The 72,089-nt window shown below is 38.1% G+C and overlaps 3 protein-coding genes and 1 pseudogene across 4 annotated transcripts; 2 read left to right on the top strand and 2 right to left on the bottom strand.

Moving 5' to 3' along the window:
- Positions 1-37,016: 37,016 nt before the first annotated feature.
- LOC132043888 (uncharacterized) lies at positions 37,017-48,649 on the top strand. 2 transcript variants are annotated; one of them, XM_059434343.1, is made up of 5 exons: positions 37,017-37,689; positions 39,934-40,037; positions 40,313-40,489; positions 40,788-42,661; positions 48,327-48,649. In XM_059434343.1, the coding sequence occupies exons 1-5, from the start codon at positions 37,538-37,540 to the stop codon at positions 48,474-48,476; spliced, it is 2,457 nt and encodes an 818-aa protein (XP_059290326.1). In that variant the 5' UTR covers positions 37,017-37,537; the 3' UTR covers positions 48,477-48,649. The 2 variants fall into 2 exon arrangements, with proteins under 2 accessions (XP_059290326.1, XP_059290325.1); XM_059434342.1 differs by lacking the exon at positions 48,327-48,649 and adding an exon at positions 42,814-43,136 and having other exon boundaries at positions 37,020-37,689.
- Positions 48,650-49,301: 652 nt separating this feature from the next.
- On the bottom strand, positions 49,302-51,130 carry LOC132043885 (probable serine/threonine-protein kinase At1g54610). Its single transcript, XM_059434338.1, has one exon. It carries the CDS (start codon positions 51,057-51,059, stop codon positions 49,425-49,427), a length of 1,635 nt encoding a protein of 544 aa, XP_059290321.1. The 5' UTR covers positions 51,060-51,130; the 3' UTR covers positions 49,302-49,424.
- A 4,745-nt stretch (positions 51,131-55,875) lies between these two features.
- LOC132043881 (probable serine/threonine-protein kinase At1g54610) lies at positions 55,876-57,048 on the bottom strand. The gene has a single exon (XM_059434333.1). It carries the CDS (start codon positions 57,046-57,048, stop codon positions 55,876-55,878), a length of 1,173 nt encoding a protein of 390 aa, XP_059290316.1.
- A 10,412-nt stretch (positions 57,049-67,460) lies between these two features.
- Positions 67,461-68,743, top strand: LOC132043880 (probable serine/threonine-protein kinase At1g54610; annotated as a pseudogene).
- Positions 68,744-72,089: the final 3,346 nt, after the last annotated feature.

Below are 72,089 nucleotides of genomic sequence, written 5' to 3'. Positions count from 1 at the left end.
AACACTAACCCAACCTCGAATTCTCACCAGAAAAACCCTAAAACTGATGTCGACTGTTACACCACGAGATAGTTACCTCTCACAACCCCCTTCTCTGGCCTTTGAGAGCTTCCTTGCCCCACAGTTTCAGTCGATTGTTGAGGAGCAAGGGTTCTTGGTTCGGACTCTGAGTCCCAGAAATCCTTTCACTTAGATCCTTATGGGGATTCTAAAGCTGCTACCATGCCAGCGATAAAACATCTCCAATTCTCAGAAGCGACCATGTCAGCGTAACCTACACCGCCGGAGATGAGGGCGAGTTCAAGGAAAACCGATCTGCACAAAGGGGTAAGACTCTCTCTTATGTTCCTCCAACTATGAAAGATGGAAGATTCTATGTTAGTATTGTTGAGGATGACTTAAAACCCCAACAGGAATATATGAAATCTGCTTTAATCGTCTATATTGTGGGTGATACACTGTATGTGAAATCGTTAGAAGCCTACAGTGCTATTGCTTGGATTTTGATGGAAAAACCCCAAATTCTGGCTCATGACGATGGGTACTACATATTTAGATTTGAGTTTGTGAAGGATTGTGAAAATAGTGAAAGTTGCTGGTCCGTATACCTTTCATAATAAGCCCTTCATCATCCAACAATGGGAGATAGATTTTGATTTCAACCCAGACTGCATAACTACAATTCCCCTTTGGGTGATCTTCCCAGGACTTCCGATGGGATACTGGGCTGCTGAAGCACTAAGCAAAGTTGCTAGTGCACTGGGGAGGCCAATGTACACGGATAAATTTACAGCTAATATGAATAAAATCTCTTATGCCAGGATCCTTATGGAAATAGATGTGTCTCAACCCCTACATGACTCTATTGAATTGCTCACATCACAAGGTTCTATCCATCAGATTGTGGAGTATGACTGGAAACCCAAGTCCTGCACAAGTGGTATGAAATTTGGCCATATAGGTGAAGAATGCTGGAACACTGCCACTGAACCTAGGGAAACTGATTACCAGGAAAGACCAAAAAGAAAGAGAAGAAGAAGGAATAGGGCATCTAGACAGCCTGAACAAAACTGGCATCCCAAAGAGCAACCTTTTAACACTAATGAGGAAAAACAACACCCTCTTCTTGATAGTGTAACTCAAGCAGAATTTGTAGCAACAAACAGAGATGTTAGTAATGTTCAGCCTCAATTGCCAGCCCAGGATTGTTCCACCCATAGTGTAGCAGTATAGACTGCAAACAGGTTTGATATGCTGGATGAGAATGGAGCTCAAACTAGCTCTTCTCAACCCCAGAATAATGATCAGGGGAGTCCCCAAACCCCATGATTATAACTACTTTGAATGTGAGGGGCTTAAATATGCCCCATAAGAAGGAATTGAGGAACTTTCTGCTAAAGAATAAGATAGATGTAATGGCATGGTTAGAAACAAGAGTAAAAGAACCTAAAGCTAAGGGCATTCTGGCCAAAATTGCTATGGGGTGGAAGTATTGCTACAACTATCCCATGGCTTATAATGGAAGAATATGGCTCTTGTGGAAACAAAATATACAATTGCAGGTGATTTCTATTACTGAGCTACTGATTCACTGTAAGGTGGAGAATAATGCTCGTTTCTCTGTCTTTCTAACAGTAGTTTATGCAAAAAATAAGGCCCACCATAGACAATTCCTGTGGACAGATCTAAATCAGATTGGAAGTAGCACTCAAGGAGCTTGGCTCATAGATGGGGATTTCAATACCATGCTCTCATCTGATGAAAAACTAGTGGTCCCCTGTGTTACCCATGTGAAACCCAAGATTTCGAGGAAGATTGTGAAGATCGTGCCAGCTAACCCCATTAAAGTCAAAGGGATGTCACTTTTTACCTTCGTAACAAACAACGGAGCTCTGAAGTAGGGTCTACTCTAAAATTGACTGGGCTTTTGGTAACATCCAATGGCTTCAATCTTATGGCCATGTGGAAGCTGACTTCTTAAACCCAGGAATGTCAGATCATTCACCTATTCTGATACAATATTGGACTCAAATTCATACACACCCCAAGCCATTCAAGCTATTCACCACAGTTCTAAACCATCCAGATTTCCACGAATCCCCGCAGAATCTGCTGGGTCGGCTTAGTTAGGGGAACTAAAATGTATATCTTGTGGAGAAAATTGATGCTATGGAAAGAGAATATGAAGGGGCTAAATTCCTACCAAGTTTCATGCAGTCAAAGGCTCCAACAGGATAGACAATCACTTGAGATCACTCAAGCTTCACTGAGTGTTCAGCCTATGAATCAAGCTCTGATAGTCCAGGAGAGGATTACACTAATTGAAATTGCAAAGTGAGTAAGGTTAAGGAGCTAGCTCTACAACAGTAATCAAGAGCTATATGGATCAGAAGTGGAGACTCTAACACTGAGTATTTTCATGCTCAATGCAAGATCAGGGCTAGTAGAAACACTATCACTTCTGTGTATAATGACACTGGCACAAAAGTGACTGACCCTACCCAAGTTGAGGCTGAATTCATCTCTTTCTTTACCAAGCTAATAGGCACTGATACTGCTGTAATGCCCTATCCCAACTTAGAAACTATTAGGAAGGGGCCATGCCTCTCTTACCAACAAAATGTGACCTGATCAGAGCTGTGTCAGAGGTGGAAATCTTAGTTGCAATAAAAGGTATGCCTTCTGATAAATATCCTGGTATAGATGGTTATCCCATTGAGTTTTTTTTTACTAGAAATTGGGATGTGGTAAAAGGGGATGTACTAGGGGCAGTGATAGAGTTCTTCCAGTCTGGTAAAATTCCGAAATCTTTAAGTGGCACTGCAGTCACCTTGATTCCAAATATTTCTAACCCTACCTTAGTCAAGGATTACAGACCTATTGCCTGCTGCACTACCTTCTATAAAATTATCACTAAAGTATTGACTAATGGGATTAAAACGGTTATTGGTACTATGATCAGTCCCTCTCAATCTGCCTTTGTGGAAGGGAGAAGTATCACAGACAATATCTTATTTAGTCATGAACTCTTTAAGTGGTATACTAGAAAAGGTCTGTCCCCAAGGTGTGTAACGAAAGTGGATCTAAAAAAAGTCTATGATTCCATAGAATGGTGTTTTTTATAGAGCATGATGGCGGAACTGGGATTCCCCTACAAATTCATAATGTAGATCATGGAATGCATTTCAACAGTGTCTTATTCTTTGGTTTTAAATGGTGGATTGGCCAAGCCTTTTCCTCATAAGAGGCATTAGACAAGGTGACCCTACGTCACCTTATCTGTTTGTCATTGCCATGGAATATCTACAAAGGGAGCTAAATCATTTAATCACAAATAAGGTCTTCAAATTCCATCCTAAATGCAAAAGACTGGGGGTGATACACATATGCTTTGCTGATGACTTATTGCTTTTGCAAAGCGATATTCCATCCATCAAATTGGTTCAGAAGCTTTTAACGGAGTTCTCGGCTACTTCAAGACTTCGAGCCAATGTTGATAAAAGTTCCATATACCTATCAGGAGTAAAACCAGAGCTTAAATAGGAAATTCTGAGTACTCTTGGGTATTCAGAGGGTACTCTCCCATTCAGCTATCTACGAGTACCTCTCTCATCCAAAAAGCTGACTGTAGCATAATGTATGCCCCTGGTTGAAAAGAGTACAGAAAAAATTCAATGCTGGTCTGCTAAACTCATATCCTATGCTGGTAGATTGTAGTTAATTAAATCAGTTTTATTTGGTATTCAAAAATATTGGGCCCAGATCTTTATATTGCCCAAAAGAGTTATGAAGTTGGTTGATGTAGTATGGAGATCATTTTTATGGTCTGGTAAAGCAGAGATCATAAAGAAAGCACTTCTTTCTTGGGAAAGAACCTGTCTTCCAAAGTCAGCGGGTGGACAAAATATGATAAATATATGTCTATGGAACAAAGCAGCAGTGATTAAGCAACTATGGGCAATTGCTGATAAAAAAGACTGTCTATGGATCAGATGGGTAAATAGTTACTACTTGAAAAATGAATCTGTTAATACTTGCAATATCCCTGGTAATGCTACCTGGGTCATAAGGAAGGTGATAGAGACAAGGAAGTTCATACTCCAATCCACTCTACTACAGGAGACTTCAATGCTAGACTGGCCTCTATGGTCAAGAACAACAAGTTTTCTATTAAAAGCATGTATGTTTCTCTTACTCCAATCCACCCCAAAGTCCCTTGGAAATCGCTCACAATGCAGCCTAGCATACACCCAAGATAGAGATTCATACTATGGCTGGCAATACAGAAGAGACTGGCAATAGCAGAAAGGTTGCTCAAGTTCAGAATTCAAGTGCCTTTAAGCTGTGTCTATTGTAACTCTCCAGTGGAGTCTTTTGACCATTTTTTCTTCTATTGTGTAATCACTAAGGCATTATGACAGAGACTCCTAGCATGGCTAGGCTTTCAGAGAACCGTAGGGAGTTGGCAAGATAAACGACAATGGGTGTGCAGCTGGGCTAAAAAGAAAACAGGTAGAGGTGAGATCATCAGCTGTGTGTTTGCACTGGTTGTGGAATCAATTTGGAAGGTGAGAAATGGCATCAAATTTCAAAGAAACATCTTTCAAGGTAACAGGACTTGCAGGGAGATTGCAGTACATATACATATTCAGGACAGAGATCTCACTAAATGGCAAGCTCCTTTGGCACTTCTAGACTCCATTCCATGGTGCTACTAGAATTCCAATTAGCTTTATTAAAAAAAAACTGCTGAAACCATTCACCGTCGACGGCCCAAAGGACGACCGTCGACACATCAACGAGCCGTCGTCTGGCACTGTCGATAGGGTTCTGCAATAAGACATCTTAGGCAGAAGTTCGACGGGGCATGTCGATGGACCGTTGACATGTTGATGACCGTCGACACAATGATAACCGTCGACCCTGCTCGTCGACCCGCGGATCTAGAACTTTCCAGCCCCCATTATAAATACAAGTTCCCACGTTTTTATTCTATTATTCTCCCAAAAATAGATCCTACATCTCTCTAGAACTCTCCAAAAAAAAACCCTCCCTCTATTTTTACTACAAATCTATACCAAGAAACAAAAATCAAAAGCAAGATTAAGAGATTCATGTACTGAGAAACCTATTAAGGTTTGTGAAGAGTAAGAATTTCTTTGGTACACAAGTGGGGGATTTCATTCTAATGGAGTAGATTGACTCAAGGCTTATTCCTAAGTGATTAAGGTGAGTTTTATGTTTATTTCATGTTGTTAAAAGTATTGAGAGGTTGAAAAGCTTGGATTATGGAAGGGAGGAGAACATAGAGTGCAAACATGAAATTAGTAATATTCTTGAATCATGACTTGACTTAAATAATAGTTCTTGATATGTAATGAGTATAACCTTGCTATGAATAGTATTAAAGATGTTGTAGAGGCATTGTATGAAAATGGATACGGTACGGTGCCATAGTTAGGGTTATGAAGGAGTTTGATAGGGAATGTTGAGGATTTAATAATGTCTAGCTTGATGAAGCTATTGATTAAATATTGTGCGTGTTGTTATTGATGTTGGGAATTGCTTATTACGTGGAAGAAGTCATCAAAATAAAAGGGATGTTACCCAATTTTCGTTAGCTTTAGCTTAAGCTTAAGTATGTTTTCGATTATCTAATCTTAGTACGAATTCCCTTGAAGGTAGAATCACAAGCTTGAGAGGCACGCAATTAGACGATAGAGTTGAAGAGATACAAAGGTATGTAAGGCTAGTCCCTTCTTTTCTAAAGCATGATTCCTATGACATGACTTCCTTTCTCTTTCCATGACCTTCTTACATTCTGGAAAGTATGAGTCAATGTTTATAGAGAGCTTCCTATGAGATAAAGATAAGAGATATGTTATGAAATTGATAATGATGATGATGAGTCTAAGCCTAGAGATCCTAAAGCCCATGATATGACATTTCCACGAAGTTAATGATCCTTGTACGATTCTTTGATGTTATCCATTTTTGTTAGACCCTCCTTATGATTACCCCATAATGGAATCGGGGGTTCTCAAACTTACGTCACCCCGATAGAGTTGTAGTATTTAATTGATTTCTTATGCATGCTTTATGACAAGTATATGATGATGAGGTTACACCGTGCCTAGAAGGCCAGACATGTCACCGCGAAAGCGGGTTGCATATGATTACACCGTGCCTAGATGGCGGGACATGTCACCGCAAAGGCGGGCTTCATATGATTACACCGTGCCTAGAGGGCCGGACATGACACCACTAGTGGGCGGCGTGTGATAGTTACCCGGACGTGGGTTAACGATGATGGAATATGTGATATGTACGACATGTGTTTTCTTTTAAAGGTTAAGCAAGTTATATCCTCATCTCATGTTTTACAATTTTTTTATTATGTTAGCATTATTCACGCCTTACATACTCAGTACATTTATCGTACTAACGTCCTTTTTATTATGGACGTTGTGTTCATGCCCACAGGTAGACAGGGAGGTGACCCCGATTCATAGGAGCTGATCAGCGGTCTTACAGGAGCACTCCATTATTCCGTCGGTGCTCTTTTTGATATATTATTTTATGTATATATTTGGGCATTACGGGGTCCTGTCCCGCCCTTATGTCTAGTACTCTAGTAGAGGCTCGTAGATACGTACGTGTGGGTAGTAGATGCCCATGATGACTACATTGTACTTTTGTATATCATTTTTTTATAGCCGTGAGGGCTTATGCATATAGATATGTATTGCTTTGGAGCTTATATACGTTCAAGTTGGATATGATGATTAGTGTATAAGTGGTGCTCGGTATTTAGCTTCGGGTACCCGTCATGGCCTCCTAGTTGGGGCGTGACAAAAGTGGTATCAGAGCAGTTCCGTCCTAGGGTGTGGCTACGAGCCGTGTCCGGTAGAGTCTTATTATGGGTGTGAAGTGCGCCACACTTATAAGCAAGAGGCTGCAGGGCATTTAGAAATAATGACCATTCTTCTTCTTACTAAATCGTGCGATAGAGCCATGTTATAAGAGTTTCTCCTCCCTAATTGTGCGTTATGATTTCAGCGATGCCGGTAAAGAGAAAAGCCATCGCCGCCCAGAAGGGAAAGGCTACGACAGAAAGGCGGATAGAAAGGGAGCCGCCAACGAATGTAGAAGAAGGTGAATCTCATAATGAGGCTTCATCTAATACCTCTTACACTCCGCCTATTTTAGAAGAACAAGAGGGGGCTTCAGCTCCAGCTCCCATGCCTCTAGTTCCTCCACCGGGAACTTCGGGTCAACAAATGACCGAAGCCATTCAGCTATTGACACAGTTAGTTGCCGCTTAGGCACAACGGTAGAGTACGGGTCCAGGTGACAGAGCGACTAGTGTTAGAGCCCGTAATTTCATGAGTTTAAATCCTCTAGAATTTTTCGGGTCAAAGCCGAATGAGGACCCGCAAGGTTTTATTGATGAGATGCTGAGAACGTTGAGAATTATTCATGCCTCCGCTACTGAATCTATGGAGTTGGCATCTTATAGACTCCGGGATGTAGCGGTCCTTTGGTATAATAACTGGATATCTTCGAGAAAGAAAAATGCACCTCCCCCGGTTTGGTAGGAATTTGTGGACGTTTTTCTTCATTATTATTTGCCACCAGAGGTTCGAAGGGCCCGTGCATGGATAGGTTTCTGAATATAAAGCAAGGGAATATGAGTGCTCGGGAGTATAGCCTTCACTTTAATTCATTGGCTCGGTATGCTCCCACTATGGTGGCCGATATGGGAGATAGAGTGCATAGATTTGTGAGTGGCTTAGGGCCACATTTGTTCAAAGATTGCTTGACAGCTTCATTGCAAGAGGGGATGGATATTTCTCGTATTCAGGCCCATGCCCAGAATTTAGAAGAGCAACAACATACGCAAAAGGGTGAGCGCGATATTGATAGAGGGCAGAGTAAGAGGGCTCGATCTGGTGGGGCCGGCAGCGACTATAGAGGGGGTTCGAGGTAGTCATATTCTAGATATTCAAGCAAGTCAGCGACTAGTGCACCTCCCCGGTTCGCAGGTAAGATATTTGACCACCCCATTCATTCAGGACAGGGTCAGAGCTCGAGAGCTTCGGGTTCCCAGTTTGGAGGTGATTATAGTCAGAGGAGACCACAGGTTCCGCGATGTAGTCAGTGCAAAAAGTTACATTCGGGCCCGTGTCACCAAGGTTCAGATGCTTGTTATATTTGTGGACAGACTGGGCACTTGATGCGTGATTATCCCTCGAGGTATGGTAGAGGTGAGGTTCAGCCCCGGGGTCGACGGTTGGCTCTTCCGCATCGTACGTGCGCCCGATAGGGGCGGACTCCCAATTCCCGGTGAGGCGTGGTAGGGGCAGAGGGGGAGCGTCCAGTTCAGGTGGCACTTAGCCTCGTATTTATGCTCTAGCCGGATGTCAAGATCTTGAGTCCTCCCCGGATGTGGTTACATGTATATTATCTATATTCTCTCATGATGTTTATGCATTGATTGATCCGGGTTCTACGTTGTCTTACATCACTCCTTATATTGCTGGCCGTATTGGGGTGAAACCCGAGCCAATTAAACCTTTTGAGGTATCTACTCTGGTTGGTGATCCCGTAATAGCTAGACAATTGTACAAAAATTGTGTGGTGGTGGTATGTAATCGTCAGACTATTGCTGATTTGATTGAGCTAGAAATGTTAGATTTTGATGTGATTATGGGTATGGATTGGTTGACCTCTTGTTATGCTAATGTCGATTGCAAAATGAAAATAGTCCATTTTAGGAGAACCCGTGCTTGAATGGAAAGGTAATACGGCATCTCCCCGGGGGTAGGTTTATTTCCTATCTCAAGGCGAGGAAGATGATCGCCAAAGGCTATATTTATCATCTAGTCCGAGTTCATGACACCGAAGAAAAGCCGCCGACTTTTCAGTCCGTCCCGGTAGTAAATGAATTTCTAGATGTATTTTCAGGCCTTCCTCTGGAAACAGAGATTGATTTTTCTATTCATGTGTTATCGGATACTAAACCAATCTCTATTCCTTCTTACAGAATGGCTCCTGCAGAATTGAAAGAGCTAAAGGCACAACTGAAAGATTTGCTCGAGTAGGGATTCATTAGACGTAGTTCATAATCGTGGGGAGCACCTGTCCTATTTGTGAGAAAGAAAGATGGTTCCCTACGGATGTGCATTGATTATAGGCAGTTGAATAAGGTGACAATTAAGAATAAATATCCTCTCCCGAGGATCGATGATTTGTTTGATCAATTACAGGATGCCAAATGATTTTCCAAAATTGATCTAAGGTCAGGGTATCACCAAGTGAGATTGAGGAAGAGGATATTCCTAAAACAGCTTTCAGAATGAGATATGGCCACTATGAATTTCGGGTGATGTCATTTGGGTTGACTAATGCTCCGGCGGTGTTTATGAATTTGATGAATAATGTATTCAGGCCTCTATTAGATTTGTTTGTGATCGTGTTCATTGATGATATTTTAGTATAATCTTAGGCAGAAGCAGAGCATGCAAACCATTTACGTATTATCCTTGGGATTCTTCGGGCTCGCGAATTGTATGCAAAATTTTTGAAATGCGAGTTTTGGCTGAATTCTGTGACTTTTCTGGGCCATGTTATTTCAGCTAATGGCATTCGAGTTGATACCTAGAAAATTGAGGCCGTAAAGACTTGGCCAAAGCCTACAACGCCTATAGAGGTCCATAGTTTTATGGGATTGGCAGGTTACTATAGAAGATTTGTAAGGGTTTTCTTCACCATTTCGAGAAGCTAACTCGAGAAATCGGCGAAATTTCAATAGGACGTGCTTGTGAATACAATTTCCAAAAATTGAAGGATAAATTGACTTCAGCCCCAGTTTTGACACTCCCAGAAGGACCAGACGATTATGTTATGCATTGTGATGCCTCTGGTGTGGGGTTAGGTTGTGTGTTGATGCAGCACGGTAAATTCATCGCCTATGCTACAAGGCAGTTGCGAAAACATGAAAAGAACTATCCGACCCATGATCTTGAATTGGGCTGAAGTTATTCATGCACTAAAGATGTGGAGACAACTTTATTTGTATGGCGTTCATGTTGATATTTATACGGATCGAGAGTCTCCAATATATTTTCAACCAGAAGGAGTTGAATCTTCGGCAAAGACGGTGGTTGGAACTACTGAAAGACTATGATGTGAGCATTTTATACCACCCCGAAAAAGCGAATGTAGTGACGGAGTGCACTTAGCGCGAAATCAATGGGTAGTCTATGTGAGGTTCCTCTCTCCCAGGGAAAAGAGTGTCTGTGAGCTCCACCGGCTAGCCGGCCTAGGGTTCGCCTAATTGATTCGGGCAATGCGAAGACTTGGTATCCACAACCCCAACAGCTGTTTCATCCTTAGATATGGAGGTGAGAGAGCTCCAATATGAAGACCCTTAGTTGAGTCACTACAGAGATACATTTCATGAGAAAGAGAGTCGCCACTTGAAATTTTTGCAGATTGAGTTCTTAGATACCGAGACAGGCTATGTGTTTCAAATGTTGCAGGTTTGCGTCATCGGATTCTAGAAGAAACTCATTACTCTCGGTATTCTATTCACCCTGGAGCGACAAAGATGTATCATGATCTCAAGCTAATGTATTGGTGGGATGGAATAAAGAAAGACATAGCAGAATTTATAGCTCAATGTCAAAATTGCCAACAAGTGAAAATTGAGCATCAAAAGCTAGGAGGATTGTTACAAGCCATGGAAATCCCAACTTGAAAATGGGAAGTGATCAACATGGATTTCATTGTAGGATTACCCAGCTCCCGAAGCAAGTATGACTCCATATGGGTGATTATGGACAGACTTACTAAATCAGCTCATTTTCTTCTAGTCAGAACCACATATTCGGTAGAAAATTATGCAAGGTCATATCTTAAAGAGATTGTGCAACTTCATGGAATCCCGGTGTCTATTATTGCTTGACGAGGAGAAGCACGATTTACGGTAAATTTTGGAAGTCTTTCCAAAAGGTTTGGAGTACTCGGGTAAGGCTTAGCACAGCATTTCATCCACAAACTGATGGGCAAGCCGAACGCGCTATTCAGAACTTGGAAGACATGTTACGAGCATGTGTGCTAGATTTTAGTGGTAGCTGGGATGACCACTTACCTCTCGTTGAGTTCGCATACAACAACAGCTATCATTCCAGTATTCAAATGACCTCGTATGGAGCTATGTATCAAAAGCGTCGATCCCCAATTGGGTGGTTTGAAGTAGGAGAGCTACAGCTAATAGGCCCTGAGTTGATTTAACAAGCGGTGGAAAAGGTCAAGGTTTTTCGAGACCGACTATTGACAGCCCCAAGTCACCAGAAATCTTATGCAGACAACCGTCAGCGAGACTTAGAATTCCAGGTTGATGATTGGGTATTCTTAAAGGTATCACCGATGAAAGGCGTGATGAGATTTGGTAAGAAGGGAAAGTTAAGTCCCCGATACATTAGACCTTATAAGATTGTCTACAAGATGGGTCAAGTAGCTTATGAACTGGACTTACCTTCAGGACTTGAATTAGTCCATCCAGTTTTTCACGTATCAATGCTCCGCAAGTGTGTTGGAGATCCTACTAGGATCTTGCCGGTAGATGATGTTCAAGTGATGGAAAAGTTGACTTATGTGGAGGTACCCATTGCCATACTAGATAGACAAGTACGGAGGCTTAGAAACAAAGAGGTAGCCTCGAACAATAAGGTCTTGTGCGGAACGATAATTGAGAGAGAAATGACTTGGGAAGCTCTCTTTTAAGGAAGAAAACATGAAGTCCAAGTACCCGCAAGATCTTATTTCAACCACCCGAGGAGAGATCCGAAGATGAGACATCAATATTATGAGGTATGTATGCTTAACTCTTTTAAGCTTTTGGTCGTGTGTGGCCATAATTTCTTGCTATTTGTCAATAGTCGGTCTCGAAAAACCTTGACCTTTTCCCTTGCTTGTTAAATCAACTTTCAGGCCTATTATCCCTTGATTAGGGATCTACACTTTCTTTGATATAGGGAGCTTCATACGGGGCCATTTGAATACTTTGGAATGATAGTTGTTGTTGTATGCGAACTCCGATGAGAGGTAAGTGGTCATCCCGGCTACCACCGAAATCTAACATACATGCCCGTAACATATCTTCCAAGGTACGAATAGTGCGTTCGGCTTGCCCGTCGGTTGTGGATGAAACGCGCTAAGCCTTACAGAATTCTTAAACTTTCTTGGAAAGACTTTTAAAAATTTAAGTTGTAAATTGTGCTTCTCTGTCGGTAATAATGAACTTAGGAATGGCCATGAAGTTGCTGTCTCTTTAAAATATAACCTTGCATAATCTTACACTCGAATATGTGGTTCGACTAGAAGAAAATGGGCTAATTTCGTAAGTCTTGTCCATAATCACCCATATGGAGTCATACTTGCTTTGGGAACAAGGTAACCCTATAATGAAATCCATGTTAATCATTTCCTATTTCCAAGTTGGGATTTCCATATCTTGTAACAATCCTCCTAGCTTTTGGTGCTCGATCTTCACCTGTTGGCAATTTGGATATTGGGCTACAAATTTCGCTATGTTTTTCTTCATTCCATCCTGTATTAGCTTGAGATCATGATACATCTTTGTCGCTCCGGATGAATAAGAATACCGAGAGTAATGAGTTTCTTCTAGAATCCGATGACGTGGCTCGGCAACATTCGAAATACATGCTCTGTCTCGGTATCTAAGAACTCAATCTGCAAAAATTTCAAGTGGCGACTCTCTTTCTCATGAAATGTATCTCTGTAGTGACTCAACTAAGGGTCTTCATATTGGAGCTCTCTCACCTCCATACCTAAGGATGAAACTGTTGGGTTGTGGATACTAAGAATCTGCGTTTCTGAATCAATTAGGCAAACTCAAGGCGCTAGTTGGTGGAGCTTCCTTGTTAATTCTTTCCCGGAGGAACCTCACATAGACTAGCCATTGATTTGCGGCTAAGTTTATCGGCCACTACATTCGCCTTTCCGGGCTGGTATAAAATACTCACATCATAATCCTTGATGGTTCTAACCACCGCCTGCATTAGTAGATTCAACTCTTTACGCAAAATATATTGGAGACTGCGTGATCTGTATAAATATCGACATGAACTCCATACAAATAGTGTCTCTACATCTTTAGTGCATGAATAGCAGAGCCAAATTGAGGTCATGGGTCGGATAGTTCTTCTAATGTTTTCCTTATTGCGCCTTGAAGCATAGGCGATGACTTTTATGCGTCTTTGCGTGACACGCCTAATCCCGTAACCCCACGAGCATCCTGATACATAACATAACGTACACGGTCCTTTGGGAGTGTCGGGGGCCAAAAGTCAATTTATCCTTCAATTCACAGGAAAGCTGCATTCACGAGCATCAGTCCTTTGAAATTTTGCCGATTTCTAAGTTAGCTTCGTCAATGGTGCTGAAATAGAGGAAAACCCTTTTACAAATCTTCTATAGTAACCTGCCAATCCCATAAAACTATGGACCTCTATAGGCGTTGTAGGCTTTGGCCAAGTCTTAGCTCGGCCTCAATTTCTACGATTATCAACTTGAATGCCGTTACTGAGATAACATGGCCAGAAAAGTCACGAGAATTTGGTAAAACTCACATTTCAAAAAATTTGCATACAATTCTCGAGTCGAAGAATCCCAAGGATAATACGTAAATGGTTGCATGCTCGGCCTCTGCCTAGATTATACTAAAATATCATCAATGAACACGATCACAAACGGACAAAAGAGGCTGAATACATTATTCATCAGATTCATAAACACAGCGAGCACATTAGTCCAACCCAAATGACATCCCCAAAATTCATAGTGGCCATATCTCGTTGTTTGAAAATTTTAGGAATATCTTCTAATCTAACTCTCGCTTGGTGATATCTGAGCCTTAGACCTATTTTGGAAAACCGACTGGCACCTGCACAATTAGTCAAACAAATCATCGTCGATTCTTGGGGAGAGGATATTTATTCTTTATCGTCACCTTGTTCAAAAAAGCGCTATAATCAATGCACATCCGTGAGGTATCTTTCTTTCTCACAAATAGGACGGGTGCTCCCCACGATTATGAAGGTCTAATGAATCAGTCTTCTCGAGCAAATCTTTCGGTTGTGCGCTTTAGCTTTCTTTCCAGTTACACGCGGGAGCCGTTACGTGAAGGAATAGAGATTGTTTAGTGTCCGATAACACATGAATAGAAAAATCAATCTCTCTTTCCGGAAAAGGCACGAAAGTTCATGCAGGAAATACATTCTAAAATTCATTTACTACGGGACGGATTGAAAAGTGGCGGCTTTCAGCCGGTTCATGAACTCGGACTAGATGATATATATATAGCCTTTAGCTATCATCTTCCTCGCCTTAAGATAGGAAATAAACCTACCCCTTGGAGATGCTGTTTTACCCTTCCATTCAAGCATTGGTTCGCCGAAAATAAATCAGAATATTTTCGTTGCGATCGACATTAGCATAACAAGGGGCCAACCTAATCATGCCCATAATCACATCAAAATCTAACATTTCAGCTCAATCAAATCGACAATAAATTGACGATTACATACCACCACCACACAATTTTTGTACACTTGTCTATTACGGGATCTGCGGGATTGGATACCTCAAAGGTTTAATTGGCTCGGGTTTTCACCCCAATCGGCCAGCAATATAAGGAGTGATGTAAGACAACGTAGAAGACCAGATCAATCAATGCATAGTATCATGAGAGAATATAGTCAATATACACAACCACGTCGGGGAGGGCTGAATACGACGTCGACTAGAGCATAGATACGGGGCTAAGTGCAGCACCACGGCCCTTGACGCTCCCCTGCCGCCCCCTACTACGGCCTCTTTTGGAAATGGGGGTGCCGCCTATCGGGGCGCACGGATGAGGAAGAACCGATCTGCGATCTGTAGGTGAACCACAGCCTGCACCGTACCTCGGGGATAATCAACGTCAAGTGCCCGGTCATCCCAAACATAACAAACGTTTGAACCTTGGAGACACGGACCGGAAGTATAACTGCCTGACTACATCGTGGGACCTGTGGTCCCCTGCGGCCCGTAATCACCTCCAAGCTGGTAACCCGAAGCTCTCGAGCTGCGACCACATGCTGAATGAATGGGGTGGTCAAATATCTTACACGAACCGGGGAGGTGCGGCTGATGGCCCGACTTGCTTGAATATCTAGAATATGACTACCTCGAACCCCCTCTGATCAGTCGGCCCTGTACGGATCTGAGCCCTCTTACTCTGCCCTCTATCCCAATATTGTGATCACTCCAGCTTGCGGATGTTGTTGCTCTTCTAAATTACGCATGGGCCTGAATACGAGAAATATCCATCCTCTGCCAATGAAGGCATTTGTCAATTAATCTTTGAACAAATGTGGCCCTCTAGACACTCACAAACCTATGTATTCTATCTCCCATATCGGCCACCATGGTGGGAACGCACCGAGCCAATGAATTAAAGTGAAGGCTATACACACAGGAAGCACTCGTATTCACTTACTTTATATTCGGAAACCTATCGATACGGGCCTTGAACCTCGGGTGGCAAATAATGATGAAGAAAAGCATCCATAAATTCTTGCCAAATCGGGGGAGGTGCATTTTCCTTTCTCGAAAATATCCAGTTATTATACCAAAGGACCGCTGCATCCCGCAGTCTATAAGATGCCAACTCCACGGATTCGATTATGCGGAGGGCATGAATAATTTTCAAACGTTCTCGGCATCTCATCAATAAATCCTTGCGGGTCCTCATCCGGCTTTGACCCGAAAAATTCTAGAGTTTAAACTCATGGGAATCACGGAGCTCTAGTACTAGGCGCATACATCATGACCGTGCTACTGCGCATGTGCCTAGCGGCAGACTAGATGTGTCAATAGCTAAATAGCTTCGGTCATTTGTTGACCCGAAGTTCCGGTGGAGGAAGGAGAATGGGAGGGAGGAAGTGGAGGCATAAGTGGACTCTTGTTCTTCTAAAATAGGTGGAGTGCGAGAGGTATTAGATGGAGCCTCATTATGATTCACCTGCTTCTATATTTGTTGGCGGCTCCCTTTCACCTTTACGCATGTACTTGCCCTTACGGGCGGCGATGGCTTTTCTGCTACCGGCTTCGCTGAAATCATAACGCACAATTGGGAGGAGAAATTCTTATAACATGGCTCTATCGCACGATTTAGTAAGAAGAAGAATGGTCATTATTTCTAAATGCCCATGACCCTCTTGCTTATATGTGTGGCGGCACTTCACACCCTAATAGGAACTTCTACACCGGACATGGCTCGTAGCCACGCCCTAGGAAGGCACTGCGATATCACTTTTGTCACGGCAGACTAGGGAGGCCATGGCCAGGCGGTCACACACCGATTAGGTGAGTCGCATGCCTAAATACACACGCACACGCACCACACACACACTACACACACACACACATATATAGATAGATATATAACCTCCAAACGCATATATCTATATACATAAGCCACAACGGCTATAAAAAAATGATATACAAAAGTACAATGTAGTCTCATCCCACGGGGCCATACATACAATACGTATCTACGAGCCTCCTACTAAGTCTTCTAGACATAAAGGGCGGGACAGGACCCCGTCGGCCAAAATATATACACAAAATAATATATCGAAATGAGCACCCTCAGAATAATGAAGTGCTCTGTAAAGACGGCGGTCAGCTCCCATGAATCGGGGTCACCTCACATTCCCCAGCAGGGCATAACACAACGTCCATGAAAAAGGACGTTAGTACGATAAATGTCTTTAGTATGTAAGGCGTGAATAATACTAGCATAATAAAAAAATCATGAAACATGATATTAGGATATAACCTTGCTTAACGCTTTAAAAAAGAAAACACATGTCATACATATCACATATACCACCGTATTCCATCATCGTTAACCGACCACGTCGCTAACTATCACCCGTATAGGCACTAGTGTCATGTGCGGCTAAGCCCTCTAGGCACGGTGTAATCATATGCGGCCTTTGCGGTGACATGTCGACTATCTGAAGCACGATGTAATCATATACCCGCCTTCTCGGTGACATGTCCGGCCATCTAGGCACGGTGTAATCATCGTAAATGCATATATACTTGTCATAAAGCATGCATAAGAAATCAATTAAATGCTATCATCGGGGGTGACGAAAGGTCAAGAACCCCCGATTCCGTTATGGGGTAATCATAAGGAGGAGTGCAGCAACAATGACATCGATGCAAGGATCATTAGCTTCGTGGAAATATCATATCATGGGCTTTAGGATCTCTAGGATTAGACTCATCATCGTCACTATCAATTTCATGACATAACTATTATCTTTATCTCATAGGAAGCTCTCTATAAACATCGACTCATATATTCCGGAAGGTAAGAAGGTCATGGAAAGATAAAGAAAGTCATGCAATAGAAATCATGCCTTAGAAAAGAAGGGACTAGCCTTACATACATTTGTATCTCTTCAACTCTATCGTCTAATTGCGTGCCTCTCAAGCTTGTGATTACACTTCAAGAATTCGTACTAAGATTAGATAATCGAAAACATACTTAAGCTTAAGCTAAAGCTAACGAAAATTGGGTAACATCTACTTTATTTCGATCACTTCTTCCACGTAATAAGCAGCTCCCAACATCAATAACAACAACCACAATATTTAATCAATAGCTTCATCAAGCTAGACATTATTAATTACTGACATTCACATCAAACTCATCCCATGCTCATATATGGCACCATACCGTATCCGTCATCATACAATACCTCTGACACATTCTTTAATACTATTCATAGCAAGGTTATACTCATTACATATCAAGAACTATTATTTAAGTCAAGTCATGATTCAAGAATATTACTAATTTCATGTTTGCACTCTATGTTTCTCCTCCCTTCACATAATCTAAACTTTCGACCTCTCGTCTTTTAACAACATGAAATAAACATAAAACCCGCCTTAATCACTTAGGAATAAGCCTTGAGTCAATCTACTCCAGTAGAATAGGAAATCCCCATGTGTACCAAAGAAAATTCTTACTCTTCACCAAACACCAATAGTTTCCTGAAATTATGAATCTCTTGTCTTCTTTTGATTTTGTTTCTTGGTATAGATTTGTAGTAAAAATAGAGGAGAAGTTTTTTTTAGAGTTCTAGAGAGATGTAGGATATTTTTGGGGAGAATAATAGAATAAAAACGTGGGAACTTGTATTTATAATGGGGGCTGGAAAGTTCTAGATCCGCGGGTCGACGAGCAGGGTCGACGGTTATCATTGTGTCGACGGTCATCAACATGTCAACGGTCCATCGACATGCCCCGTCGAACTTCTGCCTAGATGTCTTGTTGCAGAACCCTGTGACAGGTGTGAGCAAACAGACGTTGATGTGTGACAGAATTAGTCCTTTTGAGCCGTGACGGTGAATGGTTTCAGCCAGTTTTTTTAATAAGCTAATTGGAATTCTAGTAGCACCATGGAATGGAGTCTGAAATTCAAAGGAGCTTGCCATTTAGTGAGATCTCACAAATGCTGAGCCCTTGTACCATGTCTGTAATCTCCCACCGCAGAATCACCATTACCTTGAAAGATGTTCTTTGGGGTGATGCCATTTCTGCCTTCCAAATTGATTCCACGACCGGTGCAAACACACGATACAGTGATCTGCTTTCTGCACATTTTTTCTTTTGTTGACTGCACACCCACGTTATGGTCCCATCTTGCCAGCTCACACTAGGTTCCTGCGAAAGCCTAGCCATGCTAGGGAGTCTACCGTGTATCCTTAGTGGTCACACAATAGAAGAAAAAATGGTCAAAAGACTCGGTGGAGAGTTACAATAGACACGAGCTTAAAGGCACTTGAATTAGAACTTGAGCAATAACTGCTGCTATTGCTGGGTCTATTACGTATTGCCGGCCGTAAGTATGAATCTCTATCTTGAGTGTATGCTAAGGTACATTGTGAGATTTCCATGGGACTTTGGGGTGGATTGGAACTAGAAAACATACATGCTTTTAATGGAAAACTTGTTGTTCTTGACCATAAGAGCCCGTCGAGCATTGAAGTCTCCCTATGTAGATTAGATTGGAGAATGAATTTCCTTGTCTCTATCACCTTCCTCACATGACCAGGTAGCATTACAGGGGATATTGCAAGTATCAACAGATTCATTTTTCAAGTAGTAACTATTTACCCATACGATCCATAAACTGTCTTTTATCGGCGGTGCCCGCTAACTGCTTAATCAACAGCTCTATTCTATAGACATATATTCATCACATTTTGTCCACCAGCTGACTTTGGAAGGCAGGTTCTTGCCCATGAAACAAGTGCTTTCTTTGTGATCTCTGCTTTACCCAGCCATAAAAGGATCTGCATCTCCGTCACCAGCTTCCATAACTTTCTTGCAACGATAAAAATCTGGGCCCAATATGTTTGAACCCCAAATAAAACTGATTTAATTAACTGCAATCTATTGACATAGGATAGGAGTTTAGCAGACCAGCATTGAATTCTTGCTGTTATCTTTTTACCTTGAGGGCATACATTGTGCTACGATCAGCTTCTTGGATGAAAGGGTACTCCTAGATATATCTGAATGGAAGTACCTCTGAATACCAAAGTACTCGAAAATTTCTGTTAAGCTCTGGTTTTACTCCTGATAAGTATATGGAACTTTTATCCACATTGGCCTGAAGTCCTGAAGCAGCTGAGAACCTATTAAAAGCTTCTTGAACCAGTTTGATGGATGGAATATCAGCTTTGCAAAACAGCAATAAGTCATCAGCAAAGCATATGTGTATCACCCCCAGTCTTTTGCATTTAGGATGGAATTTGAAGACCTTATTTGTGATTAATTGATTCAGCTCCCTTTGTAGATATTCCATGGCCATGACAAATAGATAAGGTGACATAGGGTCACCTTGTCTAATGCCTCTCTTACCAGGGAAAAGGCTTGGCCAATCCATTTAAAACCAAAGAATAAGACAACATTGAAATGCATTCCATGATCCACATTATGAATTTGTAGGGGAATTGCTCTTTAAAAAACACCATTCGATGGAATCATAGGCTTTCCTTAGATCTACTTTCATTACACACCTTGGGGACAGGCCTTTCCTAGTATACCACTTAAAGAGTTCATGACTAAATAAGATATTGTCTGTGATACTTCTCCCCTTCCACAAAGGCAGACTGAGAGGGACTGATGATAGTACCAATAACTGTTTTAATCCTATTAGTCAATACTTTAGTGATAATTTTATAGAAGGTAGTGCGAGGACAATAGGTACGTAATCCTTGACTAAGGTAGGGTTAGAAATGTGGAGGAATCAAGGTGACTGGTTACAATTGCCACTAAAAGATTTAAGCATTTTACCAGACTGGAAGAACTCTGCCACTGCCCCTAGTAGCTCCCCTTTTACCACATCCCAATTTCTAGTGAAAAACTCAATAGGATAACCATCTATACCGGAGATTTATCGGAAGGTATACCTTTTTTTATTACAACTAAAGATTTCCACCCTGCGACACGGCTGCGATCGGGTCACATTTGTGTTGGTAAGAGAGGCATGGTCCCTTTCTAATAATTTACCGAGTTGGGACACGGCATTACAACAGTATCGGTGCCTATTAGCTTGGTAAAGAAAAGATGAATTCAACCTCAACTTGGGTAAGGGTCCGTCCACTTTTATGCCGGTGTCATTATACACAGAAGTGATAGTGTTTCTACTAGCCCTGATATTGCATTGAGCATGAAAATACTTAGTGTTAGAATCTCCACATTTGATCCATATAGCTCTTGATTTCTGTTGTGGGCTAGCTCTTAACCTTCTCCTTTGCAATTTCCATTAGGTAATCCTTTCCTGGTCTATTAGGGCTTGATTCATAGGCTGAACACTTAGTGAAGCTTGAGTGATTTCAAGTGATTGTCTAGCCTGTTGGAGCCTTTGACTGTATGAAGCTAGGTAGGAATTTAGCCCCTTCAGATTCTCTTTCAATAACATCAATTTTCTCCACAAGATATACATTTTCGTTCCCCTAACAGGCTGACCCCAAGCAGTTGCAAGGATTCCAGGGAAATCTGGATGGTTTAAAACTGTGGTGAATAGCTTGAAAGGCTTGGGGTGTGTATGAATTTGAGTCCAATATTGTATCAAAATAGGTGAATGATCTGACATTCACAGGTTTAGGAAGTCGACTTCCACATGGCCATAAGATTGAAGCCATTGGATATTACCAAAAGCCCGATCAATTTTAAGTAGACCACTACGCCTTTGTTGTTTGTTACCGAAGTTAAAGTGCCATCCCTTTGATTTTAATGGGGTTAGCTATCTTGGTGATCTTCACAATCTGCGAAATCCGGGTTTCGGCGGTAAAACGAGGGGACCCTAGTTTTTATCAGATGAGAGCATGGTATTGAAATCCCCAGCAATAAGCCAAGCTCCTCGAGTGCTACTTCTAATATGATATAAGTAGGGGTTGTCTTTGGTGGGCCTCATTTTTTGCATAAACTGCTGTTAGAAATGCAGAGAAATGAGCATTATTCTCCACCTTACAATGAATCAACTGTTCAGTAATAGAAATCACCTGTAATTGTATACTTTGTTTCCACAAGAGCCATATTCTTCCATTATACGCCATGGGATAGTTGTAGCAATAGTTCCACCCCATAGCAATTTTTGGCTTGAGAATGCCCTTAATTTAGGTTCTTTTTACTCTTGTTTCTAAGCATGCCATAACATACATCTTGTTCTTTAATGAAAGTTCTTTAATTCCTTTCTTGGGGCTATTTAAGCCACTCACATTCCAGTAGTTATAATCATGGGTTTGGGGACTCCTCCGGTCATTGTTACGCAGGGTTGAGAAGAGCTAGTTTGAGACTCCGTTCTCATCCGACATATCAAACTTTGTTTGTAGTTTGTACTCTTACACCATGGGTGGCACGGACACAGGTTGGCATTTGTGTTGAACATCACTAACATCTCGTTTATTCTTGCTACGGAATTACGCGAGGATCCTCGAAGCGGTTGTTTTTCCTCATTAGTGTTAAAGTTGCTCCCCTTTGGGATGCCGGTCTTGTTCGAGGCTTTGTCTAGCCTCATTCCTTCTTCTTCTCCTTTCTTTTTGGTCTTCCGGTAATCAGTTTCCCTATGTTCAGTGGTAGTGTTCCATCATTCTTCACCTATATGGCCAAATTTCATGCAGCTTGTGCAGAACTTGGGTTTCCGGTCATACTCCACAATCTGATGGATAGGACCTTGTGGTGTGAGCAGTTCAATAGAGTCATGTAGGGGTTGAGACACATCTATTTCCATAAGGATCCTAGCATACGAGATTTTATTCATATTAGGCACGTGAATTTATCCAGGTACATGGGCCTCCCCGGTCTTGCTGCAACTTTGCTCGGTGCTTGACCCAGTATCCCGGCGGAAGTCCTGGGAACATCACCCAAAGGGAATCGTAGTTATGCGATGCAGGTTGAAATCAAAATCTATCTCCCATTGTTGGATGATGAAGGGCTTATTATGAAAGGTATACGGACCGACTTCTTTTAACTTTTTTCACAATCTCCTGAGACTCGAATCTAAATATGTAGTACCCGTCGTTATGAGCCGGAATTTGGGGTTTCTTCGCAAAGTTCAAGCAATAGCAATGAAAGGCTTCTAACGATTTCACATACGGTGTATCACCCACAATATAGGCGATTAAAGCGATTTCATATATTCTTGTTGGGGTTTTTAGTCATCACGACAATACTAACATAGACTTTTCCATCTTTCGTAGTAGGAGGAACATAAGAGAGTCTTACCCTTTGTGCGGATCGGTTTTCCTTGAACTCGGTCATCTCCCCGGTGTAGTTTGCGGCAAGACGTAGTCATTACGAAAATTGGAGGGCGTCTTACCGCGCCGGCGTGGTAGCAACTTTTGCATCCCATAAGGATCTAAGTGAAAGGATTTACGGGAGTCGAGTCCGAATCAATACCCTCTTGTTCCTCGACAATCGGCGAAACTTTGGGGGGCGAAGCTCCCAAGATTCGGAGAAAGAAGGGTGTCGTGAGAGGTAATTATCACGTGGTGTAATAGTCGACATCGGTTTCGGGGTTTTTCTGGTGAGAAATTGGGGTTGGGTCGGTGTTTTTCGGTAGGAAGGTGCACGTTAGCGATCCTTGCAATACGTACGCCTAGAGAGAGAAAACATCGCCTATTGTACATTCTCCAAACTTAATGATGATAAATATGATAATATTTCAAGAATCATTGGAGAAATATATCAAACTTATTGGGGAAACAAGTAAGTAATTCAATAAAAGAACATTTTTAAGAAGTGATACATGAATGGAGTAGAATCATCGGGGTATATGCATTGGTACGCTAAACTTTGATTCGTGCCAAGGAAAGAGGAAAACGAACACCTTACATACCTTATATGCTGTGCTGAGTCCTCGTAGTAATCGTTACTCCAGTGTTCGTCCAATGTACGAACCTATATTGAAGAGCAAGAACTTAGTTAGGCTTCAATATGTTCGTATATCACGTACATATCGAACTATGATTCAGAGTTACAAGGATTCGGGAAGCACTTCCTCTGTTTCTATTACGTTCTCGATGTTCAAATAATCAAAATAACAACAACCACATCAAGTCTATAAATTCCAGCAATCAAATAATTTAGAACAACCACCAAATAGCCCATACGACAATAACAACATCAATACTATTTACGGTATAATTTTCGTACTTTCTAATATAACAACTTTGTTATGATCTAGATTGACTCCAATTCATGTATAGGAGGAGACTTCTTACCTTATTTGCCAAGAATTCCTCTTCTTCCACCTTACTTCACTTCAAAGAAAATCCGGATTTAACAAGGTAATCAAAACGAAGCAACGAGATCGAAGCAGTGCGCAAATCCATGCTCATAGGCAAAGACCCCGTTGTAGCTGAAATTTCAACTACTAGATATACCCATTTTGTGTGAAAGTCTTTTCCCTTTAGATTTTAGGTCAAAATAATGGGATTATACAATGTGTTGTTGAATTTTCTCAATGTAATCAGTAAGAGATAAGTTATAAAGTCAAGTTCTGACAATATTCACCCTTTACATGTGTCAAATATGGAGATCATGTGCTTTGACACATCAACCCACTTACATGGACTTAAATGCCACCTTTTTATCTTAAGTACTGCCACTTGTCCATTAGTTATGGATTATATTCATATAATATTTACCCATTAACCTTAACTAATACCATAATTAAATCCTTACTCTCCCACTTTATCCCAATATTTAATCAATTATCTATATAATTAATTTTTTAATCTCAATTCACTGAGATATTAAATACTTAAAGACACTTCATAATTCATATACTCATTATTATACTCATGTGATATAGCACTAGTCCATAGTTTCACTTGCCACACGTAAAATATTATTCCAATCACCGTCATCCCACTTTGGAGTCTCAAATTATTTCGGGACTTCGTCCTTTTATACACTGAGCTCTTGATTTGCATGTTTGAATATGACTAAATCCTTCGGAGCTCGGCTAAATTTTCTCATCTTGGACGGTTCAATTTCCTAGTCCAAAAGTACGGTGTTTATAGCTTGGACCATTTTTCATTCAAATAAATGTCGAACCTCGACGAAACTTATTTCTTAAATTCGTTTAACTTCTAATCCTTACAACATATCTGTACTATTATTCTAACCAGCTATAAGCTTGGGGATAACCTTGTTCTTTGCTACTTATGTCGTCTAATTTGAACACTTTCTAATGCACGGAAATACAAGATGTAACACTTTATTATCTAGATTATTTTCACCTACTATGGTTATTTACTGTATTGGTACATATACTATTCTGCTTTCATGCATCATTTCAAAGACTTGCTTTAAGGGGTAAGGTTGAAGGGGAGAGTCGAGTATCTTAGTCGGCGTAATGTTTATAAAAAATTCATTTACAACTCTATCCAGATCCTTTTACTAACAGTGCCGCTGGGACACATTTAAATTCTGTTCTAAGAAATGGTTCAGATTCTTCTTTGGTGAGTCAACCACAGTCTATTCATAGTGGCAATGCCATTTTATTTTATGTTTATTTCGGGTTGTATCCTTGACCTTGTCAAAGTTTATTTAGATACTCCTTGATTGCACTTCCGCATAAAAAATTCTCCTTGATTGTCACTTCGCATAAAGTTGTTTTAAATTTATTTCGAATCACGTATGGTTTACATATTTTCAATAAGATTATTTTATTTCTGTGTCGATTCACCTATTGAGTAATAGCTCTCTAGATGTCTATCATGACATTGTATTTGGGTGTAGGATGGTGGCTCTAAGGTGTATTTGATATGGAGGAAATTATTTCTTTAAAAATGTTTTTCAATTTTTCGTGTTTGGTTGGTCAAGTTTTTTATTGGAAACGTTCTCCCTAGGACAAATTTCTTAAAAATGAGAAAATGACTTTCCCAATAAAAGTAGGAAAAACAAGTTATATAAGTCAGGGGCGAATTTAGGTGTTAAAAAAAGGTCACGTGATCCATGGTCACCCGATTAAACTTGGTATATTATGTATATAATTCTTAAAATATATCTAGTATTACCATTTGGAACTCATGCTACAAAAGGCTTAGTGGTGCACTTGGTTGAAAATTAAGTTCTTTACATAGAGGTTCTAGGATCAATCCGACTTAATGCATTTTTTCCCTCATTTTTTTTAGTAGTGAAACCACCTTTTAAAAATCCTTAATTCGCCTCTAAAATAAGTGACATCTCACATTCATTGTCTCATCCCCACCTTTCAACACACCCCACCCATCCCCGCCACCCTATATCTTTTAAGAAAATCAGCTATTTTTTAAAATATTTTCAAAAAAATAAGTAAGAAAATAAATTATTTTTTCAGAAAAATATTTTCCTTATACCACACACTCTAAATGAAAAAAACATGAATATTAAAATAAATACACCAAAAATGTGAGATCATCGATCAAGAAAGAAGATTCCTTATTTGCTTTTTCTTCTTCATTATATGTGTGTTGACCCTAGAAGCTAACTCTTTCTATTTAAGAAGCTACAATTCTTTCACTACACGAAAATGGTTCTTATTGAAATAGTCTAAAACAACTTTTGACAAATCAAAACGTGGAGAATTCATCTTAATACATCACCACATATATACTAGATAAATATACCTAGCTGGAATTAATTCTTCGGAAAAAGGCTCAAATATCTTAACTATCGAAAATGGGCTCATTTATTTGCCACTGTCAATAGTTTGAGCTCATTTACGTATCGAATAGGAAATGACTCATTTATGCCATCAAACTATAGGAAATACTCATTTATACCACTCATCAATAGTTTGACTATTTATCTGGTATCGCCCAGTTAATAAAAATGACTTATCCATGCCATATTTCATTAAAAAGCTGATTTTACAATACCATATATACACGTGACCTCCATTAGATTATGATTGTAAGTGGGTAAGGTGTATGAGTCGGATTTTTATTAATTTAGTATTTAAAAAATTGGTGGTTTAATTAAACGACGTAGACACTTTAATTGGAGTAAGTGTCATATATACGGTATTATAAAACAGGCGTTAATAAAAAATGACATGAATAAATCATTTTGGTAACGGATGATGGCATAAATGAGTCAAATATTGATGAGTGACATAAATGAGTCATTTCCTATAGTTCGATGGCATAAATGAGCCAATCTATTGATGAGTGGCATAAATGAGTCATTACCGATAGTTGGATGGCATATTTGAGCCTTTTCCGTTAATTCTTTCTCTTTATTTTCTACTTCAATATACCTAGCTGGCTCTTTATTTTCTACTTCGCTTTTTGTTTCTTCTAAATAATAAGTAATAATTAAATATTTTAGTATTGAATATAATCATGATCCATAATTCCACGAGGAGCCGCCAACACGTCACGTTGAGGATATGCTGTGGAATATTTGTTTTTATCTAGACTAGATTTTCCTTTTCAACCCTCAAGCTTATATGTATTATCACAATTTCCCTACTTTTAAACCAAGTCTTTTCCCTATTTAGTTTAATGGTGTGAAGTTATTTTCTTTGACAGTGTAATTAATTTTCTGTGCTATTTATTAATCTAACGTGTTATAACAGGTTAAATATATTTTAATATAATAAAAACTGAATTTTTATGTTATGATACAAGACTATAAACAGATTGTTCGTTTTGAGTCTAGGTCAACACAAATTTATCTTTTGTGTTGCCCACATCGAGCTCAAAAAGCGAGTTTATTATGTGAACTTGAGCTATGCTTTTATAAAGTTTCTTTAATTTCCTCTCTCATTTTAATATGGGATTCAACCAAGGTGTCATGTGCACCTCATCTTCAAAAGCTAGCCAGCCTAGAAAGCTGTCAGTTATATTCTACCCGCCTTCCGTCAGGAGCATCACATTTTATAAAAAATTCTATAATCATTTTTATAAGTGATTTGAGTTTATTACTCTCTCCATCCTAATTTATATGAAGGTGTTTGACTAGGCACTAATTTTAAAATAAAAGGAATACTTTTGAAACTTGTGATTTAAAATAAGCCGTAGATATTTGTATATCGCTATAAATCATGTCTTAAGGATAAAATATAAAGTTTAAAGTTAAATAATCTCTAAATATAAAAATATATCATTCATTTTCAAACTGACTAAATTTGAAAGAGTGTCACGTAAATTGAAATGAGGAAGTACGTTACTTGTACACCATCAATATATAAAATTTATTACTCGATTTTAGATCTGTAAAATCTATGTTACGAAAATTTGCAAGATTCACCCCGACAAAATAATATTGGAGCACAAAACACCCCATGCGATAATACTGTAGAGAGCATGAACTCATTTTTGTCTCCACTCTCACCATTTATTTGGAGAGTGGAGTTGTGAATGTCAAGTCCATTTTCGTGGCTCCCTCTTTTTCTAATTTAATATACGATTTGCCACTATTTGAAAACTTTAATCTTTTTATGTTGTGTGAAAGTTAAAGTATATTTTTTTGTTTATGATTTTTTTTTCGCAACTTTCAAATGTTTTAATTATAAGAATAGACTTATATAAGTACCTTTTTTATAATTTGCAATTTGTGATTTTGGAAATTTAATTTCTTTTAATAAAAAAGGCCAATCAATGACGAGATAAAGAAGATGGCTTGAAAAATATTAGATGATTTGACCTTTGTGTTTCAATTTCGCTCTTCTTTTTGTGGTGATAAGGGTAATATCATAAAGACAAATCACAAAATTTATTTTCGAAATTTGTATTTCTTGAAGTGCTTATCTAAAACAAACTTTGTGGCCAACAGTTTTAAGTGCTCGTAAAGAAAAATCTGTCCAAACCTGGTTTCAAAAAGATTTCTAATCCTCTTTTTTCTGAGGACAAGATGCATATGAATTAGGAGCCATAAAAAAGAAGAAGTAAATATACATGTTTTTCGATTACTTGTTTGTTATCTCCTACCAAAAGGTTTAGGAAGCTACTAATTAAGAAAATCTTTAGTAACAGTATAGAAATCTAAGTAACAATATTATTTAATGCAGTATACTTATTTTTATTTTTTTCCAACCACTTATTTTTATTTGTAAAGGTAATAAGAGGGATATTTTGTTTTTGCTTCTTCATTGATTCATACGGAAAATTTCCACATGCCTTGGACCCTAAGAAAGAATATTGTCGGTGCAGACCCATTATTAGAAACTTTTAGCTAGTTTTTCTATGACTTCTATTTTCCTTGAAATTAAATTTCACTCCAACTTAGAGTTTTCAGTAACAAATAACAACTAAAACATTACTATAATTTATATGTTTGTATCCTTCTACATCACATTCTACTTCCACTAAAAGCAATGTAAAAGCTATTGATGTGCCTTTGGAAAAAAGTTATAATGTGTTCAATAAAAGCAAACTATCGTCAAGGATTGTTTTTGACAGACCATTAACTTAAGTAAGATGATTGTTTAATTTTGTACTAAATGCCTTAGGGATCCTTACATTTTTTTTTTTTTTGGTTTCAATTGATGCTTTGTATTTTCAACATCCTGCTTACGGAAAACAAAGAGGCATGGGCAAACAAAACTCGAATATAATATTTTAATCTGGTAATTCATCTAATTTTGTCCTCCACTCAACTCCCAAAGAAGAATACAAAAAGAGATAAATAGTGATCTTTAATATATGTACACAAATCTCCGGTTCATTTCTTGTCATTATTTTTAAATTAATCTTTTATTTTATAATTCGAGTTGACCACCCGAAAATCTAGTTATCCAAATTCACGGCGAATAGACTCATTAAAAGAGTAAATCACTCCCTATAAAAATACTTATGTAAAATATCTTTTATTAAAAAAATATAGCGGTAGTTTTTAATTTTCTGTTCGATATTCCATTTTTATATTAAAATTATACTCCACCTGTCCCAATTTATGTGATACATTTTTTTTTAGTCTGTACCAAGAAGCATGATACGTTTCTATATTAAGAAAATTTAACTTAAAACTTCTCTTTTTATTCTTAATGAAATGATTTATAACTATACTACTTATTTTAAACCACAAATTTCAAAAATGTTTTTTTATTTCTTAAATTTCATACCTAATCAAATTATGTCGCATAAATTGAGACGGAACGAGTAACTAATTTAGATTTGCCTAACATAATACATAAATGGACAGCTCAACTACCCCACCCCCCACTTGATCCCCCCTCGGGTACTGAACCAAAATGCCCTCAAAAAAAACAATTTCGACCAAAATACCCCAACAAAAAAAAATGTTACGAAAATGCCTTTAGCGCGATAAATTCTTTGCGCTAAAGTGTTAACGAGACGTCTACTGTTAACTCACATAGCGCGATAATTTATTGCGCTATAGTGTTTTTTTTTTTTAATTTCCACTCTCTTTTGGTTAACCCTTCTTTCGTTACACTTTTTAACGTACTTTGACCATAGATTAATCATGCTTCGGGACCCAGAAATTTCAATATTTTATATAGAACCCTACTTATTTTTGTGCGTTTAATTAGGTAGGATCAACACATCAAGGATACACAAAAGTTCGGATGACCGTTTTAGAGGTTGAAAAGTGCTCGAACGCCATTTTCGTTCAAGGATCGGTGACATTAGCTTGAAGTTCTTTACGAATACTTAAATTTGTTCATTAATAATTAATCAAAAGTTAGTCAAAATGGCAGCGTTCATGCAAAAAAAAAAAAAAAAAACTTAATTAAATTGCATCATTCATAACCTTGAGTAGATGAAAATACGTAACACACTAATTCATTCATTAATAAGAAACCCATGATATGTTAAAAATACAACCACAACATTCTTGAAAAAAAAACTTAATACTTAATTTAATACATCAATTAATGCTCTTGAGTTGATCTTCCGCCACCGCGCGAGATGTGCCACCACCACTAGAGGTACTTCCACCAAAAGTTTCCTCCACCCCGAGAGGTACTTCCCGCGAGATGTAGTTTGACCATATGCGTAAGGGACACTTGCGCTTATCATGACCAACATAATTGCAAAATGAGCATTTTCGAGTGTATCTCCCCCGGTGGAACATCCATTTCATTATGAATACGTGAGTATGCATTCTTTAAATTTACGGATAAATGCTTTATTTGCAACCATTGAAAATGGATGCGGTGACGATAATTCTCACTACCAAGTGGATAGAACCTTCCGGCATACGTTTTTGCATAATTTTCAACGTATACTCCTCGGCCATGTAAGAGGAGGCGTTCTTTCCCGTTGTGATAAAACACTTGAAGGCGTGAGAACATGGCATGTGATATGATTGCCACTTGCCGCGTATTGCACGTTCTTGGAATCTCGCAAATTGTGTGAACGTTACCTCCTTTACCTTGGTGCACACTTGTTGTGAGTTCAAATATGCGCTCTGCAGGGTTGTACTCCATCCGATCATGTTTTTGAGCCTTATATTTGTGGTACTCGAATAGTTTTAACGGTTTTGGCATCCATCTTAGACCTTCTGCTGCATGTGCTTTGGCCTCTTTTGATCTACTGACGAACCGCTCCACAACCTGCTTAAATGTCATTCTCACCATTGCGGTGACGGGCAGTCCCTGCGGTTCAACAAGCCATTGAATGACTCGAGTTGTTTGTTGTCGGCATACCCCATCGTCTACCTTCGTCCTTGTGTAATGTCCGTTTGTCTTTATCAATGCATTTAACCGGTGGAAGGCTTCCTCGTTCGCCCGCCTAATAATGTCCATTTGCGGGTTAAACTTCTTCTCTGATGCTCTGTTGCGGCCGCCACATCTAATTGCAAAGTGTTGGGATTCGATATGCCTTTTGGAAGTTTGCCTTTAAATGCCTTAAACAATAACGATGGTAGACAAAGGGTGGTTGCCACCCCAAAAATTGAACATATTGTGTAATATGCCGCATTTCTATACGATATCACACATATTCCCGTACGATCCTTAATAACGTGTTGCCTTAAGTAGTCCAAAAACATACCCCACGTACTAATGCTCTCATTAGCTGCAATTACAAAAGCTAGAGGGAATATAGCTCCATTTGCATCCATTCCAAGCTGCTATTAGCAACTTTATGTCATACTTCCGTACACATGTGTTCCATCTATTGATATTACGGGCGACAATGAGCAAACCCATCAATGCATGGTTTGAAGGCCCAAATACAAAATCGAAAATATTACAAGCACACCAGAGCTTCGATTTGAGCTTCCATTCAACAACGCCATGATTGAAGTGTTGTAGAGCGCCATGTATCTCGGCAACGTCTTGAAAGAGCCCTCCCAATTGCCGTAGACTATTTCATGTGCACGCCTACGCCAAGATACGCCTTCCTCGTAGTGACAGTTTTGTTATATACTTTCAAGACGGCTCTAATACAGTCTTTAATAGGGTACCTGAAAAATTTGAAATATCAGCATATAACAACGAGGAACATTATATTAACACAAAAAATAAAAGAAACTTAGGCGAAGGGGATACCTTGGGTTTTCTCTAATGTCGCCAACTAATACACGCGCAATCAAATTAGTATCTAGATTGCAATGATCATCTGGGAGGTCACCCATATCACAAAGTGTGCTTTGTGTAGAACTTTGAAATAGTCCACATCTTTTCGGCGGTTCCTTACCACGGAGCATCCATTCGCGGCCTTGATACTTTCGACTTGCGGACCAATCGCCAAAGTTTTTCGTGTGGAATCGTCAACTTTAAACTCCTCATCATCCCCTGGATGCAATAAATCTTAACACTTTGCTGATGTTTTTTTCGAGATGAAAATCATCCTTTTTCAATATGAGCCTTTTGTTTTACCGATCACTTTGCTCTTTCCACAATCATTGACGAATATGATCGTCATCCCTAGTAAAGACAAAGACATCAGAGCGATCTTGAAGATGATCAAGTTATGGAATCTCATTGGAATGCCACTGAATGGGTCGACTCTTCTTGTTGAAATTGGCTTTGTACTTTTGAGCCGAGTCGTATTCTTGTTCAAATGGTTCTTGTGGTCAGTTCCTCCTAGTGTGCGGATCGTTCATCATGTCTTACAACAGATTCTACTTGATGTTGACGATTAGTTCCAACCTCAATCTCATCGTAGACTCGCTTTCCTCATCGTCACTTTCTCCGCATTAGGTATTTCCTCACTATCGTTGGGTGATGTCACTATATAATTCGGATAATCTGGACCATCCATAGCATGCCTTTGCCTATAATTTGGTGCAACCACCACATTCTCCTACACAAGAAATTAGGGTGTTTTAACTACTACACATCAAATAACACTATTGATGTTAAAAAAAAATAGGCGTACCAGATAGTAATCAAGCAGCACTTTGAAACTTGAGGAAGGACCATCGCTTTGAGTTGTTGGATAGGTGAGGATGTTCCAACTGATTCATCCATCCGATTGAGAGACCGTCCGATATGATCCATATCGGGTGTATAACCCCTAAATAATATAATCAACGTCATTAGTAGCATTCAAGTGCTAATAATAATAATAATAATAATAATAATAATAATAATAATAATAATAATAATAATAATAATAATAACAATACTACTACTACTACTACTACTACTAATAATAATAATAATAATAATAATAATAATAATAATAATAACAACAATAACAATACTAATAATAATAATAATAATAATAATAACAACAATAACAATACTAATAATAATAATAATAACAACAATAACAATACTAATAATAATAATAATAATAATAATAATAACAACAATAACAATACTAATAATAATAATAATAATAATAATAACAACAACAATAACAATACTAATAATAATAATAATAATAATAATAATAACAACAATAACAATACTAATAATAATAATAGTAATAATAACAATACTACTACTAATAATAATAACAATACTACTACTACTACTACTACTATAATAATAATAATAATAATAATAATAACAATAATAATAATAACAATTTGTAATCACTTATTATAATAATAATAATAATAACAACAATACCAATACTAATAATAATAATAATAACAATAACAATACTAATAATAATAATAATAATAATAACAATAATACTACTACTACTACTACTACTACTAATAATAATAATAATAATAATAATAATAATAATAATACTAAAAAGAATGAATATTTACCAACAATAACAATACTAATAATAATAATAATAATAACCTATTACTACTCAAATTGATGACTTAAACTATCCGAGAATATTTACATTTGGCTAGTCAAAATGCTTTGATAGGTACTCGTGTCGGGGTAATTGTGTTGATAAGTAGGTTCCGCTTGAGTGACTTCGGCTGAATTATAGACGGGGCTTCCCGAGGAGCCTACCCATGAATTCAAGTCGATTAATGGGACCTTCTCTATATACATTTCAAGGACGTTTAAAGTTATGCATTTCCTATAATCATAAGGCGCCTTCAAAAAATCGATCAACGATTCATCGTCTTGAATGTACCACTGACCATAACTAGTTACACCTTGCGGCGTAAATGACGTTGGATATTTTCCAATTATATTTAGATCAAAATCACTTCTACTAATTTGTAATCTATTATACAAGGCTTGAAGTAGTTTTGAGAATTTTAAGTCAAGTGGAAACTTAACATGGTATTTTGGGGAAGAATCATAGCAAATTATTTTCTCGAATATAATTTGTCCGTCCCAGAATAAAGAAACTTTAATTCTTGGAACATCTGCCATACTTTGAATAATTTAGGAGGAATACAAAACGCAAAAACTAGATGAAACTTTGAATTTTTAACTTTTTTTGCGTTATGCGAACTCGGTATTTATAACCAACCAACGCATGCATGCAATTACAGTGTTACGTCTAATCAAATAAGTGTGGAGGTGATGCATAACGCATTATTTTACAGCGTTATGCAACTTTTCAGCAGTATAGCGCAGTAAAATCATGCGTTATGACGGTATAGCGCAGTAAAATAATGCGCTATGACGCTATAGCGCAGTAAATTACTGCGTTATATCATATAACGCATAATTTTACTGCGCTATACAGTCCTCCATTGTCATCACCTCACCTATCAAACAGAAAAACGTCATGATTCGAATCAAACTTTATATAACGTAATTTGACGAATAGTTGTTACCAACCACACAACATTTCACACAAAATTGAGTTATTATGTCATTTTTTGATCAATTTAGAGATATTAACCGTGTTATATCATTCACTCCAGGCAAACATATTTGAAGCAATGGGTAGGACACAGGGAACTAGATGATGATGATTTTCATTACTCAAATAACCCTAACGATAGATTCAATCGAGAATACAATAATAAAATGACGAGAGGAGTGGGATTGGCGTGTTAGGGAGGCTGCACCTTTGGAGCACAAGTTAGCGTCGTAGGGCTTAAACGCCCAAAAACGTGCTATGTCAATGTCTCGCGGAACTCCACAAGAGTTTAATTTGGCTCTAAATCGTTTTCGCGAAGAGAACAATCGGATGCAAATACGTTACCATAGGGTAGAATATGGTATATATGGTAGCACAAGATTTAGATCCAGTGGGATTCGAGACGTGAAATGTCCGATGAAGACTAACATTTTCTTACAATAAGGTAAGTAGGTAGGGTCATAAAGACCCTTCCCTCTCCCCCCTCCCCCGGGTACTTGGGGGTTTGCAACTATATAAGTAGCCTTTCTTTGTTATTAGACTACACCATATTCAATGTCGAGTAGTAGAAACTCGGCTTGGTCTTTACTCCTTCCAAAAGAACCAAATAGCGATGACGATGAGAGTTCAAATCATGACAGTTTTCGAGCGATACTAGTGATTTCAAACTAGATGAGCTAAATCCCCCACCTTCTTATAGAACGTAATGATGATTTCTGCAAGTGTGAAATATTCGGATCCGCGGGAATATTATTGCGGTTTACGCCGAGAATGGTCACATCGGCTTCCGAATCGAACGTCTTGTTCGTGACTTGGAAAATCTCAACGCTCCAATACCAACGGGTACTCCTAACCATGCCTCAAGTAGGTGCGAAACTTGCGAGCTCGTCGTGCAAAGGATTAGAAAAGAAAACAACGAGAATCTTTGACAAGACGATGTAGATTTTACATGCTAAAGTTGGCGAAGAACAAGCATCATCAGCCAGTAGAGAACTAGCTGCTACCGAAAAAGATGTGTCTTAAGAAACACGCAATATTTTTCTGAGGACGATATTGAGGACTTGTACTCTGATGATGATTAAGAATGTTGGGATTTTAGTTTTAAGTTTAATATATCGTTATGCTCTTAGGTATTAAATTAAGTATTAAGTTTTTTTCAAGAATGTTGTGGTTGTATTTTTAACATATCATGGGTTTCTTATTAATGAATGAATTAGTGTGTTACGTATTTTCATCTACTCAAGGTTATGAATGATGCAATTTAATTAAGTTTTTTTTTTTTTTTTTTTTGCATGAACGCTGCCATTTTGACTAACTTTTTATTAATTATTAATGAACAAATTTAAGTATTCGTAAAGAACTTCAAGCTAATGTCACCGATCCTTGAACGAAAATGGCGTTCGAGCACTTTTCAACCTCTAAAACGGCCATCCGAACTTTTGCGTATCCTTGATGTGTTGATCCTACCTAATTAAACGCACAAAAATAAGTAGGGTTCTATATAAAATATTGAAATTTCGGGGTCCCTAAGCATGATTAATCTATGGTCAAAGTACGTTAAAAAGTGTAACGAAAGAAGGGTTAACCAAAAGAGCGAGGGAAATTAAAAAAGAAAAAACACTATAGCGCGAAGAAATTACTTGCGCTATAGGAGTTAACGGAGACGTCTCGTTAACACTTTAAATAAGCAATAATTCTTTACGCTAAAAGCGCATTTTCGTAATATTTTTTTTTTTGTTGGGGTATTTTGGTCGAAATTGTTTTTTTTTTGAGGGCATTTTGGTTCAGTACCCTCCCCCCTCTTCCCCCGCCCAAAGCCCCCAAGCCTCACCTATTGCCACTAACACACAAAAGCACAAGTCAAGCACTTGCACTCCACAATTTAGCTTTTGTGTTTTTACTTCAATTCTATTCCCTTTTTGTATTTACCAAACAAAAACAAATTTCTTATTTTCCTCCCTTTATTCTCTCCCATCCTTCCTTTTCTCTAGCTACTAGATTTTCTCTTTCCACCCCCCTTCCCCCCCCCCCGCCTGCCCCCAACAAAAAAAGAAGAAAATAATAAAGGCAAAAGTAAATCAGAACAAAGAAATTCATAAGAAAATTCTTCAACATTAGAGCACTTACCACCCAATACCCCCCTCTCTCACTGTATATACACATTTTTTTTTTTGTCTATAAAGCATTTTTTTGCCCCTTTTTTTCCTCCCCTAAATTTAGGTCAATTCTCTCTCTCTCTCTCGTTTCATTAATTCTCTGTTAATTTCTTTGTTCTTCCCTTTACATTTCCCAGAAAAATCTTCACCCTTTAATTCTGCTTCTTTTTAATATCCTTTTCCTTGAATTCTCCTAAACTTTCTTGAATTCTGGCTCTAAGTTCTCAATTCTATTTAAAAAATAGCCTTTTTGAAGAGACTTAGCTCATAGGGTCTTCATAAATCTCAACTTTCTTGAATTTTGCCTCTAATTTCTCAATTTCTATTGAAAAAAGAGCCTATATGAGGAGATTTAGCACATGGGGTCTTTAAAAATCTCAACTCTCTTGATTTTTGGCTCTAATTCCTCAATTTTTGTTGAAAAAATAGCCTATATGAGTAGATTTAGCACACGGGGTCTTCAAAAATTTCAACTTTCTTAGCTCAGATTATTGGTTTGATTGATTATTCTTGGTGGGTTTGAGAATTTTCAATTTTTTTTTTCTTAGCTGAGAATTTTGTAGGCAAAAAATAAAATGGCAAGTGGTTTAATTGAGTCAAGTGTTGAAAATCGTCGTTTTGGTGATCTAAGAGGTGTACAGTGGCGTATTGATTTGGGGATTTTGCCTAATTCATTATCTTCAACTATTGATGATCTTAGACGTGTCACAGCTAACACACGTAGAAGGTATAAAAATCTATTTATTTTTTAATTTTTTTTAATCCTTTTGGTTGTTATTTTTGTTTATGTTGATGTTCTTGTAATAAAAAGTTTGTAACTTTACATTTTTCTGTTGATTTTTAGTGATAATTGGGTTTTATATCCCCAAACTATTTGCACCAAAAAAAAAAAAAAAAAAAAAAAATAGAAGACCCAACTTGTGATATGATGAAAATAGAGGCTATAACTAAAAAATCAACATCTCAATACATTTGTGTTAATGATGTGTTGAGGTGTTCTCTTTACTTGCTTGTTTGATGGTAGAAGGCATAAAAATCTGATTTTTTTTTCTTATACCCTTTTGGCTGTTATGTTTGTTTCTTGTTATCTTGGGTTTTATATATTCTTGTTAAATCTGAGAACAAACCCAAAAAAAAAAAAAAAAAAAAAACCAACTTGAGATATGATGGAAACTTTACATTTTTCTGTTGATTTTTAGTTATAGTTGGGTTTTGTGTTTTTTTCAAAATCTGAGAACATCCCAAAATCATTTGCAAAAACAACTAAAAAGCCTAACTTGAGATATGATGTAAATAGAACCTTTTGGTTGTTAAGTTTGTTTCTTGTTGATTAACTTGTTTCTTCTAATAAAAAGGTGGAAACTTTACATTTTCTTGGGTTTTATATTTTTAAAAAAATCTGAGAACATCCCAAAAGCATTTGGAAAGAAACTAAAAAACCCAACTTGAGATATGATGTAAAATAGAGGGTATAACTAAAAATCTGTTTTTTCTTTGACCCTTTTGGCTGTTATGTTGATTTCTGTTGATTTTTTTGTTTCTTGTAATAAAAAGGTGGAAACTTTACATATTTTGTTTTGTTAGGTTTTATATCTTTTAAAATCTGAGGACATCCCAAAATCATTTGCAAAAAAACTAAAAAACCCAACTTGAGATATGATGTAATATAGAGGCTATAACTATAAATTAACATCTCAATACAGTTGTGCTAATGATGTGTTGAGATGTTCTCTCGACTTGCTTGTTTGACCCTTTTGGCTGTTGTGTTTGTTTCTGTTAGTTCTCATGTTCTTGTAACAGAAAGGTGGAAACTTTACATTTTCTGTTGATTTCTAGTTATAATTGGGTTTTTTTTTTTTTTTTTTTAACATCTGAGAACATCCCAAAAGAATTTGCAAAAAGCTAGAAAACCAAACTTGAAATATGATGTAAAATAGAGGCTAATAACTAAAAATTCAACATCCGAATACAATTGTGTTAATGATGTTTTGAGATGTTCTCTCTACTAGAAAGCCCAGACTTGAGATATGATGTAAAATAGTGGCTATAACTAATATTCAACATCTAAATACATTTGTGTTAATGATGTGTTGAGGTGTTCTCTGTACTTGCTTGTTTGATGGAAAAGACTGTTGCTAGAAACCCCAACTTGAGACAATAACAACAACAACAACAACATACCCAGTGAAATCCCACAAAGTGGGTCTGGGGAGGGTAGAAACTAGAATGTACGCAGACCTTACCCCACCTTGGAAGGTAGGGAGGCAAACCCTGACTTGAGATATGATGTAAATAGAGGCTATGACTATAAATCAACATCTCAATATAATTGTGTTAATGATGTGTTGAGATGTTCTTTGTACTTGGTTGTTTGATGGTAAAGAATAGTATGATGCTAGTAGTTGACTAATTTGATTATCTATTTATATTAAGAGAGTTGTATTTTTCTTTTTGCAAATGCTTTTGGGATGTTCTCTGAGATGATCCCTGTACTTGCTTGTTTGATGGTGAAGAATAGTAGTATGTTCCTAGCAGTTGACTAATTTGATTATCTTTTTTTCATTATTTCCTTCAGTTCGTGCTGAGTTATTGTTCTGAATTTTATTTACATGTTATGGTTTTGTCTAATGGTGTATTGGGAGGTTACTGAATAGCAAACAGTAACAATTTAGTGCTTATTCTTGATTGTTTGAACGCTCGGCAGCTTTCCATAGCTCTATTTTCCAGCTTTTCAGATAAATGAGGCACACATTCGCTCATTTTTATATCGTAAGCTCATTTGCAAACAACAAAAGAGCTCTATGTCGTTAACAATGTTATCAGTGCTTTGCTCAATTTGACCATACTGTTTGTTTTCAATTTTTTGTGATGATCTAAATTCCAATTTGTTAGTTTCTTTTTATTTCTATGTTATACTGATAATGAGGTTCATAATGCATAATGTTTATGTAAAATGTTTTTGGCTGTGTAGGTATGCTTCTTTGAGAAGACAGCTTCTTATTGATCCGCATGTTCCTAAAGATGGAAGTAATTCTCCTGATCCTGTTATAGACAATCCACTGTCACAAAACCCTGGTAGGATATCTGCATCATTTGTTCAAGTCATTTTCTCGTCTTTTAGCAATTGCAATGCTGAAAATTGTTCAAACTTGAACACCTTCAAACATTTGAAACTTTTTTCTAGAATCTGTTTTAATTAAGACCAGCCTGAGGAAACGATTATTTGGGTCCTGCAACGAGAAATGTATATTTCCATTTTACTCGATCTTAATTAATTATTTTACGAGTTCTTTTATTTCCACTTTGCATTAAAATTTTGGGTACATGCTGATGGTGGTGTTGCAATGCAGATAGCATGTGGGGTCGCTTCTTCAGGAATGCTGAACTGGAGAAGATGGTTGACCAGGATCTTTCGCGTTTATATCCTGAGCACGGTAGCTACTTCCAGACGCCTGGATGCCAAGCCATGTTGAGGAGAATTCTGCTACTTTGGTGCCTTAGACATCCAGAGTATGGTTACAGACAAGGTAAAATCATAATATTGCCAAACTTATTAAGTGCTACTGCTTCCTGTTGAATTGGATTAGCCTTTTCTAGTCTGTGGCGTCTCGTATAAGATACATTTTCAGTTCTTAACTAGTGAATCAAGATGTAAGACCTTCAAGCTAGGGGTGGGCATAATAACTGAAAAATCGATAAACCGGACAGAATTAATTCGGTTCTTTGGTTTGGCTTTCAGTTTTGATTTTTAAAGAGTTCCATTTTCGTTTTTACAGAATCTATATTTCGGTTTCTAATGAAACTTTTCTGCTTTTGTGTTTGCAGGGATGCATGAACTGTTGGCCCCATTTCTTTATGTTCTTCAAGCTGATATGGAGCATCTTTCTGAAGTGAGGAATCTTTATGAGGATCATTTTGCTGACAAATTTGATGGGTTCTCATTTCATGAAAATGACTTGACATATAAATTTGATTTTAAAAAGTTTTCGGAATCCGCGGAAGATGACATTGGATCTGAGAAGAGTCCAGGGAGAACTACTAGTTTAAGTGAACTTGATCCAAAGGTTCAACAAGTTATTTTATTAAGTGATGCATATGGCGCCGAAGGTGAGCTTGGTATTCTTCTATCTGAGAAGTTCATGGAGCACGACGCGTATTGTATGTTTGACGCTCTGATGAGTGGAGCTGGTGGTGCCGTTTCTATGGCACAATTTTTCTCTCCTTCACCATATGGTAGTTCGCATACTGGATATCCCCCAGTTATTGAAGCCTCATCAGCGTTATACCATTTGCTTTCACTAGTTGATTCCTCCCTCCACAGTCATCTTGTCGAGCTAGGAGTTGAACCGCAATATTTTGCACTTCGTTGGTTACGAGTATTATTCGGACGTGAATTTGCACTTGAGGACCTATTGATAATCTGGGATGAAATATTTGCGTGTGACAACAAGAAGTTGGAAAAACCTTGTGAAAATGATACTGACTCCGGCTCTGGAGTCTTAAATTCACACAGAGGAGCATTTATATCAGCTTTTGCAGTTACTATGATACTTCATTTGAGGTCTTCATTGCTTGCGACCGAGAATGCTACAACCTGCCTCCAGAGGTTGCTAAATTTTCCAGAAGATATAAATCTAGGAAAACTGTTAGCTAAGGCAAAATCATTGCAGGCTCTGGCAGTGGATGCGAACAATTCAGCCCCATTAATTGATTATAATACTGGAGTCTATGGTAGAAGTCAGTCAACGGTTGTAAGAGGTCACAGCCATTCCGTTGATTTAAGCTCCCCAAAAACTCCACTTGGTTCTGTAGTACCTGAAAGTTATTGGGAAGAAAAGTGGAGAGTTTTACACAAGGAAGAAGAGAGCAAGCAAAATAGTGCAGAGAAACAAGTTCCCACTCGAAGAAAAGGCTGGTCCGAGAAGGTGAGGATGCGTCTTACTAGAACCGAGTCTGATCCGACCCCATCTAAAGTTGATAGTGGAAGAAAAATTCCCAAGTCATCAGTGAGGAGAAGTTTGTTGAAAGACCTTGCGCAGCAGCTTGGCGCTGATGAAGATGCAGAAAAGCTTATTGATGATGAGACTATAGAGGAGCAGGAAGATCCAGTTGATATTGTCGGGCAAGATGATAATGATGGAAATTATACCTGCACATCTGAACAGTCGGGCTCCACTGGAAGTGCTGCTAGTGAACAGAATTCTTCTATCTTCTCAGATCCACCAAGCCCTATTAGTGGTGCAAATGATCATGGAAATAGATCTGAAAGAAGTAGCGTTGCGTCAAATTTCTCAGCCGATGAAAATGATGTTGATGGCAATAGTGCTGAGGCATCTTGTACTAATCTGGAAGTCCCACCTCTCCCCAGTTCCGTTCCCCCTCAGGAGACCTCGGTAAAATCTGAACAAAGTGTTGACTCTGGGGGGAAAGGTCCAGCAGGCTTGAAGGACCGGAAACTTCTATCTGGTAAATTTCAGTGGTTATGGAAATTTGGACGAAATGGCGGTGAGGGGACATCCGAAAAAGGTGTCTGTGATTCCACAGAAGCCGACAATTGTGGGAATACTCCACGCGATCCTGCTGTATCTTCCACTGCTGATACATCTAATAACAGTGGAATTAGCAAAGGAGAATCTGTAGACCAGAATTTAATGGTTAGTTTGAGAAATCTCGGACAGTCAATGCTTGAGAATATCCAGGTAAGACTAACGTGTCTATATTGTTTGAGTTTTATCATTTCAAAAGTAGTATCCATTGTTGGCATTACTTTGTCATCCTACTTTATCGCATATATTATGAGTCACTCTTTCATATGGTCTATTCATTCATTAATCACTTATCATTTGTGCAGGTGATTGAATCAGTCTTTCAGCAAGATCGCGGTCAAGTTGGGACCTTAGAAAACGTTTCGAAAAACGTTCTAGCTGGTAAAGGACAAGTAACAGCCATGGCAGCTCTCAAAGAGCTTCGGAAAATCAGCAACCTCCTCTCGGAGATGTAAAGGAGACAACATAGAGTACGTTAAGTATGTACATAGGTTTAGTAATTTTAAAACGTATCGATTGCAGAATAATCAAGTCCTATTCGGCTTCTCATATCTCTTGACTGTGAGTGATTCAAAATTTTTGTATGTATCCCGGATCTTATATGTAAATACAAAATCCCCTTCAAGTATCATTGTTCATTTATGAAATGTAGCAGCAGATGATTTTTCTGGCCACACAAGTCAATAGTCTTGCTTTTCAATTACGAGCGACGAGGAAACTGTGTCTACTAAGTTGATGGTTCGCGTAGAAATAGTCAAATTATAATGAATTCCTTAAACTGGGACTAAGGAGTTATACAGTAGGTCTCGAATAGTTTGAGATTGATGCGTATTTGATTAAAATTACCAGAGATGTGTGTCCAGAAAGCAAGAGAGGGAAGGGAAAGTGGAACCAGATCCTTGACTAATATTGTATAAATGTAGGCAAATTTTTGTTTTCAGCATTTTTCGCGTAAATTTTCTCAGTTGTGGTTAATTAAACATGTATTCTTGCCTCAATTTATTCTTTAACTAAGATAACTCAATGTAGCTAATGTAAATGCCAAGTATGAAGGTATTTTTCGAATTACATTGAACGGGAAAAGATGTTTTTGCAACTGCTTGATGAAACTATATGAACAACTGGAAGCCATTTTGGTGAAACAACTGATGCATTTTCTCAAAAGAATGGCCAATATCCAAGAATGCTTTTTCATTTATTCAAGCATCCATTCTTTACCCAAAGTATAATGTAATTCAGAGTTGATCAATCTGAGCAGCGAACAGCTAGAATTAATTTTCTAAAAGAAACTGGAAATTTGAAATTACAAACTTTCTGCCTTAACCCTCTTCACTTTCTGCCTTACCATTTACCAAAAATGCTCTCTTTTTGTTTTTCCTTTGCTTTTTCTAGGATGTTGTTTGCTGTCTGCTGATCACAATCATATGGACAATAGGAAATGTTCAGAAGTTAAAATGGTGTTTTCAACTTTCCTCAGGTTATATTTGGTTTATTAATGGTAAAGGTTCTCTACCCCTAACCAGATATCTCAAGTTTGAGTCTAAAAAACCTTCCTTGAAACGAGTCAGACCAGTAAAGTTATAGACAGTAGGGATGGGTATATACTGATTGAGCTTTTTTATACCGTGATTTTGGTTTTATGATATTTGATGCGGTATTTGATATGCATTTTTAAAAAGTTTAGTATTTGGTACGGTATTTATAAAAAATATACCAAAATACCGAATACCTTACCGAAGTATATATTACATTATTCATATATGTTAGTATTATAATACTAACAAATATATAAACTAGTATTAGTACAAAATTAATTGTTTAGATGTTGGAATATTGATTGATCTATCATGATTGAATTTCCTTTTTTGTTTGTGCTTTTTTTTTTTTTTTTTTTTTTTTTTTTTTTGAATATTTTTACATGTGTAAGATATTAGTACCATATAATTGAAACGTTTCTTGAATAATCAAAGTCATAATTCTCTATTATATGAGTATATGTAAGTCGAAGTTAAATAAACTATGCTTACCGATTATTGTACCGTAAAATACTGAAATCGAACTTAAAAATACAAAATCATACCAAATTAATTTGATATGATAATGGTATAATATTTTTAAAAATTTAAAATTAAAATTAGCATATCGAAGTTTTCAATACCGTACCATGCCCATCCCAAAACGGACAGTGGGTGGTTAAACAAAAAATAGGGTAAAAGCACTTATGGTCAAAGTTATCACATCAAAAGTTGGATTATTTACCCTCTTCGTGGTTCTTTTTATCCTTTTCGGTGGACAACACTAATAAATATCTGTCATTTCAACAGATTTTGTTCCCTCGTTGGATCGTCCACCATCTCAACCAGAACTAGAAAGAGGGGTAAATATAACTTTAAGAAATTATGTGGTAAAGTCATTAAATTTTATTATATATCAATAAAATCATTTAATTTTAATCTTTTTTTTCTTCATAAAATCACTCAACTAGATGTGTCATAAAAAAATATGACATGATAATATTAATTAATTTTTTATGCCATATAGACATGGGTCGCACAAATAAAATAAAATAGATTTAAAATTATAAATATACTGAAATTGTAAACACTATTTTATCTCCTTAATTAATTTTTTAAGAATTCAAAAACTAATTCTAAATAATTTAATAATTAATATATCAATTTTTTTTTGTTTTGTAAAAAGATACTATTTTACTCATATAAAGAAAATAGGAAACGGTTTTATCCTACTTCAAGAAATTTAAGGCTTGATTTAAGGGATGTATCCCTTATTTTCTGTTAAAACATAACATAATAATTATGACAAAAAAATAATAACTGTTATTATAAATTTTGAAAAATTTACATGAAAGTTTTAAACTTGAAAAAAAAGATTTCGATAATCTAATGTGCAATTTGATTTGAAAAATTCAATACTTTCTTTATATGAGTACAATTTTAGTATCTTTTTTTAAAAAAAAAATGAAGTATTAATTATTCAAATATTTAGAATTAGTTTTGAATTCTCAAAACATTAATTATGGAGATAAAATAGTGTTTAATATTTCAGTATATTTTTAAAAACTTACCCCTATTTTATTTTATTTTATTTGTGGGGCCCATATCTACATGGCATAATAATATTGCCATGTCATATATTTTTTATAACACATCTAATTGAGTGATTTTATAAGAGAAAAAGATAAAGTTGAGTGATTTTATTGATATGTAGCAAAGTTTAATGACTTTGCTACATATGACTTTGCTTCATATATTCTCGGCCAAACCCATCGACAAACACCTGTGCTCGTCCCTTCACCGTGCGGAGTGCCCTTCGTTTGGGAGTGGTCTTTAAATTTTGCTTTTCAATGTTCCTTTTTTGCCCGGCCCCCAAACTTGAGTTCCGTTGAACCAGGCTATTCAAAATTTTAAAAAAAATTCCATTTAAATTTATTTATCGACATTTTTGCCGGAATTATTATCGGAGCAAAACCAACACCGATCGTCTCCTACGTGGATTAAGTGGCCAATTGAAATTATGCGGACAGAGTCTTATGCCTTATGCCACTCATTTAAATTGTGTCAACTCAATTAAATTGTGTCAACTCATTTTAATTGTAAATTCACTAATTTGTAAATGAGTTCGTGTAGTTTTGACCATTAAAAATTGGGGCTTTTTGGGTGATTTAAACATTTGTATGAAGAGCAAATTTAAAGACCACCCCAAAAGCGCCCCTTTGAGATGTTGGTTTTGCTCACCTTTATCGATAACGGTGCAAAAAGTGGCCAATTAAGTGGAATAAAGTGACTCAATTAAGAATGACCATTTTTAATTGTAAATTGAATTTCTAAATTCGGGAGTTTTGACCGTTAAAAATTGGGGCTTTTGGCACTGTTGGTTTTGCTCCTGTGAAAGAAGTGGACGATCATAAATGGAACAAGTCTTTTCCCGTCGATAGGTTTGTCCTATATTCTCAAAGTTGAGTGATCTTTTGATATATCTACCCCTAGAATGAGTTAACATCAATAGTCAAATAATCCAATGAGGAAACATGATTGTCCAAGTGAGGGACAACACTAGCAATAAAACAAGGTTGCTTTAGCTCAATATGTTAGTATTTCTTCTACGGAAAAGGGCCGAAAATACCCTCGAACTATGAGATCTGGTACAAAAATGCCATCCGTTTATCTTTGCGTTCCAAAATGCCCCTGCTGTCAACCTATTGGGCCTAAATTGCCCTTATTTTTAACGGCAGGGGCATTGTTGGCCCAATAGATGGACGGAGGACAATATTGTACCAAATCCCATAGTTCAGGGGCATTTTAAGTTCTTTTCCGAAAAAATAATTAAACTTTTTATTTATTACGTGGCACTTTTTAATTGGTTAGTTTTAAAATTAACCTAAAATAATTATATCCCAACACAAAATCCGGATTCACCTAACCCGCCCCAACTTGAAATGGTGATTGTAGCAACATCCGTCCTCGCCGGTGAGCCACCATTAATCTTCACCGTCGTTTTCTCTATTGAAACAGCCCAAACCTCCATTAAAACCACCACTGAAACAACGCTCATCCAAATGGCCCATCGAGCCACCATTAACTAGCCAATATTCTTGGCTGGTGGTTCTATGTAAACAAATAATCTAATAAGTTAAAAGAACGAATTATTAATTGAACTCATGGTTATCTCATGCAGTTATGAAGTGTAATATTTTTTTAAATGAATATTTTCGGATAATCATTTCTACGACATGTAATATTTTGGGCTGTTTCAATAGAGGAAAGAACAGTGGAGATTAATGGTGACCTACCGCCGGGACGGATGTTGCTACAGTCACCATTTTAAGTCGGGGCGGGTTAGGTGGATCCGAATTTTGTGTTGGGATATAATTAGTTTAGGTTAATTTTAAAACTAACCAATTAAAATGTGCCACGTAATAAATAAAAAATCTAATTATTTTTTCGGAAAAGGGCCTAAAATGCCCTGAACTATGAGATTTGGGACAATATTGCCTTCTGTCCTATTGGGCCAAAAATGCCTTTTGCCGTTAAAAATAAGGGCAATTTAGGCCCAATAGGTTGACGACAGGGGCATTTTAGAGCGCAAAGGTAAACGGAGGCCATTTTTATACCAAATCCCATAGTTCGAGGGCATTTTAAGCCATTTTCCGTTTCTTCTAATACATCTACTTCAAAGTAAAAACCAAAAAACAATCTTCACACTGAGATAAATATATTATTATTCCTCTACCAGTAAAAGTACACTTATACATTTGCTTCACTCTTCCTGTATTATTGTATCTAGATACAAACTGAGGCACAGAAGGTCACATGTCACTCCTTGGAAACATTTATAAAGTCTTGAGTACTTGTTGCAGTATGGTAAGCGGGATAACTAGTTTCACCTTCCCATTCTGGAAATAGACTATGTACTGATCCAGGTTGTAATAGACTTTGTCTCTGTACACACAGTAAATATCCAAAAGGTGTCTGTGATTCCACAAAAGCTGAAAATTGTGGGAATAATCCAGACGATCCTGCTGTAACTTCCACTGCTGATACATCTAATAACAGTGAAATTAGCAAAGGAGAATTTGTAGACCAAAATGAAATGGTTAATTTGAGAAATCTCGGACAGTCTATGCTAGAGAATATCCAGGTAAGACTAATATCTTGGTAACTTGTTTATATTGTTTGATTTTTATCATTTCAAAAGTATCCATTGTGGACATTACTTTGTCATCCTACTTTATCGCGTATAATATGACTCACTCTTTATAATAGTCTATTCATTCATTAATCACTTATCATTTGTGCAGGTGATTGAATCAGTCTTTCAGCAAGATCGCGGTCAAGTTGGGACCTTAGAAAACCTTTCAAAAAACGTTCTAGCTGGTAAAGGACAAGTAACGGCCATGGAAGCTCTCAAGGAGCTTCGGAAAATCAGCAACCTCCTATTGGAGATGTAAAGGAGATGACATAGAGTACGTTAAGTATGTACATAGGTTTAGTAATTTAAAAACGTATCGATTGCAGAATAATCAAGTCCTATTCGGCTTCTCATATCTCTTGACTGTGAGTGATTCAAAATTTTTGTATGTATCCCGGAACTTATATGTAAATACAAAATCCCCTTCAAGTATCATCCTTCATTTATGAAATGTAGCACTGTAGCAGTAGATGATGTTTCCAGCGCACAAGGCAATGGTCTTGCTTTTCAATAATTTAAGCCACGAGGAAAGGAAACTGTGTCTAATAAGTTGATGGTTAGGGTAAAAATAGTCAAATTATAATGAATTCTCCAATCTGAATTCTTGGCTAATTTTTTATAAATGATTTAGGCAAAATAATTTTAAAAAGAAAACAGCATGTACGCAATCACTGAAGTCCAAATTATTTCATAAGATGTGTTTTTCATGTAAAATTTTCCACTTTTTTCGTCAAATTTAACAGACAAAAGGTTGGTAAAAATTTGACGGAGACTAAATATGTCAACTTTTGGCAGACTAAATTGTTAAGTGCATACTTAAGGCACTATTTTGAACCTACCCTCATACATAAGACCATTTTTGTCATTTTCTCTATTTCTCGGCTCAATTTATTGCTCAAGATCACTCAACGTAGATTGATGTAAACACCAAGTGTGAGTAAGTGTATACTCGAATAACATTGAACGGGAAAAACTGTTTTGCAGCTGGTTGATAGAACTGTTTCAACAACTGGAAGTCATTTTGATGAAAAGGTGATGCATTTCTTAAAATACTGTAATCTCCAAAATTTAAGAGTCATTTCTCCATTTATCATTCGAAAATGCTAGCATCCATTCCTTTGCCTAAAGTATAACATTATTCAGAGATGATCAATCTGGACAGTGACCAACGAGAGTTAGTTTCCTAAAAGAAACTGGAAATTTAAAATTACATACTACTTTCTGCCTTATTACACTCTCCACTTTCTGGCGACAATTGTTCAATAAGTTGGTTCTTCTCTACGTTGGAGTTATAATAGCCTTCCCCTTCCGCCATTTTTTCCTTGTCAGACATCACCGGTTGAGCATCTTTTCGGATTTGTGCCTTGTGCTCTCTTGGTAAGCCCTGCATATTGGTTGATTTGGCAGGTAAAGGAGTAGACATTTGGTCATTTCCAGTAGTCTCATGGTTAGTTGATGTTGATGGACCTAAAGAATGATTATTCTTTCCCTTGGAGTCATGGTCGTTCCCTTTAGCTGTTGATCCCTTCTCAAGCCTCGCACGTGTAATAGCTTTGAGGATCGTGGAATCATGCTCTTTGAGTAAATCCTGCATTTTGTCTGATGCAGTAGGTAATGGCATTTTTGCATTGATCTCTTTGCTGGGGGAGCACTGTGGCAAACTTGAGGCATTACAGGCAAATAGTTCTGTTGTGAAAAACTCACCATGAAGAGCAAGAGCTGCAGTTCCTCGATATTCAGGTTCTATGAAAAGTAAAGTGTCCATTAGTACTACAGCAGCAGCAGGAAGATCATGAAAGGTTTCCTGAATTTGTCGTTTATAAGGCTTTTGTGGCTTAAATATCGATGCGTTAGGCACTTTGGAATTTTGCCAGAAATCATCAGTTGGAGAACCACAGAGCTTGAAGATTTTATACAATTGCTGAAATTCAGTTTTACCGGGCATAATAGGCTTGCCAGTAAATAGTTCACCAAGTACACAACCAGCGCTCCATAAATCAACTGCAACTCCATAAGAATTTAATCCTAGCAAAAGTTCTGGTGGCCTATACCAGGGAGTTACCATCTGGCTAGTTAAGGGCATGCTTTGTTCTGGGTCAAAAAATGTTGACAGCCCAAAATCTGCAATCGTCAGGATACCTTCTTTGTTAACTAACAGGTTAGAAGTAGTTACATCTCGATGCAAGATACCATGGCTATGGCAGTGATCAAGCCCTTTAAGCAGCTGGTTGATGTTACGTTTGATCTCAGGTACAGAAAACTTGACACCTTTTTGTTCTTGAATTCCCTTGAGATCATATTCCATGCAATCAAAAACAAGGTACAAACTGCAGGACATTTTCAACGTGACTAAACCTTCCAGCTTGATAACATTCGGATGATCACCAAGTCTTCGCAATATGACGATCTCTCTTGCCATAAACTTGACACTCTCCAGATCATGATTGTCAAAACGAACCTTCTTCATGGCAACAATCTTATTAAACAAACAATCGCGAGCCTTATAGACATTACTGTAAGTTCCCTCGCCAATCTTATCTATTCTCTCATAAGTATCAAGTCTTCTTGGAAGCCATCCATTTATCGCCTCACCAGCTACTGCAACAAGCCAATTAGGCCATCCAGCAGCAACTAGTTCACCTTCAATGCCTTTTGGCACTCCTCTGCTAATGTTTTCTTCCTCCTCTTCTGCCATACATGTATCAACTCCATCTGAAGCCACTGTGCCTTCGACTGATTCGTCTCTACAACAAAAACAGCATACCCAGTATATTCCCACAAGTGGGGTCTGGTCAACTGATTCGTTTATGATAGTTGAAAATTTTCCTAGACTGGAACCCATAAGTTTCCAATGAAAGCCAATGTATGTCTTCTTTTACAGTTAGATAACAACACAAACTAATTCTTTTTTCCCTAAAGCTTTGGTTACATACCAAGAAAACAAATATTCATAGAAAGAAGTATGAGAACTCAAATCACAAATCCAGGGAGTTGACTTCATAAAAACAATAATAGTAGGCTGAGTTGTAAACAAAGACTTGGTCCTTTACATGGTATAGTCAACAAACCCCTTGCCAAAGACTGATGAGAATTGTCCTAGCAGTTTCCTAGAAATCATCAACTTACAAATTAAAACTTGGTACATATGGAGTAAGAAGAAGAAGAATTTATATTCATCTAATAAGAGAGGCAGCAGGTTTTATATTATAGCTCATCAGCTAGAGTAAGAGATGCTGAGTTTTGTAGGAACTTCTTGATGTGTGAAATTAAGATTGACTATATTTGGTACGACGGAAAATATCTTTTGAAAATTATATGTATAGAAAAAATAAATTATTTTCTGAAAAATAGTTTCTTAAAAAATGATTTCCATATTAAGTTGGTTAGTAGATTATTTTTTGAAAGATACTTATTAAAGATTTATAATATGATATCAGATAGTGTTTTAAAATTTTTGAGTTTAATAAATTGATACTATTGTCCAGTATTTTGGAATATTGGTTCTGGGCCAACAATTTCCATGTAGGATGCACATTTTTTGTTCAAGTAACTAATTCCGCGAGTTTTTGTTCTTTTCATCCATGTAGTTCTGCGTCAAACGGGCTCCTAAGTTTCTTCTTTTTCATTTAGTAGCCGGGATACTAAAAAAGAGAAGTCCCATTCATATTGTTGTCAAAAGAATATTAGTTCTTTCCTTGTTAAAAAAAACAAGAGAAGCATTAAATATTACATGACAGACATTTCTTGCAATGAATGAGGTAGACGTGGTGTCAGTGGCCGCGCTGAGGAACTCCCTGCAGAGGCTAATGATCTGTCCAAGATTCTTTTCCTCTGGCAATTCCAAATTCAACAATGTATCCACATAATAAGCCACGGGGCCACTTTTGCCTCATCTTTTGTTTCTTGATTCGGACCATCAGTAGTCGCTTCCGTCACTTTAGCATTCATTCAGCCTGGATCAGAGGATGAGGATGCTCTCTTGGTCTTGTTGCAGTTGGATCAGCTCTTTCCGACGATTCCTGAAAATGATCTTCCCCTAGTCGTCTTGGGAAAAAAATTGATCAGTTTTTATCGAATTGGAAGTTACTAAGCCACCTTCATTGTATATCTTCAATCTGTTTAGCTCGAGCCTGGTCGAGCTTTTCCCAAAAGCACGTTAGGAGAAGAAGACAGAACATGGCATGCTGAAAATGATCAATTAACCTGACTACTTCCGACGTGGCTGCAGAATCTGAATGAGCATGAAGGAGCTGTTGAATAAGGACACTGAGTGTCACAACCCAAGCCCATGGTATGTATCGTTCACTTTGGGTCGAGGCACGCACAATTTGTCTTTCAGGCTTGGCCACGTCGAGCCCCAAAAGCTCGTGTACCATATGAACTTGAGCTTTCCTCTCCCATTTCGATTTGGGATTCGCCTAATAAAGGTTTCATGTGCACCTCATCTTCAGAAGCTTGTCAGCCTAGAAGTCTGTCAGTCCTTCTTGACCCGCTCTCCATCAGGGGCGTCACACTAAATGCCCAAGAATGGGCTTTGAGTAGGATTTGAGGCGGCATGTTGGAGGATTTCAGAGGTAAGGTTTCAATGAAGGAGACACCATAACGGAAAAAGCTGATGTTGATCTGATGAGTATTGTTGATGGTGTGCACATCCTTGGCCGGTCAGAGAAAACAACACCTTGCTGGACTAATGCTTGGTAGGCTAATGAGTGGCTAGCAACAAATATGGAAGGACGATGAGATCCGATTCTTAGGTTGATGAGAGGAGCATACTTATTCTTGAGCTCCCTGAGGATGAGTTCTATATTAGCATTAAACCATAGTAAAGCTCCCAATCAGATGCGGAACTAGGATTTGAAGTTTATAGTTTTGCATTGCCACTCAATCGATAGCTCATCTCAGCTACAAGGTTCCCAACTGAATACCTATACATGTTTAATAAATTTTCTAGTACAAATACAAGGTCTAAGCAAAAACTATTGGGTTTGTCTGAACCCATTAGTAATACACTACCTCCAACCCTGCTCCCAATCAGCCTACTAAAAGGAAAGGGTCCTGGTGGAAGTTTCTTGTTCTGATCATGATTCCATTATTTTACATTTGTTAAATGCTTACTGCATCTACAAGTTGACAACTTTTCTTTAGTGTTGTTTTCAAATGTTTGACTCGGGAGGGGAGATGCAGAAAACGCCATGACTTAAAAGGTGCAGACAGATACAAGTATAAAACAACTCACTGTTTCCATAAGTTTGCTTCATTCTTTCTGCATCAATTGCATCAAGTTAAAGATCCAATCTGAGGCACAGAAGGTCAGATTTACAGATATCTGAGTCCTGTAGCAGCATGGTAATGCAGGATGCTGCTTTCAGCTTTCTATTCTGGTAATAGAGTTAGTTGTAGTGTTTTTATGATGACAACACTGCTTAAACTATAAAAAGCACTCGCTGATGAATTTGTAATATTGATCACAGGTATACACTATGGAAGCAACCGAAGGAGTTGGGCATCAAGTAACTGGGATGCATCAATAAATCTATCAAGACAAGCCATTGCATGAGAATTTCAGGGAATGGGTATATAATATCAAAGGATGATTCAGCAGATTGCGATCCACGATTTAATTTTAAGGAAGCAAGGAAGGAAGAAATTTCAAAGAAACAAACTTATGAGTAAAACTTCCAGACCATATTGGCTTTAAATATTGAGAACTTAAAGAAAGGCTTCTTGAGATTACAAATTTAATATACAAAGTCTGAATCAAGAAGGATTTTTAGACCAAGTTCTCTCACTCTACAGTCAAGGCAAATAGGTAGACATAACTGAAGGTCAAGGATTCAAATACAGAATAAGGAAAGGATCAGATAGATTTTGAATGAAAACCCAACCAACTGAAGATTATAAGTAGCAGTTGGAAATCAAGATAAATACACATCGCATGCTAGAGATTTGTCTCACTGTATTTCTGATCATTGTGACTTAGAAAAAAATGAGAAAAAAGTAAGAGAGGTTTGTGGTTTCATTTCTTTGGTGATCGAGGGAAGAGCAAAGATGATTGATCGTTTGCTTTGGTCATCGAGTTATAAAACCAAAGAAAGTTGCTGCTTGTTGTTGGTGATCGGGTGAAAACCAATCAAGTAACGTTTGTGATGAACACAGAAAACCACAAAAAGTTGTACCCAAAATCAAAACTTCAAAGTGCTCAATATTAACTACCTTGTAACGCAAAGGGACTTGATGTAGGCTTTCCAAACCAGTGTAAAGGTTCCTACTCTCTTTACTTTTCTGCATTTTACTTTCTTGCTTACTTTTACTAGGAATCTGACAATTATCTTCTGCATTCCAAGGAACATGAGTTTAAGTCGACCAATTCACCCCCCTCCCCCCTCTTTTTTTTTTTTTTCAAATAGATTATACATTGATCCAGGTCTGGAAATGACTATTTTCTGTGAAAGAGTAACAGGAAGAAGTGGGCTTTTTATGGCATGAATCCGGATTAAACAGTCAAGTGAGTTTCAGAAAATGTATGGTTAAACAAAAGACAGGTGCAAAAGCACTTATGATCATACTTATCAAAAGTTGGATTATTTACTTTCCTTGTGGTTCTTGTTTTTCTTGTTTTTGGTGGACACCACTATTAATAATCTGTCATTTCAACTGACTTTGCTCCCTCATTAGATTATCAAGGATCTCAAACAGAACTGGAATGAGTAACATCAAGAGTCAATAATCCAATGAGGGATCAGGATTGTCCAAGTGAGGGACAACACTAACACTAAAACAAGGCCACTTAGCTTAAGATGTTAGTATTTCTTCTAATACATAGTAAAAACAAAACAGACAATCTTCACATTGGGATAGAGATATATTATTCCTATACCAGTAAAAATGCATTTTATACATTTGCTTCACTCTTCCTGTATCACTGCATCTAGACAACCTTTATAAAGTCTGAGTACTTGTTGCAGTATGGTAAGTGGGATAATTTGTTTCACCTTCTCATTCTGGAAATAGACTATTATTGATCCAGGTCCGAATGTGCTTTTTTCTGTAAAAATAGTGACAGGAAAGAGTGCTTTGTCAATATCCATGCAGTTATATTGGTTTTCATTGTTCAAAACCGGGCTTTAGCTAGTTTTTTTCTGTTGCTTGGTGCGTTCAACAGCTTCTTGAATCTGTCGGTCATGCTCTCTAAGTAATCGATCCACATCAATTGGTTTTGATGCAGATGGAAGTGGACCAAAATATTGATCGTCTTCCAGGAAGTCAAGGCCATCTGATTCTGCAAGAGGCAACAATTGTTCAATAAGTTGTTTTTTCTCTACCTTGGAGTTATTGGCTTCCCCTTCCACCATTCTTTCTTCGTCAGACACCCATTGAGAATCTTTTAGGATCTGTGCCTCGCGCTCTCTTGGTAAACGCTGCATATTGATCGATTTGGCAGATAAATGAGTAGAAAGTTGATCGTTTGCAGTAGTCCAGTGGCTAGTCGATGTTGATGGACCTAAAGAATGATTCTTCTTTCCCTTAGAGTCGTGGTCATTCCCTTTAGCGGTTGTTCCCTTCTCAAGCCTCGCACGTGTAACAGCTTTGAGGATCATGGCCTCATGCTCTCTGAGTAAATCCTGCATTTTGTCTGATGCAGCAGGTAAAGGACTTGGCTAGTTCTTCTTTCCCTTGCTGTGATAAGCAACATGAACTGGTTTCTCCCACATGGCTCTCTGATCATCCGTTTGATGAGAAGTAGAACTCTGAGTACAATTCTCTATGCCCTCTTTTCTGGGAGGGCATTTTGGCAAACTTGAGGGATCACAAGCAAGTGGTTCTGTTGTGAAAAACTCACCCTGAAGAGCAAGAGCTGCAGTCCCTCGATATTCAGGTTTTAAGGAAAGTAAAATGTCCATTAGTCCTACAGCAGCAGCAGGAAGATCATAAAAGGTTGCTTGAATTTGTCGTCTACAAGGCTTTTGTGGCTTAAATATAGTTGCATTAGGCAGTTGGGAGTTTTTCCAAAAATCATCAGATGGAGAACCGCAGAGCTTGAAGACCTCATACAATTGCTCAACTTCAGTTCTACCAGGCATAATAGGCTTGCCAGTAAATAGTTCACCAAGTACACAACCAACACCCCACAAATCAACTCCAAATCCATAAGAATCTGATCCAAGCAAAAGTTCTGGTGGCCGATACCACAGAGTCACAATCCGGCTAGTTAAAGGCCTGCTTTGTTCTGGATCAAAAAATGTTGATCGCCCAAAATCTGCAATTTTCAAGATACCATCTTTATCAACCAACAGGTTAGAAGTAGTTACATCTCGATGCAAGATACCACGGCTATGGCAGTGATCTAGCCCTTTAAGCAGCTGGTGCATGTAACATTTGATCTCAGGTTCGGAAAACTTGGTACCCTTTTGTTCCTGAATTCCCTTCAGATCATATTCCATGCAATCAAAAACATGGTACAAACTGCAGGACATTTTCGAGGTGACTAAACCTTCCAATTTGATAACGTTTGGGTGATCACCAAGCCTTCGCAATGTGATGATCTCTCTTGCCATAAACTTGACACTCTTAGGATCAAGATTGTCAACACGAACCTTCTTCAGAGCAACAACCTTATTGAGCAAACAATTGCGAGCCTTGTAGACATTACTGTAAGTTCGTTGGCCAATCTTATCTGTTTTCTCGAAGGTATCAGCTCTTCTTGGAATCCATCCATTTAAAGCTTCACCAGCAACTGCAACAAGCCAACTAGGCCATCCAGCAGCAACTAGTTCACCTTCAATGCCTTTTGGTACTCCTCTGCTGAGTCTTGGAGTCAGTCTATTTTTCATGGTGCTGAGGATTTCTTCCTTCTCTTCAACTGATTCATTTTGTTGCTCGAAAATTTTCCATGACTGGAACCCATAGTTTTCCAATGAAAACCAATAAAGTCTTCCTTTACATTTTGATAACAACGCACTCTAATTATTCTTTCCTAAAGATCAGTGGATCAATGAGAAATTCACGGGAGTTGACTTCATAAAAGCAATAATTGTAGGCTGGGTTGTAAACTAAGACTTGGTCTTTCAAAATGGTATCGTCAACATGTTGGGAATAAACGCGCCACAGAAATAATATTAACGGTATTAACAGCGGAATAATAAAGTAGCACCGTGATACGATTAATCAACAAGAATAAAAAGAGCGATAATGACACCAAGATTTTTACATGGAAACCCAAAAGGGAAAAAACCACGGGCCGAGAGGAGCAACTAATATCATGTCACACCCCAACCTTGGGGAGTGTGGCCGGCACTCGGCACCCGAAGGCTCGAGCGAACCAACCATGGCATCTGTGACATGTAATATGAATAATAGGCCGACAAGGCTGCAATATGACACTAACAAGAACCAAATGTATAATCCTGCACGCAGAAGAACCCAATAACAACCTATAAATATATTTACAAGACTATATAGTCATGCCAACTGTACAGGGGGCCGACAAGGCCAAGCAAAACATATATACACTGACAACTGGTCTGCAAGCCTCTAAAAGAGTAACACAATATCAACAGGTCGGGATAGGGCCCCGACATACCCTAAAACAATACATGTACCTATGCATCTGTACCTATAGACTCACAACCAGCAACTCTGAAAAAGTGAAGTGCGACACTCAACCGCAAAACATATGGGCATAACACAACGCACAAAAAAGGCGTCGCAAGCGATCGGCATATGTACCGAATATGTAGGCGGTAAGCACAAGCACAAATAATGTAAATAATATGAGAAGAGATTTACAAACAACACGAAACTCTTCAGTTCAAAGCCACCGAGGGCCGGTGTTTTGGACGCGCGCGGCGAAAAGCGACAAGGGCTTGCCTCGCCTTAAGGCGCGCGCGCGGCGGGCGCTCGCCTTTTTTTGAAGTGCGGCGCCCTAAATACCAAAAAATTAAAATATTTAATTGCATATGTAAATAATCAAAATCTCACTAGCAATAACATATTAGCAAATATTTCAATTCCAAAAATTAAAATTAGATTGTAGATACTAAAAGTCTAGAACTTGAATGAGTCAATGACTCAATAATTCATAAGTGACAAGACAAGCAACACTAAAGTTTAAGCAATAGTGCAATACTAAAAGTCCATTGAATTTGAACCTATCCGTTTATAATCGTATAACAAAATTTAAACAATTATTGAACAGAAAAAATAGGAGCAAAACAACCACGCCTCACCGGTCCAAACAGAAAAAAAAAAAAAAAAAAACAGAGAGAGAAAAAACAGAGCAAACAACAGAGGAGAAAAAAACGAGGGTAAAAAAACAGAAAAAACAGAAAAAGAAGAAGAGAATAGAAGAAGGGGGAAAAAAAAAAACAGAGGTGGCCGGAAATAGGGCGCTGTCGCCGGAAAAAAGAAGAAAAAGAAGAAGAACGAGAAGAAGAAGAGGTCGAAAATAAGAAAGAAGAAGAAAGAAGAACGAAGAAAAAGAAGAAGGAGAAAGAGACGTACTGTAGGAGAAGAGAGGAGGAGGCAAACAAAAAACCCTAGTCATTTAAGTCCTCCAAAAGTCCTCCACTTCTTTTAATTGTTTTTTTTTTTTAAAAAGTTCGCTCGCCTCGCCAATATGATGGCGCCATTAGAGATTTCTCGCCTTTTTGTCGCCTTGACAACCATGGCCATAAACTCGCCAAAGGCGAGAAGGCGCTCGCCTTTAACAACACTGCTGAGGGCGACCATAACCACAACATAAATGTAAATGCGTGCTCGTAAAATCATTCCTCACTGTGGAGGTATATATATCATATCATATAACAATAATAATAAATCCTCCGGGGGTGAGCTCATCATCACAACATCATCTCTGCCCAACTGATCAGTGGCGATGCACAGCTACGTGCCTACCCGGCCGCCTACAACACGGCTCGGTAAAGAAAAAACATGTCTAGGTGCACATATAAGTGCCTACCCGGCCGACTATAACTCAGTTCGGTAATGAAAATAAACACACACACATATATATATATATATATATATATATAAGTGCAATGCAAGACCAACCTCAGAAGAGATATCATGACAAGAGTCGAAGTGACCTATCGTCGTTATCCTTCGACTATCGTTATTGTCCCTACGTCCTTTGGTTTCCAACTATGAGACAACCAACACAAGAAACATGGAAGTTACGTAGTACGGATTTGTTTGAAGTAGACATCATGTTCAAGCTATCAGTAACCATGATCAATATGAACGTCGGAAAAAGAACGAACAAAAGAATTTTAATTCTCTTTGAGCGACGAACAAGGAAGGATGAGAATACTTAAATCTTCTTCGATGTGAGTTATTCATGAGAAAAGGGCAGATTTAATCATATTTATCAATTTGAAGTGGAGCAGTTCGAATTCGATGAAACAATCCAATAAACGTTCATTCGAATTCTAGTCATGCCGAAAGATATAAAGAAGGACCCTACATACCTCGTTGATAGAGCTATACGCGTCTTCCGGGTCCTTGAATACCTTATGAACGACTACATACACAAAACGAACTATTCAAGATCAAAATCAAACTCATAGCTCATGAAAATCTTCACTTAGACATTTAAGCAAGCAACTCGCGGGCATAAGTTCGTAGGCTCTTTTGTAGCTCAATTTTCCCGCAAAACGCTACAAAATTTTACTTTCCTACTCCCCCTCATCAGTACCATCCTATCCATACCACCATAACTCCAAGCAACATGTTAAAACTATATAAAACAGCCCAACAATCAACCCAAGTCCATAAGAGTTCATAAGAATTGCAAAAGCTTATTCTATGGGGGTTTCTACCTAATTTCTAGGTTTAATTACTTGTAAGGCTCAAAGAGATGAAGAGAAGGTTAAATCATACCTCAAAAGTTGAATAATACTCTACAACTTAAGTTATTTCAAGATGAAGCTTTCTTCCGAAAATCGAAACAATGAGAAATCTACGATTCTATGATTGTCATGTGATTCCTTATGTTGTAATCACTTGATTTGCCTTTGAACTTAGTTGTGATTGATGGAGAATAAATTTGGGAGAGTATAAGGCTGTTCTAGGGTTTAATATTGATGAAAATGAGGGCCTAAAACGTTGGGGCCTCTATTTATATCACTTAAGTTGGGCCCACTGCTCTATGGCAGTTTGCACCTTTGTACGGAAATGCGAATTTCTCTCTACTCGGATGTCGTATCAACAAACGGTTAAATGCGCTGTAAACTAGACTCGTAACCTTCGATTTGATAGGTGGATCACCCCATAACTCCAAGTATATTGAGAGAAAAGCCCTTTCACATCTGACCCAAATTTTAGTGAAATTTACAGACGTAACTTGCGACGACCTTTGTCGACTTCCGTATCACAACTCATTTGACTTCAAAACTTAACGTACAACTATCATACTATTTAAATACCTCAAAAAAATACCTTCTTACCATGTTAGCAACCTTACGATACGACAACGCACGAAAACACGAGGTGTAACATATCACTATAGCAAGGATTTTACACTTTCTAGGTCTGAGTAACTACTCCAAAGATCACTATACACTCAAAAGAAATAACCCTCTTTTAAGATTTTTCCACCTCACTATAATATCGCTCACACTCTCTATTTTTCCTCACAGATAATTTCTAACCCTGTCTGTGATGCCTCACTCTTTCTCTCCTTTTGTTGGTGTGTTGAATGAGAAGACTGAAGGCTTCTATTTATAGGAAAAGTTGGCTCCCTCTTAACCAATCAAAATGAAGAAAACAATTGCAAATGTCGCGACAGATGTCGTGACATAGTCTTCAAGTGGCTAACTTGTTAGAGACAAACTCATGTCCAGACTTCACTTTTCCTCTTCATCAATTGAATGGGTGTGGACCTCATCAATCTCCCCCTCCAGACCCATTCATCGGAAGGAGGTAACACCAGGCTTCTAGTTTGAGTGCATACCAACAAGTTCCTTGCATAGCTCGAACTTGTCTCTTAGTACCATCTTGGTCAGCATATCCGAAGGATTCTCAAATGTAGGGATCTTTTTTTTACCTGCATAGATCCGTTCTTTATCTTTTCCCGAATCCAGTGATATCTCACGTCGATGTGCTTCTTCCTTGCATGGTACATGGAGTTCTTGCTCAAGTCTATTGCACTTTGACTGTCACAATAGACGACATACTCCTCCCCCCGACGCAATCCAAGCTCTTGAAGGAACCGTTTCATCTATCTCATCTCCTTGCCGCCAAAGGCGCAATGTACTACCCTCGCTCGTTGAGAGTGCAACACACTTTTGCAACTTTGACTGCCATGATATAGCTCTCCCTAAAAAAGTAAACAGATATCCAGTAGTGGATTTTCTGTGATCAAGATCACCTGCCATATCTGCATCTGTATATCCTGTCAGGATAGGATCTGATCCTCCAAAACATAAGCAGTCTCCAGTGGTACCTCTCAAGTACCTGAGTATCCACTTGACTGCTTCCCAGTGTTCTTTTCCAGGATTTTCAAGAAACCTGCTAACAACACCCAATCGTACGAGCACATCGTGCCTAGCGCATACCATTGCATGCATCAAGCTTCCGACTTCTGACGAATAAGGAACTTTGGCCATGCCCTCTTTCTCCTCCTTTGTTGTAGGACACATCTGCATACTCAACTTCAGATGACCAGGCAGAGGCGTGCTAACGGGTTTATCACTCTTCATGCTGAAGCGTTCTAGTACACGTTCAATGTACTTCTGCTGAGATAGCCATAACTTTCTGCTTGTTCGTTCTCAAACAATCTTCATCCCCAGAATTTGTTGTGCTGGGCCCAAGTCTTTCATGTCAAATGACTTGGACAAATCTCCCTTCAACTTGGCAATCAGCTCCTTATTTTGTCCTACAATTAACATGTCATCCATATACAATAGCAAAATAATAAAGTTGTTGTCAGAAAATCTTTTGAAGTATACACATGGATCAGAATAGGTCTTTGTGTAAGTTTGACTTTTCATGAATGAGTCAAACTTCTTGTACCACTGCCTTGGTGCCTGCTTCAACCCATAAAGCACACTATGTGTTTCTTTCTTGATACTTCAAATCCTTTTGGCTGCTTCATATAAATCTCCTCTTCTAGATCTCCGTGAAGAAATGCAGTTTTCAAATCCAACTGCTCCACCTCAAGATCCAGGCTAGCTGCTAAGCTCAAAATGGTTCGAATAGAAGTCATTTTGACAACAGGTGAGAAAATTTCATCAAAATCAATACCTTTCTTCTGTTCGAAGCCTTTTACCACCAATCGAGCTTTGTATCTGACCAGCTTGCCATTTCCATCTTTCTTGAGTTTAAAGACCCATTTGCATTTGAGTGATCTTTTACCCTTTGGAAGTTCAACCAGCTTGTACATGCCATTTTTCTGTAGAGAGTCCATCTCTTCTTACATGGATTTCATCCACTCGCTCTTTTCTGGATGGGACAACACCTCCTTCAGACTTTCTGGCTCCCCCTCATCACTGACGAGGACATACTCTGAGGACGGGTACTTGGATGACTCTACCCTTTGCCTTTTTGATCTCCTCAGAGGTTGAGATTGTTCTTCTTCTTCCTGAGTAGGATACTCAACTTGCTTGGCATAATCACCAAGTTGCTCCCCCGCTCAGCAATCTCGTCAGGTTGCTCCTCCTGCTCGGCAACCTCATCAATCGTACTTTCTGCACTTCTGGGATGGTTAGAAGGAATGGTAATGAGGTTAGGGACTATACCAATTTTGGCTTTCTCTGACAGATCATCAGCTGTTCCAACTTCACTTTCTCGGAAGACTACGTCTCTGCTTCTGATGACCTTCTTCTTTACAAGATCCCACAGTCTGTACCCGAACTCTTCATCTCCATATCCGATGAATATGCAGGGAACATATTTAGCATCCAGCTTTGTTCTCTGCTCCTTCGGTACATGTGCAAAAGCTCTGTAACCGAACACCTTCAGATGTGAGTAGGACACCTTCTTGTTGGTCTAAACTCTCTCTGGGATGTCAAACTCCAATGGAACTAATGGACTCCTATTGATCGGTAACAAAGTCGTTCGAATCGCTTTCCCCTGTAATGACTTAGGCGCTTTAGCCATTCGAGCATGCTTCTCACCTTTTCAACAATGGTGCGATTCATCCTCTCAGCTACACCATTGTGTTGTGGGGTTCCAGGAACTGTCTTTTCATGTCTGATCCCACAGCTTGAACAGTACCCTTAAAATTCCTTTGAAGTGTACTCACCTCCATTGTCACTGCAGAGACACTTTAGCTTTCGACCTTGTCTCCTTTCCACCGAGCATGAAATTTCTGGAAAACTTGAAATACCTGATCTTTGGTTTTCAAGATATAAACCCACAATTTTCGTGAAGCATCATCAATAAAAGTAACAAATTATTTGTTACCGCCCATCAATTCTATCTCCATTAGACCATAGACATTAGAATATACCAAATCAAGTATATTCAATTTTCTTTCAGACGATATCTGAAATGAGACTCTATGCTGCTTACCAAATAAACAATAGTCACATAGTTTTATCATTGTACCTTTGGCAAAAGAAATGAGTGATTTCTTGGCAAGAATTTGCAATCTTTTCTCGCTCATAAGACCCATTCTTCTATGCCACAAATCAGCAGAAATCTCATCTTGAGCCGCATTCAATTCACCTCGGCATATTTCTGCATTTGTTCTGTACAATGTGCCACGACCAACTCCTTTTGCAATCACCAATGATCCCTTGGTGAGTCTTCATTTTTGATTTGCAAAATATTTCTCGTATCTATCTTGGTCCAAGGCAATTCCCTAGATCAAGTTCAACCGCAAATCAGGTACATGACGCACGTCCTTCAGAACCAATGTGCATCCGACATTTGTCTTGATACAAATGTCTTCGATCCCCGCAATCTTTGAGTAACTTGTGTTACCCATTTTTACCGTGCCAAAATCTCCTGCTACATATCTGCAGCAAATGTCTCTTACCGGTGTGGCATGGTAAGATGCTGCCGTGTCAACCACCCATTCCGACTCTGAACCTGACAAGTGCATGCATTCTTCTTCCTCGTTTATGAAGAGAATAATATTATCATTATTTTGCACCGTGGCAGTTGTGTTGTCATCATTCTTCTGGCCACTGCTTTCACCTTTACCCCTTTTTAGATTTGGACAATCTCTTTTGTAGTGACCTGGTTGATCGCAATTGTAGCAATTTCTGGCTTTTGACTTGGATCGAATCTTAGACTTCCCACGAACTCCGGATCTACCATAGTTGCTCGAACCCCTTTGGTAACTTTTGCCTCTTCTTTCTGTGATGAGAGCCTATCCGTGATTTTCAGGCTTCTTTCTCATCTTCTTATTGAGTAGAAGAGCTGATGTGACATCCTTCAGCTCAATTGAGTCCTTACCATTCAAGATGGTTGTTGCCAAATTATCGTAAGAAGATGGCAATGAGTTCAAGAGAACGATGGCTTTATCTTCCTCCTCAATCTTTACTCCGAGGTTGGCCAGCTGCGTGATTTAATCCATTAAGCACATTTAAATGTGACAAAAAATTTGTACCTTCACCCATATGCAAGGCGTATAATTGCTTCTTTAGGTACAATTTGTTTGTCAACGTCTTGGACATGTACAGGTTTTCCAACCTTGTCCAGATACCACATGCACTTTCTTCGTTGATGATGTTATTGACCACATCATCTGTTAAGTGCAACCTGATTGCACTAGCTGCCTTTTCGTCCATTTCCTCCCAATCCTCAATTTTCATGGATTCGGGCTTTTTGGATTTTCCCACTAGTGCCTTGTGGAACCCTTGTTGGATGAGCAGATCCCTCATCCTTCTTTGCTATTTTGAGAAACCGCTATCACCGTTGAATTTTGCCACCTCGTACTTTACTCCAGACATTTTTTTTTTCACCGAGTATAGTACGGCCCACCGCAAAAAATATTTCTGTGAATGAGCAGAACCTGTGCTCTGATACCAGTTGTTGGGAAAATAAACCCGCCACAGAAATAATATTCACGGTATTAACAGTGGAATAATAAAGTAGCACCGTGATACGCGATTAATCAACAAGAATAAAAAGAGCAATAATGACACCAAGATTTTTACATAGAAACCCAAAAGGGAAAAAACCACGGGCCGAGAGGAGCAACTGATATCACTATAGCAAGGATTTTACACTTTGTAGGTCTGAGTAAAATACTCCAAAGACCACTACACACTCAAAAGAAATAACCCTCTTTTAAGATTTTCCTACCTTACTACAATATCGCTCACACTCTCTATTTTTTCTCACAGACAATTGCTAACCCTGTCTGTGATGCCTCATTCTTTCTCTCCTTTTGTTGGTGTGTTGAATGAGAAGCCTAAAGGCTTCTATTTATAGGAAAAGTTGGCTCCCTCTTAACCAATCAAAATGAAGAAAACAATTGCAAATGTCGTGACATAGTCTTCAAGTGGCCAACTTGTTAGAGACAAACTCATGTCCGGACTTCACTTTTCCTCTTCATCAATTGAATGGGTGTGGACCTCATCACAAAAACCCACTACCAAAGACTGATGAGAAGAGTCCTAGCAATTTCCTAGAAATCATCAATTTACAATATAAAATTTTGGTACATATATAATAAAAAAAAGAATTTATATGCATCTAATGAGAGGGACAGCATGTTTTATATTGTAGCTCACCAGGGAGAGTAAGAAAAGCTGAGTTTTGTTTGGTATAGGAACTTCTTAGATGAGTAAATTTAAGATTTGACTTTATTTGGTACGACGAAAAATATTTTTGAAAAATATAATTGTGTAGAAAAATAAGTTAATTTCTGGAATATGTTCATGAAAAATGGTTTTGATAGTAAGTTGGTCAGTAAAAAATTTTCTTTGAAAAAATATCTATTAAATATTTATAATAATGATATCGGGTAGCGTTTTAAATATTTTGAGTTTAATTAATTGATATTATTGTCTACTATTTTGGAAGATTGGTTCAGTGTCAACAATTTTTGAAGTAGGATACGCGTTTATTGTTCAAGTTCCTAATATTGCGAGCTTTTGTTCTTATTATCCAAATAATTCAGCTAAGTTAAACCGGCTCTTAATCTTTTTCTATTGATTTAGTAGATGGGATATTATGAAAGAAATAGAAGACTTCCATTTATTATTGTTGTCAAAAGAATTATTAGATATGTGATGTCTTTGTTAGAGAAGCATTAAAATACTTCATGACAGAGTACTCATTAGTTTATCATATAACTAAAATCAAGAGAATCATGAAACTATGATTTCTAGCTTTATCTCATACTGAGAATTGATTTTGGCATGTTTTAGCCACCAAAATAGGAGTTTTCTCTCTTTTCAACCTGTTCCTCTACTCCCTGTTATATCGAATGCTTCTGCATCAAGATCACCACTAAGAATCTATCTGGTTTGAAATCTAAGTGATCCTTCCACACTTATGGGTCCAAATCCAAGCTCATTTCTGCAACCATGAACTTGATTGTGGTATCAGTGACCGCGCTGAGGAACTCGCTGCAGTGGCAATTCCAAATTCAACAATGTATCCACATAACAAGCCAAACCGATCAATTTCTTCCCAAAGAGGACTAGGAAGTGGAACTGAACAGCTATGTCATACCTAAGGATTCCACAATGAATTTCATGGTTGCAGAACTGGGATTGGACTCACAAGTGTGGGAGAGTCCCTTGGATTTCAAATCTTAGTGTGTGGTGGTGATGGTCATGATGCAGAAGCATTTGAACTGGAACTAGAAATCATAGTTTCATGATTCTCTTGATTTTAGTTATATGATAAATTAATAAGTAGTCTGTCATGTAATATTTTAATGCTTCTCTTGTTTTTTTTTTTTGGACCAAGACATAACTAAAGGAGTATTTCTTTTGACAGCAATAATGAATGGGACTCTATTATTTCTTTTTTACTATCCCGGCTACTAAATGAACAAAAGAAGAGGATGAGGAGCCCGTTTCTAGGAAACCGCTAAGACACTTCTCATCAGTCTTTGGTAGGGGATTTGTTGACTACACCATGTGAAGGACCAAGTCTTTGTTTACAGAGCCTACTATTAACTCTATTATGAAGTCGACTCCCTTGATTTTCTCATTGATCCACTGATTTTGAGAATCGTTTTCTCATGCTTCTTTCCTGTCAATGTTTGTTTCTCCTGGTTCTCACATTCTTATCAAATCTTATCCATATCTCTAGTGTAAAGCTGAGATAATTTCACTTTATGGCAGAAAAGATCCTCAGCACCAGGAGAAAGAGACTGAATCCAAGACTCAGCAGAGGAGTACCAAAAGGCATAGAAGGTGAACTAGTTTCTGCTGGATGGCCTAACTGGCTTGTTGCAGTTGCTGGTGAAGCTATCAATGGATGGCTTCCAAGAAGGGCTAGCACTTTTGAGAAACTAGAAATGATTGGCCAGGGAAGGTACAGTAATGTCGACGAGGGTCGCGATTGTTTGCTCAATAAAGTTGTTGCTTTGAAGAAGGTTCGTTGTGACAATCTTGATCCCGACAGTGTCAAAGTTTATGGCAAGAGAGATCGTCATATTGAGAAGGCTTGGTGATCACCCGAACGTTATCAAGTTGGACGGTTCAGTCACCTCGAAAACGTCCAGCAGTTTGTACCTTGTTTTTGATTACATGGAATATGATCTCAAGGGACTTCAAGAACAACAGGGTGTCAGATTTTCTGAACCTGAGATTAAATGTTACATGCACCAGCTTCTTTAAAGGGCTTGATCACTGCCATAGCCGTGGTATCTTGCATCGAGATGTAACTACTTCTAACCTGTTAGTTGATAAAGATGGTAACTTGAAAATTGCAGATTTTGGGCTGTCTACATTTTTTGGTCCAGAAGAAACTATTCTCTTAACTAGCAAGATTGTGTCTCTCTGGTATAGACCCCCAGAAATTTTGCTAGGATCAAATTCTTATGGAGTAGGAGTTGGAGTTAATTTATGGAGTGTTGGTAGTGTTCTTGGTGAACTATTTACTGGCAAGCCTATTATGCCTGGTAGAACTGAAGTTGAGCAATTGTATAAGATCTTCAAGCTCTGTGGTTCTCCATCTGATGATTTTTGGAAAAGTTCCAAACTACCTAATGCATCTATATTTAAGCTACGAATGCCTTATAGACGACAAATTCAAGCAACCTTCTATGATCTTCCTGCTGCTGCGGTAGGACTAATGGACACTTTACTTTCCATAGAACCTGAATATAAAGGGACTGCAGCTCTTGCTATTCAGGGTGAGTTTTTCACAACAGAACCATTTGCTTGTGATCCCTCAAGTTTGCCACAATGCCCTCCTAGCAAAGAGATGGATGCTAAAAGGACAGAAATCAAGAGGAATAGGGACCAGAAGTATGCACACAATAGAAGTGTAAGGGCAATTCCAGCATCTGAAGCTAATGCAGAATTACATAGGTCAATAGACAGAAGATGACTCCTTACCCATTCAAAAGCCCGGAATAGGCTTGGAAAAACAAATGAATATGTCTCAGGAGGTGTTCTAAATGAAGGAATAAACTCTTCTGCATCTTTTCAGGAGTCCAGCAGAAAAGAGGGCTCAGAGAGTTATACTCAGAGTTCTGCTACTCCTCTTCAAAGGGATAATCAGAGAGCAATAAGGAAAGAACCAATTCATGATGACCATGATATCTAGGGAAAGAAGAAGTGGTCAGGTCCATTACCTGCTGCATCAGACAAAAATGCGGGATTTACTCAGAGCATGATTCCATGATCCTCAAAGCTGTTACGCGTGCGAGGCTTGAGAAGGGATCAACAGCTAAAGGGAATGAACATGACTCTAAGGGAAAGAAGAACCATTATTTAGGTCCATCAACATCGACTAGCCATGGGACTACTGCAAACAACCAAATTTCTACTCATTTACCAGCCAAATCGACCAATATGCAGGGCTTACCAAGAGAGCACGAGGTACGGACCTAAAAGATGCTCAATGGGTGATGTCTGACAAAGAAAGAATGGCGGAGGTGGAAGGCAATAACTCTAAGGTAGAGAAGAACCAACTTATTGAACAAATGTTGCCTCCTGCAGAATCAGATGGCCTTGACTTCCTGGAAGACAACAAATATTTTGGTCCACTTCCATCTGCATCAAAACCAATCGATGTGGATAAAATACTTAGAGAGCATGACCGACAAATCCAAGAATCTGTAGAACGCGCTAAGCAACAGAAAAAACTAGCTAAAGCTCGGTATTGAGGTATGAAAACAACAATGAAACCAATATTGGCTGCTTGGATATTCACTCTTTGTATAGAAAAAAAAGTCTATTCCGCCATGGATCAGTATATAGTCTATTTCCAGCTTAGGAAGGTGAAACTAGTTATCCCTCTTACCATACTACAACAAGTACCCAGACTTTATAAAAATTGCCAATCAGAGACATGTGCCTGTCACCTGTGCCTCAGTTTGTATCTTAGATGCCATGATACAGGAATAATGAAGCAAATGTAGAAGTGTATTTTTACTGGTACAGTAATAATAAATCTTTGTCCCAATGTGAAAATTATTTCTCGGTATTCACTTTGAAGTACATGTAGTTGAAGAAATACTAACAATCCTGCTGCCTCATTGGATTATTGACTATTGATGTTCACTCATTCCAGTTCTGTTTGAAATTCTTGGTGATCCCAGACAGAGCGAAGTCTGTTGAAATGACATATTATTAGTAGTGTTATCCACCAAAAAGGAAGAAAAAAAAAAAGAACCACAAAGAAAGTAAATAATCCAACTTTTGATGTGATAAGTTTGATCACAAGTGCTTTTACCCCTGTTTTTTGCTTAACCATCCACTGTCGGAAACTCACTGGTCCATGGGAAATCTACTCAAGAGTTTAAGCCCCTAATTCGGCCTATGTCTGGTCTGCTGCTGTACTCAAAGGCGAGGGGCTCCAAAAGTGGATGCGATCGGCCTCATGGAGAGGGGAGGCAACTTGGGATTCTAGGCAAAGTGCTTTTTTTGTATATAGGCCTTCGTATAGGATACGATTTTCGTTCCTCCCGCCAAAGCTGACTAGTCTGAATTCACGTCGTAGAAACTTAACGCTTCCTTACCAAGGAAAAGTTCATTTCTAGGGCTCAAGCTTCAGATATCTGGTCAAGGGTGGAGAACCTTTACCATTAATAAACCAAATATAACCTGAGGAAAGTTTTAACTTTTGAACATTTCCTATTTTCCATATGATTGTGATCAGCAAACAACATACTAGTAAAAACAAAGGAAAAAAAAGGAGGGAACATTTTGGTAAATGGTAAGCAGAAAGTATGTAATTTTTAAATTTCCAATTTGTTTTTTTTAAAAAAAAAAAAAAAAATCTCGGTGTTCACTGCTCAGATTAATCATGTCTGAATTACATTATACTTTGGGCAAAGAATGGATGCTTGCATAAATGAAAAAGGATTTTTGAATTTTGGCGATTCTTTTGAGAAAATGCATCACTTATTTCACCAAAATGATTTCCAATAGTTGAAATAGTATTATCGACAAGTTGCAAAACATTCCCCCACCCACCCCCACCCCCTTCATTCCAAAGAATACTTACTCGCAGTTGATGTTTACATTAGCCTACATTGAATTGTCTTGGTTAAACAATAAATTGAGGCAAGAATATATGTTAAATTAACCACGACTAAGAGATAACAAATTACGCGAAAAGCATACTTTATGCGATTAATTTGGACTACTCACTTCAGTGATTGCCTACATGCTGAAAAGAAAAAAATTGCCTACATTTATACGCATTAGTCAAGGATCCAGTTCCAATTCCCCTTCCCTCTCTTGTTTTCAGGGGCGCGCGCATCTCTGGTAATTTTAGTCAATGATACCTCAATCTCAAACTATTCGAGACCTATGGTTTGGTTCCAGTTTAAAGAATTCATTATAATTTGACTATTTTTACGCTAACCATCAACTTATTAGACGGAGTTCGCTCATCCCTTGTAAGTGGAAAACAAGAAAGCACTTCTACATCTTTTTTTTTTCTTTTGATTTACAATGTATATGTGATATTACCAACCTGCATACAAAGGCATAACCATTGACTTGTGCGCCCAGAATTTTGCACATATCTACTGTTAACGTACATTCAAGTTTGAGAATTGTAGATGCAGCAAGCAGTTCTATATAGTCTATATAACCTAAGAATTGGATCTCGTCGTCCTTCCAAATTCGTTTCTAGCCACTCATTAGCCTACCAAGTACTAGTCCAGCAAGGTGCTGTTTTTTCTGATTGGCCAAGGGATGTGCACGCCATCAACAGTACTCATCGGATCAACATCAGTATTTCCCCCTTGTGGCGTCTCTTTCATCGAAACCTTACCTCTGAAATCCTCCAACATGTCGCGTCAAATCCTACTCAAAAGCCCGTTCTTGGGTACTTAGTTATTGAGCACTTAAAGAAAAGCTTCTTGAGATTACAAATTTCATATAAAAAGTCTGAATCAAGAAGGATTTACAGACCAAGTTCTTTCACTCTACAGCCAAGGCAAATAGTTAGGCATGACTGAAGGTTGAGGATTCTAGTTCAGAAGAAGGAAAAGGTCAGAAATATTTTGAATGAAAAGCCAAGCAGCTGAAGATTATAATAATGCAATTTAATTTTAAAATTTGCTAATTAGGCCAAATATGGCCATAATTGAAATAATCAGTTAGATTAAAATCAATTGGGGCCATATTCGCAATTTAAGTCCATTTACACAGTTGCCCACTTTTAAATTGTGACTTTGAAAAGATGAGAAAATAGAAATAGAGGTTTGTGGTTTCGTTACTTTCGTATCGAGGGAAAACCAAAGATGATTTATCGTTTGATTTGGCGATCGAGTTAAAAT

This window comes from Lycium ferocissimum, unplaced genomic scaffold (genome assembly GCF_029784015.1).
Source record: "Lycium ferocissimum isolate CSIRO_LF1 unplaced genomic scaffold, AGI_CSIRO_Lferr_CH_V1 ctg298, whole genome shotgun sequence".
Taxonomy (NCBI): domain Eukaryota; kingdom Viridiplantae; phylum Streptophyta; class Magnoliopsida; order Solanales; family Solanaceae; genus Lycium; species Lycium ferocissimum.
Note: the sequence above shows the minus strand (reverse complement) of the source record. Positions and strands in the feature narration are given on the sequence as shown.

What these genes read in the sequence shown, in the direction of transcription:
- LOC132043888 (XM_059434343.1), top strand. Translation starts at nt 37,538, where the DNA reads ATGGCAAGTGGTTTAATTGAGTCAAGTGTTGAAAATCGTCGTTTTGGT. An exon ending in TCCACTGTCACAAAACCCTG is followed by an intron (nt 40,038 to 40,312) that starts GTAGGATATCTG and finishes GTTGCAATGCAG; the next exon opens with ATAGCATGTGGGGTCGCTTC. An exon ending in CAATGCTTGAGAATATCCAG is followed by an intron (nt 42,662 to 48,326) that starts GTAAGACTAACG and finishes TCATTTGTGCAG; the next exon opens with GTGATTGAATCAGTCTTTCA.
- LOC132043885 (XM_059434338.1), bottom strand. Translation starts at nt 51,059, where the DNA reads ATGGGTTCCAGTCTAGGAAAATTTTCAACTATCATAAACGAATCAGTT.
- LOC132043881 (XM_059434333.1), bottom strand. Translation starts at nt 57,048, where the DNA reads ATGAAAAATAGACTGACTCCAAGACTCAGCAGAGGAGTACCAAAAGGC.